The sequence below is a fragment of the Anabrus simplex genome, chromosome 1 (genome assembly GCF_040414725.1).
Source record: "Anabrus simplex isolate iqAnaSimp1 chromosome 1, ASM4041472v1, whole genome shotgun sequence".
Lineage (NCBI taxonomy): Eukaryota > Metazoa > Arthropoda > Insecta > Orthoptera > Tettigoniidae > Anabrus > Anabrus simplex.
In genome coordinates, this window is record NC_090265.1 from 1,131,434,963 (window position 1) to 1,131,507,051 (window position 72,089).

Sequence of the window (72,089 nt, forward strand, 5' to 3'; positions counted from 1 at the left end):
CTTAAGGATAATTACGTATACTAGGTACATCCTAGGAATGAATCACCCAACTTTTGCTCCGTACCTCTTAGTGAATTTATCTTACGGCTCACGGCTCCAAAGACAGATCATATGACAGTAGGGAAGTAAGAAATATAACAATATACGGATCATATCACATAGTTCCTCTTCCCAACCAACATCATATTTGCCTTCTAATAGTGATTTTCATACACGATCTAGATTTTGTTTACCGAGCTCGATAGGTGCAGTCGCTTAAGTGCGGCCAGTATCCAGTAATCGGGAGACAGTGGGTTCGAGCCCCACTGTCGGCAGCCCTGAAGATGGTTTTCCGTGGTTTCCCGTATCTGTGTCGGTGCGACATTAAGCAAATAGCAAAAAAAGAAAGATTTTGTGTAAGTTCGAATAGGTAACAAGCTTTCTGCAGTCCAGGTTTTAATAATTCGGATAAACAACAACCTGGATAAATGTTACAGGTAGGCTATAAAAGTGTTACAAGAAACTGCTTTGAATTAGAAGTGTTCTCTAATTTTGGTTCTCCTAGTAGCCCAGTTATTAATATAAAATCCTCTCTTATTTTGTAATAACATGCTTTTAGGCCTGATACCAGAATACCTCAGGAGAGTTAACATGTTGTGCCTTGTATTCCATCATACATCCTTTCTAGGTCCACAAACAAGTGAATGCAACAGCCCATTTCACGTAAAAATATCTAATATCCTTTCAGACATTTAATAGCAGAGATAAAATTGCAAATTGTGTGAATAATAAATTCCTAGGTACCGGGCAAGTTGGTAGTGTGGTGCGGACGACATAGTTGTGAGCTTGAATTTGGGAGATGGTGAGTTCGAACCCCACAGTCGGCAGCCCTGATGATGCATTTCCTTGATTGTCCATTTTCACGCTAGGAAATTTCTTAGCAGTACCGTAATTAAGACCGCAGTCGTTTCCTTACCAGCCCAAGCCCCGCCTTGACTTTGTCACCAGCAACTACAGATACACTGCAACCTCTGGATTTACAGTTCGCTCACACGTATAGCCGCTCGAAGAGGAATGAGCGCAAGGTATTGTATAAATTCCTCGCAGGCATACATTTCTCAGAAACGATTGGAACTAGAGATATCATTTTTGTTGTGGGTATCCACAGAGTTTTTACCTAAATGGGACGAGTATTATATTTTTATAATAGTTAAAATTATGTAATAAAATATTAAAAATGAGGAATATAGAACACCACGCACTGATTCTCTTTTTGATCGACTATATAACGTAACTAAAGAAAATGATTGGAAACCACAATATAGGATTGTACATAAGCATGTATATGGAACGAGAAAGGTTTAGAGAGTGCCGTCAGATCAGCAGGATTCATAATAAATATGGCATTGAGTCTGTACCATAAATAAATCCACGGCCGCTTTCTTTCCACTCCTAGGCCTTTCCTATCCAGTCGTCGCCATACGATATAACAGTGTCGGTGCTACGTAAAGCAGATTGCTTATTTTTTGTTTTATTTCGCTAGTTGCTTTATGTCGCACCGTCACAGAAAGATCTTATGGCGACGGTGGGACAGAAAAGGCCTAGGAATCGGAAAGAAGAGACCGTGGCCTTAATTGAGGTACAGCCCCAGCATTTGCCTAGTGTGAAAATAGGAAACCACATAAAACCATCTTAAGAGCCGCCGACAGTGGGGTTCGAACCCACTATCTCCCGGAAGCGGGCTCACATCTACGCGCTCCTAACCGCACGGCCAACTTGCCCGGTAAAGCAGATTGTAATATAAGTCACTGCACGTCAAAGTCCTAACTTTTTTTAACAAATTGACATAGCCCTATAGCCTACAATAACTTCGTTGATGAACAGCAAGCTTCTGCAATGATAACTTACATCTCTTTCACTACGAACAAACTTCGGTCCCAGAAAGTAGTAACATTGCACAATATACGTAAAAAACGCAATCCGTACTTTCTTCTGAAAATACCTTCCTCAGACCAAGACTCCAAAAATACACACATTGAGTACACGTTTGTGTTCCACTTGTTAGGGTATGTATTTGTCTTGGTGGGGGTTGAATGCCACGACACTGTACGCCGCCAAACCACAGTTAGAGGGATATAAACTAGATGGATCTGCCAGAGTTTACATCGTTCAATGAGAAGTGCTAAGGTAAGTTTATTTTTCCCCTTATCAAAAGGATTTTCTAAAGATTAAATGACTAGAAGTACTATATAAAGTGCGGAGATTCGTATATGTTACACCAGTCGAGGAAAATTCAGCACATTGTGGTAAATAAGAATGTACTTTGAAAGAACATAGGGTTCTAGATTGATATGATCCAAGTTAAGAGGACAAAATAAACTATACTTTTGGGATTTGATCCAAGAATTATCTGGGCTTTAATAAGTTATAAAGCCAAGGTTTTCGTAAATCTTATAAAGCTTTATAGCCGATTTGTCGACTTTAACACGCCATGAGCCCAAAATACTTTCAAATGAAATTGATAGTACCCCACAATCCAAAATCAATAATTCCAATATACAACACAGCATTATTTTAACCGGCAATATCGAAGCAGATGTTCACTAGCCACACCGTATTATTCGACCTCATAAATATCACCGAATGTTTGTTCACATCATTACTCATACAAGAAAAATACACAGCAATTTAAATATCAACAGGGTAATATAAATTAATAAATCCATTAATTGGTTCCCATAACAGCTGTAATTTCACTATTTTTTGTATTACAGGCCATAATAAATCAACTCTTTCTTACAATACATGAAAAATATTAGTTTAGATCACCATAATTAAGTACACTGACTGACAGAGCTAATGCAACACCAAGAAGGAGTGGTCAGAACTTTATGCCAATTGCAGGGTAGACTGACGTCACTGAGGTATGCTCATGATGTGAAATGCGCCGCTGTGCTGCGCACGTAGCGAACGATAAATGGGATACGGCGTTGGCGAATGGCCCACTTCGTACCGTGATTTCTCAGCCGACAGTCATTGTAGAACGTGTTGTCGTGTGCCACAGAACACGTGTATAGCTAAGAATGCCAGGCCGCCGTCAACGGAGGCATTTCCAGCAGACAGACGACTTTACGAGGGGTATGGTGATCGGGCTGAGAAGGGCAGGTTGGTCGCTTCGTCAAATCGCAGCCGATACCCATAGGGATGTGTCCACGGTGCAGCGCCTGTGGCGAAGATGGTTGGCGCAGGGACATGTGGCACGTGCGAGGGGTCCAGGCGCAGCCCGAGTGACGTCAGCACGCGAGGATCGGCGCATCCGCCGCCAAGCGGTGGCAGCCCCGCACGCCACGTCAACCGCTATTCTTCAGCATGTGCAAGATACCCTGGCTGTTCCAATATCGACCAGAACAATTTCCCGTCGATTGGTTGAAGGAGGCCTGCACTCCCGGCGTCCGCTCAGAAGACTACCATTGACTCCACAGCATAGACGTGCACGCCTGGCATGGTGCCGGGCTAGAGCGACTTGGATGAGGGAATGGCGGAACGTCGTGTTCTCCGATGAGTCACGCTTCTGTTCTGTCAGTGATAGTCACCGTAGACGAGTGTGGCGTCGGCGTGGAGAAAGGTCAAATCCGGCAGTAACTGTGGAGCGCCCTACCGCTAGACAACGCGGCATCATGGTTTGGGGCGCTATTGCGTATGATTCCACGTCACCTCTAGTGCGTATTCAAGGCACGTTAAATGCCCACCGCTACGTGCAGCATGTGCTGCGGCCGGTGGCACTCCCGTACCTTCACGGGCTGCCCAATGCTCTGTTTCAGCAGGATAATGCCCGCCCACACACTGCTCGCGTCTCCCAACAGGCTCTACGAGGTGTACAGATGCTTCCGTGGCCAGCGTACTCTCCGGATCTCTCACTAATCGAACAGGTGTGGGATATCATTGGACGCCGTTTGCAAACTCTGCCCCAGCCTCGTACGGACGACCAACTGGGGCAAGTGGTTGACAGAGAATGGAGAACCATCCCTCAGGACACCATCCGCACTCTTATTGACTCTGTACCTCGACGTGTTTCTGCGTGCATCGCCGCTCGCGGTGGTCCTACATCCTACTGAGTCGATGCCGTGCGCATTGTGTAACCTGCATATCGGTTTGAAATGAACATCAATTATTCTTCCGTGCCGACTCTGTTTTTTCCCCACCTTTCATCCCTTTCGAACCACTCCTCCTTGGTTTTGCATTTGCTCTGTCAGTCAGTGTATTTCAGAGTACGATGACTAGTTCCGAAATTATTTCGGGTCAGTGAAATTAGGGCTCGTCCTGGATGGAGTTCTTTCTTGACTTTTCCTACACTCTGTCAGGATCTCACTTATACCCACTCTGTTGGAGAAAAGATCGGAACCATACCTAGAATTAAAGTCCGATTCCAAAAGATGGGCTGACCAACCTGTTCTTATACTCAATTTCAGCCACATTTAGGAAAATGAAACGACATTCAGAAACTTTGCCAAGAGGTCCACGACAACCGACAGTTTGACAACTAAACAAGCAAACAAATAAAAACAAACAAACAAACAAACAAATATAGTTATGGACATATAAAAGAAATCTTACAGGAAAAAAATTTTGGCACCTCAACTTCTCTGAAAACCTTGGAAGTAGTTAGAATAACCTGAAATTATTATTATGATTATTCTTCTTCTTCTTCTTATTATTATTATTATTATAATTATTATTATGATGATTATTATTATTATTATTATTATTATTATTATTTTATATGCTTCACACGAAATATGGGTAGTAACGGGCCATGGGATGCACCAAGTGCCTTACAAAAATTAAAGTATTTACACATAATACAAACATTGATGTACGGGTACATACAAAACTCTACATCAGGGGATCTTCATTCTTGCGCGAGGAACGATCGCACAATGTTGCATGTTGACAGGAGGACAGAATGTTGCATAATTTTATACATGTTCGGTGGAAGACCCAGTTCTTGCAAACTCTTGTGGAGTGTGTGTGGAATGAGGCCGTTAACTGACAGAACCACAGTAACTATCCGTATCAGTTTCATCTTCCAGATCCTCTTCATCTCTTCTGCAACGTCTTTGTATTTGCAGATTTTTTCATGGTATTTCTTCTCGATGTTGGTGTCATTAAGGATTCTGAAAGTTGTTCTTGTTTACCAGTATGATGTCTGGTCTGTTATGGTTGACTGTTTTGCCTATCTCTATAGCAGTGTCCCTATAAAGCTTAATCGACTCGTCCTCCAGGAGTGGTGATGGATGGTACTCGTAATAAGGGATACGGTCCTCAGTTAATTAGTTTTCCTGAGTGAGTGCCTGGTGTATAATTCTAGATACTTTATTGTGCTGTCTCGTTTATTCTACGGAGGTAAGTACGGGCAGCCTGCAGTGATATGGTCGATGGTCTCGAGATGAACGGAGCATCTTCTGCATTTATTGGAGAGTACGCTGATGTCTTTGATGATGTACTTTATGTAATTATTTGTAGCTATTACTTGGTCTTGTATAGCAACTGTAAATCCCTCTGTCTCCCCGAATAAGCGCCCACTTTGTAACCACATGCATGAAGCATTCTTGTCTATGCTCTGTTGGTTTAGATTGCAGTAATTCTTTCCGTGGAGGTCTTCCCTCCCCTGGTCTTTTTTCTCCTGCAGGGACACTTGGTCATTTGTATGCTAGTGATTTGTATGAGGATCAGAGGCAATATATGGATAGAGTATAGTGTACTTGTCAGCAAGTACTACATCTTTATGGAGAGGGTTGTTTTCTTGCTTTTAATGGAAGTATCTTCTTAGGTCCTTCATTTTTGTTAGAGGGAAGTTTTGTTTCTAGGTGGTGACGGAGTCCGGCCAAATCCAGTTAAGATCCAAGCCATTAAGAAATTTTCCCGTTCCATCAGGATTAAGAACTGAATGAATTTTTAGAAATGTGCCAGTTTTTTTGCGGACCATTGTCCTCATTATACGGAGGTTGTGGCCCCTCTTCAAAATTTGCTGCACAAAAACAATAAATGGCGTTGGAGTGTTGAATATGAGGAATAATTTATGCGCACGAAGGAAATGTTGTCCAACAGCGTGAAGCTTGACTATCCTGATTTTGAAAGGATATTCATTTTGCAGACGGACGTATCTACAGTAGGCATAGGGGTGATCTTATATCAGGAATTTACGGATCAACCGGCGAAGAAAAACTGCCCAGAATTTTTAGTCGTAAGTTGACATCTCACGATATAAGGTACAGCGTGGTAGGGTTAGAAATGCACGCCACCATCCAATCACTATAACACTGGAAAAAATGATTGATTTCCGCATTATAATCAAGTCGGGCCATACGGCTCTTACCTTCATCATGAAGACGGCTATTGGCAGCGAAATGGTCGCGCGATGGGCGTTATTCATTCAGCAGTTCGATCTGTGTATAGAACACTGCTCTGGAAAATCGAATGTTCTGGCAGACATTTTAAGTCGTAATCCTGACAGTGAGGAAAGGGTTGTCAATTATATGGAACTTGTACCGAAGGATCGTGACTTTTTACTTCAGCTGAGTCAACTTCCGGCCAGTCAGCAAGGAGATCCGTTTTGTAAACGTATGATTGATTATCTGCATGGTGGTTTTCCACCAGAAGATCCATGCCATTCTGAGGTCCAGAAATTGGCGGAGGACTAGCTGTATGTGAATGGAACTTTGTTGAAATTTGTTGATGGGAACCATATCTAATCACGAGCTCTTGTGCCACCTCAGCTCCAGATAGAACTTGTGTGGTATGTTCACCGCATCACTGGCCATGGGGGATTGATAAGTTTGTGTCCACCATCCAGGATACATTCACGTGGGTAAACTTGAGGGAAACAGTGAGGGAAACAGTAAGGGAAACAGTCATCACATGTGACACTTGCAAACCTAATTCGCCAAGCACCTATACCACTCTTAAAATCAAAGCCCAAGGAACTATACGGGGTGGATATTTTTGGCCTCTTGCCAAAAAGCAAGCGCGGAAGTAAGTTCGTCCTAGTGGCTATTGATGTTTCTTTAAAGTTCACGATGCTTTTTACGATTCAAAAGACAAATACCAAACTCGTCTTGAGGTGTATTAATCGTAGCATCATTCCAGCCATGGGTAAACATGAATTTCACCTGACGGATCATGGACCCTAATTTACGTCTCATCTGCTCAAGTCAATCATCCAACCTTTGCAAATACTCCATGCACTAAGCTCAATTTGACATCCGGAGGGGAACCCATCAGAGGGTATCATGCAGGTCATTGCCAAATTTTGTCGCATCTAATGCGCCAAAGAGCGCTGGAAATGAATAGAGGTCTTACAAGTTGTTGTTGACTGCATGTATAACACTATTCATGAGCCCATTGGGAGGATATCAACGGTACTACATTTCAACCACTACCCAGTTAGGTTTGCCATGCTGTGGTGCAATGTCTCGACGACTACCTACCATCACAGAAGTTATATATCCTGAGAAAGACGAAACATCTTCGACAGCAGGCAGACCGTCGTATAAGAAGGGTCCAGAAAAGAAGGTTTCATCGCCCTTTAGAAGAAATGAATTCGTTCTTTAAGGCGTCCCACCACGTCCAATCTTGATGGGAAGTTCTATGCAAAATTGATATGGTTGTGTGTAGGGCCATTCAGGATTGTGCAGATTTTTCGCAACAACCCTACAAAATTCAGATCCTGGACGGGACTAGTGAATCCATCTTTAATACTGCAAATCTGAAGGTTTATCATGAATGTGAGGATGGCATTCCAGAGCAAGTTAACACTATCGTATTATTAGACTATGTTCTCTTGGAAGCCGAGGACGGAGAGAAGGAGGATGAAGAAAATCTAGCCTTGCAAAGCGTGCAAAGACACTGTGGAGGAAGTAAGCCAGTTGATTAAATCCATAATGAAAGAAATTCAAAGGATTCACCAGGAGAATGGAGTGCTGAGAAATGAACGCAGACAACTTTGGAAGGGAAAGCGAGAGTTGGAGAGAAGAATGTGAAAAGATGGTTTCATGTTTTGAAATGGACGATTTTGATTTTGTATTTTCACTGCCATGAACATCCTTTATGTTGCAAGAGAACTATGAACCCATCATTCACAGTCATCAAAACAGACATTAAACTTACTAACCACCTAGCCACGAGATACGTTATTGTGAAAGGAATATCAATTTTTGTAACGTTACTTGCGGAGCACCCTGTATCTTCTTCATATTTCGTACCTATTTGGGAAGAAAAGGAATCCAGATTTATAAGATCCTAGGGGAGAATTTTGGATGGATTCGTGTATACTCGTGGTTAATTTCTAAAATACGATGATTATCCGGATATAAATTAAATTTTGGATTGGTACAGTGGAACGCCTAGTAAATTGGAAGGAATTATTCATGTTATTAATTCTCTTCCGGCCAAAGATGGAAAGATTGTGCTAGACCGTGGGAGAATTCAAAGACACACATGTATGTCGTCATAGTAGGAGAAAATTATTTATCCAACCCATGCTTCAGCATTTTCGACCGTTTAGAGGCAAATTAAAATTATAAAACCACGAGATTCATATTCCTGGAATTTTTCTGAACATTACGGATATCAGCAACAGAGATGATATCCGTGGGATAATGGAACTGTCTAATGTGGTGCAAACTTAACATCACTTTCTAGCAGCAAAACGGAGGCATACTAGAATTGCCGACTGAGGCCCGGGGCATTCTATCGTTGGCAGTTCAGAAGTCAAGACCTGTGTTCCTCTTGGTCACTTATTTATATGCGGATGGTGTCGGATACTCAAGATTTGTCATGTTAAGGGTGAATGCCAGCCTAAAAGGAGTATGGTAAGAACTGGTGGGGGTATGAAATTAAATAAACACTCATTTTCGTGTAAATATAAAATTTTCCCGTGTTTTGCGAGGGAAAGGATATAAAATCAACGGCGTACCTCGGTATGTTAATTTCAATACAGTCCTCTTGTCACCGGGCGAGTTGGCCATGCTGGCAGGGGCGCGCAGCTGTGAGCTTGCAACCGGAAAATAGTGGGTTCGAATCACACTATCGGCAGTCCTGAAGATGGTTTTCCGTGGTTTCCCAATTTCACACCAGGGAAATGCTACGGCTGTACCTTAATTAAGAACACGGCTGCTTCTTTCCAACTCCTAGGCCTTTCCTATACCATCGTCGTCATAAGACCTAACTGTGTCGGTGCGACGTAAAGCCACTGCCAAGAAAATGTCCTCTTGTCTGTTAAATGTGTTGGGGATGGTTTAAATATTAAATTATGAGTAAGGAGTGAATTGATAATAAATTATATATTATAAGTGAACAGTGTTTTATGTAGATTTCATATAAAGGTGAGAATATCCAAGAAGAAACGTGTGAAATAAGATTCACACACATTTCTTAAGTATTAAAATATTCAGTGTGTAGAATGTAAGGAAATAAAATGGAATAATGTTGTTTGTTTCGGGGTATTTGTGGAACGCAAAAAGGTAAAAGAAGGTGTGGGCTTGAATGGGTCTAACTACAACATCAAGAATTGAATTAAAACTTTAACAAAGGTTATATTTCTATAGAATTTCAAAACTTAACAAATAACATCATGACAGGTACAATCAGCAATCTTGAAACAAGACTTGAAGAAATCCAAGATTCCGAACCTTAACAATTTTGGGCTCAAGCCCCTAGTTTTACAATTCCTGAGCAACGAGCTCAACTTTACCAAATTTCAATTCAAAATGAGGAACAATATAGTCAATGGCAGAAATCCCCTAATTCAAGAGAGCTTGCTCCCTAAATTACAATATTTAGCCTTCCAGGGGCAATCTTTACTGTTACAGAACTTTGAAAAAGAGCTAACAGGCTCTCAGTTTCTTTTCAGCCTACTCAAGGCAACATTACATCAAAATCATACAATATCTGGCCTTTCAAGGCACGAATTACAAACGGGAATAATCTTACACAGGGGTATCTAGTACCCACCCTACTGGGCCTTTGTGGAAAAAGGACAGGTTAAATAAACGGCCCGAACACAAACTGAATGGAGGCGAACACTGCGCTCCAGATAATGAAAAATTAAAACCTACAGGGCTCTCGCCGATGAAACGGGCTAGTTCCAAACTACTGAGGTTGCTTGCATGGAAATTACTTTAATACATTACAACAGAAAACAGTTAAAAAACGGAGTCACCTCAAACTTAAGATGAAGGGGAGCTCAAGATGATAACCCACTCTCTATCGCCGATTTACAGTCAAAACTTTACGAAATCTTTACATTAGCCGAAGGAAGATTTACATTTTAGAAAAGTTTGTTACATAATTAAAGATTCGGACCTTCCCCTCGGATTACTTGGCGGATACAGCAAGAAAGATAACATTTATGTGGCCATTACCTTGTAGATGTTCTGCTGGCCGAAGAAAGAGGCGCACGGCCTCCTGCTTTAACACACACGCTCAGAAAGGCGACGATCAACTGGCAAGGAAACTCGAAAAGCCGCAACTTATATACCCTCAGGGAAGGTTCGAGAGAATTCAAGACTAATCCAGACTGGTCCTCTCAAATTTTATTGATAAATTCAAAGTGAACAAGAAATGCGGGATTGGTTGAAAATTAATTACAATAATTTATGATTGGCTAGATTCAAACCTGGAGGAAAGAAAATGAAGTGTCACCAACCCATAAGTAAATGAACATAGATTCAGTTATGAAAACCTAGAAATACGAAACTTCTTTAAATTATAAGTTCTTTTACCTTGCACCAGAGTGCATGACCAGAGTTTTTGGTAGTGTCATCTGTGGAAGAATGTCCAAACTTCTTGATGAATGGCAAACGAAACAGGGAGAATTTCAATCAGTTTAGGAAACTTCACAATAACACTATTCCTTAATTTTTCAGTGGTGACATCTTTCGATTAAAGTTCCAAGTTCAGGTATTATCAGTTTCACTGTTTGGTCGATAGAGGAGTTTCAAAGGCGCTTATTTTGAATGAGCGGAGTTGATGTGTACCTCCCGGTACATTGTTAATTAAGAATATCCGATAAGAAATGTGTGAAATGTACATTGTATTTGTCAACATGGTGTGTTAAGCCTCAATCGATCATTCGGCGAACGGCAATGTCTGATAATATGCCATTGCTCAGCAAAAATCCAGGTGGGTGACATGATTTGTATTCTCTTAAGTGCATTCTGCATCGTTATGTTCTGTGTAAATAAGGGTCGAAGTTTCAGGCCGACAGCTTGTTATTTTTGTGTAAATATTAAGTGTTGTGTGGCACCGAGATGTTTCTCGTGTGGTCATCAATGAAAAGTTTATGCAGATTTTATGTTAAAATACCAAATTTTCAGACAATTATTTTAAATCGGATTAAGGGGTGTATCGGATACAGATTAGTTGGATATCAGTTTGTCGTTAAAAATCAGTGTGTCAAGGTTTCGTGTCGAAGTATAATGTAAAATATAGTTGAATGTTGGAAAATCGTGCTTGTAGATATCGCATAGAGATATCGTTATATCTAAATTAAGTCGAGATAGGCGTGATATTCTTGTTATTTGAAGTTTGATATTTGTTAGAAGTTTATTCCAGTAGTTTACGTAATTTCAGTACGACGACGAATCCGTTAAATGAGCCACGATATAAAAATGAAATATGAAATAAAATGAGATCAAGATGGGCCACATACAATTGTGTAAGAAATTACTCTAAGATCAAATATCAATCCAATAGACATGATGAGGTAAAGATAAACCCGTGGAGACAGTGTTAAATAAATGACTGTAGTTGAATTCTGGGATGATAAAACAGTGAATGGATTCCGGGACGATGTGATGCCCCGAGGAAATAATAGCGAACGGGTTCCGGGTTGATGCCCGAGTAAATAATATGTTAGAAAATCATGAAAGGCATTTGCAGTTGTCAGGATTCGGAGACCGTTCGGTTCGAGGAATTATGTGATCTCAAATTGTTGAAATAAATTCATTTGAAATGAGTATATTGCAACCTGGTTTGTTTCACTTTCCATGCAGAATTGCCGCAGGTATAAAACGACAGGTATGAGACGGCTGCGATGACCGGCAAGCCGTTAGACTGAAGGGATGTTATATTTAGAACACTGATAGACCTTTATCAGGCGACTGGGAATACTTAAGAAGGTCAAAAGTAATAATATTATGTAAACCTCGTAAATGATAGACACGATATTTTGATCACTGGATGAATGGTATTTGAGAGGTGGAAGAGATTGTCACAGTGAAATGTTATCACAGTTAGTTTTTTTGTGAGAGTAAATTATTAGTGTGTGTTGTGGCGAAGTTTTCGAATGGTAAAGGTAAACGACGGCACTCGTCTGTCACGCACCAACAGTTGGGATTTGTGGTTTAGTTATTATATGGTATCAGTTATGGTTGTCTGATGGACCATCATGTTATTTGAGTTGTACATCAGTGGTCTGTTAAAACGTAGTGATTGCGGCTAGACACATACGTATTTTTATTAGACGGTTAGTGGACCACATGGGTAGTTGCAAGTAATGTTAATATGTTTAGGGATAAGAGGACGTAACGACGAAGAAAAGATTTTGTCATGTCATTATTTCCATACCTTGTAATAGCACGGAATTAACATGCAGCACGGGAGCGGTCACTAGTTTACAATGTTAGTTTATGTTTGATGATAGTTGTTTTAAAGATATTCATGAGTTCAATTAGCTGGTTAGCTCCATCTGCAATGATCAGTGCCCGGTTTTATTCATTGTTCATTATCTAATTAGCTCAGTCTGCGAGGACTGGTGGTTAGTTTATTCCGACGAGAGTTAACATTTTTTGGATTATCATTACATGATCAGTTTAGTTTGCGATGATAGAGCGTTGCTTAAATTTTATTGGAGTTGATCACTGAAGTTAAATATTTGAGATAAAATTTAATTCTGTTTATGATAGTAGTGATCACAGTTTTTGAGTAGCGCATTTCGCCAATGGTCAACACGATGGTTGTGATTATTGAAATAAATAACAAATCATTATTTTATATGTGTGAGAGGTTTCTCCTTGTTTCTTACCACAGTAGTGGTCACGATTATTGTAATGAACTACGTTTTCCACACTTTGATGGAGTCCATTTGTTTAGTAAGTTCACGTTAGTTGCTATTGATAACATGGTGATGCTTATTATGACACAGTCCATTGACGTTCCACTTTTCAGTTGAGTTTTGGTTGGTACCGTTCATAAATGGTCGTATCAAATTAATTTAATTATTATTCAGTGAAGCGATAATATTAATTTTCAGAAATCCGTGCTTATTGGTTTATTCAATTTAAATTAGTTTATTATAAGTTAGCATAACCTGAAAGTTATTTGTGTGTGAAGTTAAATGTAAGATCAAGATTTTAAATGCTTTTTTTATAAATATTGCAGTTCATTGGAACAATATTCTCTATAATTTAAAATAACAAATTAATGAAGTAACTTTTTTGGGGGTGTCTGGTTGTGACAACACATGTGCCTTACAGAGATATTTGGGACTGATAACATTGAATTTTAGAGCACCATGCCTTGCCAAGGAGCAAGTTAACTTGTGAAATAAATGCTTTCTTGTATATAATTAATCGGTTCAAATAGAACCGGTTCGATTAAGGGTTCATTCGGTGGCCGAAAATACCTACGTGGTATTTTGTGAGCGGAGGATAAACTGAGTTAAAGAAAAATTCGGAGACCGGTTACGGAAACTGAATATTCATGGACCAAGTGAATCGACCAACGACGTTATTTGCATTCCGATAGTAATTTTCAGGTTTATCTCTTTACATTTTTGTTATTGAATTCTATTTCGGAATGGAAATTTACGTTTAACATACTTAAATAGCAATAAAACTAATTTTTCTGAGGTCTTCATTTTCATCCACATTTATGTCCAATTTCTGCCAGCTGTTTCGTTAATATAAAAAATTATTCGATGTTTCACGTCTATTGAACGTAGTATTAATTATTTTCATAATAAAACCATTTTAGCCCACTTCTTAAATTTTATTTTAAGAAATAATTAGATTTTCTTACGTCACCCGCCGATTTATGTCAACAAGTGACTGAAGAACCCGGAACCTCTTGAGAATAGAAGAATCTACATTTGCAAGAGTCAGAGGCAGCTGTTGAACATCGGTAAGCAAGGGTGCACCATGACTCCACTCGGGTGTGAAAAAAGCAGCAGAAGTTTATTATTAACATGGGTATGTTTTTGGGCTGGGAGATCTATCTAGAATTAGTGTAAGTAATTTAGAGACCACAGTTTTGCGTCAACGAAAACCCTACATCGGAACCAGGCAACAGTTCTTCAAGAACGTGGATGTTTTCCTCATAGAGTTGGTATTTTTCCATGGACAAGGAGAATTTTAAAATGTTCATTCAAGACTGTGAAGAACACGGCCTTATACAAGGAAATGAAATATTTATTCAAATAATATTGTTTATATGGAGATATTTCATTGAAATGCACAAGACCAAATCTATATATGCAAAATAGTTTGCACCCACACCTACACCAGGATGTGGAAAAAGTGGGAGAAGAACCGAGTTAATATTTACTGTAAAGGCTTTTCCAATAACACCGACTTCTTGATTTCTAAAGCACGAAAATGTTTCCATTTCCTTTCATCGTCGAACAAATACCAATGAGACATTAAACGGTCATAAAAAGAGCCTTGATTTTTCAGCGGATATTACGTCAACCCAGTCTAGGGTCCTGTACCTCGTATTACCTCAACAGAGGTTCAGGGTAGTCTCAGAGTGTTAAGACTGGCAGAGCAACTGGACCCCATGACATCCCTGGAGAGATTATGGGACTAGTTTCTCTTCAGTCACAGTTCAGTTATCCTAAAATATATTATTATTATTTTTCAAAAAGTACACTTCTTGTAATTAAATTTTCTCTTAATTTACAAAAGTTTGGCCACTTGGTTAAAAGATCAGTGTCGAGGTCTTCGGTTTGGACGGTCCCGGATTCGATTTCAGTCGCGCTGGGGATTTCAACCACGTCTCAATGATTCCTGTGATTCAAGGATCGGATGTTTGTGTTTGTCCAAGTATACTCTTCATATACACACCTCATTACCAACCACCAGAGAACATGCAATAGCGAATTCTTCCCTCCACATAAGAAAGGCGTCAGGAAGGGCACCCGTCCGTTAAACAGGGCCAAATCAATATTGCTACATAGTTTGCACTCACAACTCCACCAGGAAGTGGAAAAAGTGGCATGAGAAGGAGAATAAGATTCTTATTTAAAAAATTATAACCGACTAGCAAATGTACCGGTGCTTCGCTACGGTATTCTACATTGTATACGGATATCGAAGTAAATACTGTACGTGCAGTAAATAAGATTGTTTTAAAATTGCATGTCTCTTAGCGTTATCCGAGAAATAGCATTGGGAGGTCCCCATACGTTGTTTCCAATGTAAAGTGTGGGTTGCAGAGTTTTGATGATAACGGCAGGTTCACTTGCCTACTGCCATTCACAATCGATTTGGGGAGTTTTCGTTACAATGGCAGGCCCCCTTTCCTACTTCTAGACAGATTACAGCTGAGGAGTTTTCATTACAATGGCAGGCAACTTCCCTACTACCAGTCGAAATTGAGTTGTGCAGTTATCAGCCAGCCAGCTTACTGCCAGTCTTGTAGAGTTGGTAAGTTTCCATTAAAATAGCAGGCCATTATGCCTAATGCTAGTCACATTTTAGATGAGTACATTTGTTTATAATGGCGGGTAGCCTTTGCCTACAGCCAAACACAATCGGGTAGGGGAGTTTTGAACCAAAATGCATGTTTCCTTGCCTTCTGCAAGTCAAATCGAGAAGTAAATTATTCATTACAATGGTAGGCCATCCTTACTAACGCCAGTTACACAAGAGTTGGAGAAGGACCCCATTCCTACTGCCAGTCAAAGTCGGTGTGGGGAGTACTGATTCCAATAGCAGACACACCCTTTCTCGATCGCTACAAATCGACATCAGTGAATATATATAGATCGACATACGAAAGTATATGCATGATTACAATATTGCAGACCTTCATTTACAGATTAACAGCTGCTAAACGGCACGTCATATCGACAAGGGACTGTACCACAAGACGCAGTATTTAGCGTCGTAAATGGCTGGTCCTATGATATTTTCTCGCATCTCATCTATTCATGGCTCAGATTGAGTTATAAACCTTGAATAGAGTGAAATTTGTGTAATATTATCTTACATTGCATTACTTTTCGGATAACTATGTGGCATAGCATTTGGCTCACATATGGGTACTGGGTGGCTCAATGTTGGTGTAAGGTTTGATGATTCTTTCCTGTAAGTGATTGAAAGTATGAATTATGCATGTAAAAGTCCAAATTTACTTAAAATCGAGAAATAGAGACGAATCTAACGTCTAAGGGATACAGATACTACAAAAAGTCAAAAGACCGAGGTTGAAGATCTCTCCAGATTGAGCCGAAATTGTGCCATTCGTCATGTGGTAGGACTTCCCGTTTATCCCACGAAATACCTCGAAACAAAGGTCTGCACCATCATTAAAATTACCTGCATATTTCGATATTCTTCGGAGATAAAAAGTGAAAAATTTAAAGATCTTGGAAGTTTTCCGTCCGTTAGAGGCTTAAAGGTATAATTTTACCAAATTTCAATTTTCTTGCTTGTCTGGCAGATGCCGCAATCTGGATTTTGGGTGAGGGGGTAAAAATTTAGGACTTTCAGGAAACTACACCAAAAATATGCAGGTGTTCTTTATTACCTCTCAAATGGGTAGCTGTACGAAAATTTCGCCAAAATAGTCAATGTACAGACACACGGTCGTTACGATTTTATTTATATATATACAGATTTAAATCAATTAAACACTTTCAAATATACATTTGTTATGATCATGGACACTAATGTGCTAAAGTGTTTTATTTCAACAATTCCTCATTTTTTCCAAGAGCTAACCTGACCATCGATGCAATCTTTAGGGACACCAGACTTCCTGATGCTCAGTGCAAGGAACTATGTCCCTCACAAACAGTTCACACCAAACAAATGCTAGGGCTGTACTTTAATTAAGGCCACGGCCGATTCCTACCCAATCCTAGGCCTTTCCTATCCCATCGTCGCCACAAAACCTATTTGTGTCGGTGCGACCAAAAACAAACAAAAAATTCACAAACAGTTCATAAATCAAACACCACGTTTCGTAAATGAACAACAGAACCGTGACTAAAGAGGTTAAATAGTTGGAAACCTGTTAAAAACTCCCAGTCAATAAGCACGTTGCGTGTATGCGTTTATGCTACAGTAAATATTATGAAAAATAGTATTGGCACTCTATTAAAACAGTACTTCCATTATTACAGATATGGTTGACCGCCGCTACATTATTAACACAAAATAGGGCATTTCAAAACTGTAATTGTTCATATTCTGAACAAAATACTATTACAAATAATGTTCCATATACAATATTCCCCGCGGCATTACGGACATAACGTAACTTCACAGAGTAAAATATTGAAACATATTTCCACATAGAGACTAATGTTTTAAAATTCACAGGAGGTAGTCAACATTACAACATTTCTTCACCAGAGAATAATATGGTCGTCAAGATTACAATGAGCTGTTGCACCCCTTAAAGTGATATCCTATTCAGTTGTCCAAATACAAGCAACTAGAAGAGAATAAAAATGTACGATTCACGATATGTGTTGAGTCTTAGTTCTCGTTCACAGCATACAGAAATCCGTTACCAAATTGGTGGCAAGGATAGCATTCAGGCGTCAGTGATATTCATGATAACTGTAAGGTATATTGCTGTTTACAGCTGCGAAACGATTGGTTATAAACGGAAGGAAGGAAGGAACAGTGCCGTTAAAGTCGCCTCATACTGTTCCGGGATTCTAAGTAAACGAACTTGGGCTCGTCAACTTTCGCGTACGACAGCAAATTCAATTTTGAATTATTCTGTTACGAAATATTCAATTCAATTCAATTCAATTCAATTCAATTCAATTCTATTCTATTCTATTCTATTCTATTCAATTCATTTCAATTCAATTCAATATCAATTTTAATTCACATTATTTACAAAACAATATTTAAAGAAAATGCAAACATTTCAGTAACTTCTACATAAGCACGCTTGTGTGTGGACTTGCATACATCACATATATGGGATAACTGAGACTTTGGTATCATAAAGTTTGCTAGTTACTTTACGTCGCACCAACACAGATAGGTCTTATGGGGACGATGGGACAGGAAAGGCGTAGGGATGGGAAGGAAGCGGCCGTGGCTTTAACTAAGGCATTTACCTGGTGTAAAAATGGGGAAACCACGGAAAACCACGGAAAACCATATTCAGGGCTGCCGACATTGGGGTTCGAACCCACTATCTCTCGGATGCGAGCTCACAGCTGCGCGCTCCTAACCGCACGGCCAACTCGCCCGGTGTATCATAAAGTAGTAATTGATACAACAAGTGGTGAAAATGGGATTTCCTACGAATGGGAAGTAAAAGTTCAGTCATGAGTTACTTACATTGTTTCTCCCTCACCATTCGAATATTTGCCGCTAAAACTTCAGAATATTTTTAAATATACAAATGTTAGTTATTAAAAAAAGAACCGAAAAAATTAATTGAAACAACCTAATGTTCATTTAAACCGAGTTTTACGCAGCATATTTAGATACGGTCCACCTCTCTGGTGTAGTGGTTAGTGTGATTAGCTGCCACCCCCGGAGGCCCGGGTTTGATTTCCCGGTTCTGATACGAAATTTGAAAAGTGGTACGAGGGCTGGAACGGGGTCCACTCAGCCTAGGGAGGTCAACTGACTAGAGCTGGGTTCGATTCCCACCTCAGCCAACCTGGAAGTGGTTTTCCATGGTTTCCCACTTCTCCTCCAGGTAAATGCCGGGATTGTACCTAACTTCAGGCCACGACCGCTTCCTTCACTCTTCCTTGTCCATCCCTTCCAAACTTCCCTTCCCCCCGCTAGGCCCCTGTTCAGGATAGCAGGTGTTGGTCATCCTCCCCGGTTGTATCCCCGAAGCAAAGTCTCACGCTCCAGGACACTGCCCTTGAGGCGGTAGAGGTGGGATCCCTCGCTGAGTCCGAGGGAAAAACCAACCCTGGAGGGTAAGCAGATTAAGAAGAAGATATTTAGATACGTTTCTGTTTTTTAAAACCCTACGTAACTACATTCTGATGAGAGCACGTGAGTAAAATTACATTTTATGTAATAGTGATGAAAAAATATTGCATGCGTGATAAAACAGCGTAATAAAACCGGTATCAAGCGGAGTGATCGCGCCACGGCTATGGAGCCACGCTCTGCATTCGAGAGACGAGTGGGTTCATACAACAACGTTGGCTGTCCTGAGAATGGTTTTCTCTTCCAGGAAAATGCCGGGACAGTTCCTATTCATAGGTCAAAGCCGATTCTTTCCACCTCATTACCGAATATCATCCACCGTCATTCATTTCATCTTCATTATCTCCTCAACAGAGGTTGACGTCAGAAAGGGCATCCGGCCGTAAAATCATGCCATATAATTTAGTCTCATCCCATTCTCGACCCTGTATCAGGAACAGGGCTAAGCGGTGGACATACGTACACAATAAGGTCGATAATATAGGTAATACTTACTAGTGGACACGTAATGCTCCACAGCCAACACCACCTATATAGAAGGCCTAGCAATACACATACGATCCTCGTGTGACGTCATGCTGCTACGTCATATCTAGACTGTAAACAGCTGGTGGAGTGTTTTGAATATTATTTTTGTTGGATGTGTGAAAGAGTGTGGTTTTTGACTAGTGTGTGTGAATTTATGTTCCATACTTGGTAGTAGACCTACCTTCAACAGTAAAAGGCATAATGCCTCTTAAGTGTAGCGTGTCAAATTGTAAAGGTAGTTATTTAAACGGACCAAAAGTGAGTGTGTTCTCTTTCCCTGCTAATGAAGAACTGAGGCTAAAATGGATAAGAGCTATTCATCGGGAGGATTGTATTCCTACGGTACAATCTAGGGTATGTATAGTTTTGGTTTACTAAATTCTCTTGACGCGGAAATCACATTAAGAAATTACGATCAGCATATGTTGCTATCGATGCTTTCATGGCCCGTACTTATAGACATGATACTGTATAGGATTTTGGGCTTATGCCGTGTCAAGAAAATAAGGTGGAATCCTTGACGTTTCGCAGAGAACAGTGCTCTCGATTGTCCACGAGAAAGGCTTCTTAAACAATGACTTTTTTAAAATTTAGACGTTATCATAGAAGTGGAAATGGTACGTTTATTGGTCACCAGATGGCTGCCCGGACGTGACACAGCGCTAGCGTTCGAAGCGGAAGCTGACGGAACTATCAGAATCAGTCTAAGAGAGTCACATAACATGTGTACGTAACATATGACATTGACACAAGCCTGGAATGAAACATCTGGCGATGAGGAACGTACGAATTTGAAAAACACCGAAACAAAATAACGATAAAGAAGGGACAGGGAAGGGAACTACCTACGTAAATCCTTAATAGCTGGCAAACTGGCATTACTTAATTGATAGCCAGTGTCTCTGTTGAAATTGTTAGGATTTCTACGTATTTCCACAGGATTTTACGGGAAGATATTTTTTATATGAGTAGCTACTCCTCAATTATTCGCATTATTCACATTAGTTCTATTTTTGTGGTACACAATGTAGAGCCTTAGATTGGCAGCAAAGTTGTTCTGAAAGATTGTTTCTTGGAGACAGATAACGGATGGTTTGTGTTTATTTATTAGGAGATGTAGATATTCTGTGATCGATAACTGTTAAGATTCCATTGGAGTAATGTTGTCATAATAATGATCAAAAGCAGGACGAGATTTGTCTCCATTATTATACCGGGAAGGAATTGTCTTCACTGGAATAGTCTGGTGTTACATTGATATGCGTTGGGTCTTCACTTTGACTGGCGGATTTCTTTTTATTTTATTTTATTTTTTTTTTTTACTCTTCGAGTGCTTTGATGCTTTCAAAGGATAGAATTTTTGTAGGGCTTTAACAAGGCCTTCTATGTCTTGTATGCAGTTGGTATGTTGATATGTCCTTGGCACCAACTGTATATTTTTTTTGTTAGTTGCATTACGTCGCACCGACACAGATAGGTCTTATGGCGACACTGTATTTTCGAAGAAGGATTGGAGCTGTAGGTAGCTGAGGGGAAATAGTGATGGGTCAGCTTCCAGAACTTGTTTTACTGACAGGAGCATATCACATATTGTTGATTTTTGCGTGTCCGTCTTGGGTTTCTTGGAAATCTTACGGTTTTCGATTTGTTCAGGAGAGGTCAGTATGGATTTGTTGCTATCAGGAGGATTTGGATTAATAGTTTCACTACTAGCTAGTGAAATTGGCATTTTACATCCAGGAAAATTCACTGTTGTAGGGGTGGAATGTGGTTCCATAGGTGCAGCAACTTCTCTCTCAATTTAAATTCCGGAGAAGGGGGATCAATGCAGACTTGGTTAATTTCCAAGTCAGGATTGGTCAGTGAAGTGGCTTCTTGAGTAGGCCTGTCTTTTGGCAGGGAGCTAAAAGTACCTATGACAGTTTTGCGGTTTTCCGTCTCTGACTATCGTGAATTCTCTTGGAGCTGAGGACAGTGATTGGAAAATGATTCATCTTTTGGAAGTGGAACGTTATTAGGACAAACTTTGGCCAGATGTCCTTCGGTAAGGCAAAGGAAACAAGTGGGTGAGTTGGATGATAGGTAAATCCAGTTGTTACTACCATCGTATTCAATATGGAGTGATTCGGGGAGTTTACCAAAGTCTTCATTTTGAATGTACATTTGCCTTCGAAAGCTTAACATGTGGGAGAATCCTGGAATTGACAAGCCTGCTCTAATTGGGGTAATCCTAGACATGGTTTTCACACCGAGTTTTAACAATTTCTCTTCGATAATATAGTTTGGGATCACAGGACAGACGTTGGATAATAGAATATGCTTGTTTTTTTGTTAGAAGGGGTCGTATTTCCAGTGATACATTGTTTACTAAGATCTTAGGGTTTGTCAGTATCAGATCTCCAGCAGTTTTCTTACTAGAGAGAAAGATGCATATCCTTCCGTTCGATATATGTGAAACAAACCGAATGTTGCCTAGTTTCCCTATAGCTAGCACATAATCCTTGATACTGATCCCGTCATGAGATTCGATTACAATAAGTTGTTCTTTGGAGGGGTACGACTGCATTGCAGCAGAATAGTTTAACCTTGAATTACGTTCGTTACTAGGTGTGACGGTTGTCATTTGGTTACTTGATGCACTGTTAGGAAGTGGAGGGTTATTTACGGTGTTGTTATTTGTTGGCTTACCTGGTGTCTGTTGAAAAATATCATTGATTTTTTTATTTATTGAATTCGATAGATGCCGACCTCTATCAACAGAGGTGGCCATTTTGAGTGGGTCAACAAAGGGTTTTAGGTTATCTGTGTAGTTTTTCACATCTCACAAAGACCACGGATATAATATAGTAGGTGATCCAAATATTTCCTCTTGACCACTCATACACTGAGGTAGCGATTAAGAACCTCTATTATATAGCAAAACTTGAGCAAGAGAATTACTCGCGAACATCATCAGTCACTGCCATCTCCGTATTGCTCTCAAATGATCTTGTCCGAGATAGTGCAAGATACAATTGGCCGTGACTGAATACTGGTTGGGGTAAGTGGACTAGGCCTACTCACTTTTCCAAGAGTTTGTCCCTGCGCTTTATTAATGGTCATACAGAAGGCTTGTCGACTTGATACCTTCCCGTCTGTACGTAAGCACACTGTTTTCTCTTAGCAACGTGTGGGTTATTAGGAACGTTCTGCCATCTGTTGAGTATATTCAGAAGCTGGGGAAGGTCAGGGAATCAAAGGGTACCTAGCAGAGAGTAGTATTCTTCCATCATCAGAGGAAGTGAATACTCTCTGGCTTCACAGGTAGTAATTAAACATGGCTGCACGGAATGACGTTACTAAGGATGAAATGAAATGGCATGTATGGCTTTTAGTGCTGGGAGTGTCCGCGGACATGTTTGGCTAGTCAGGTGCAGGTCTTTTGATTTGACTCCCGTAGGCGATCTGCGCGTCTTGGTGAGGAAGTAATTATGATGAAAAAGGCACATACACCCAGCCCCCATGCCAGAGAAATTAACCAATTATGGTTAAAATTCCCGACCCTTCCGGGAATCGACCCCGTGACTAATGTGACCAAAGGCCAGCACGCTGACCATTTAAACATGGAGCCGAACATTACTAGGGATGAAAATCACATACAGAATATTAAACGAAAATATTAGTTGCTTAGCAACCTGCTAAGTACAGAATGTATTGCGGCTAAGGGTAAGCCTTCACCTGTAATTATTGGAGTGATCATTTTATGAATTGATTTTGTGGTAACTCAAAGTTGGATGAAATTAGAGACCTATCAATGTCTCATAATTCACGGCCAGATAATTCCGGAGAGAATAACACATAAATTAAGAAAATTGGTCCAGTAGAACGGAGGGATGGATTTGCCAAAGCTTTTTTTAGTAAACACATATAATATATAAACTGGAGGACACGTGCTACTCCGCCTGTCACAGTTATATTGTTTTTCCTGCCCTTTTCAATGGTTTCATGAACATTTAATGAGAAGCGTCTTATGGTATGCCGCAGTTCATACTCAGAATTCATCCATTCTGACGCCAGCATACAGTCTGTTTGGAAAAAATCTATCCATATATTCGCTTCTTTATCCTGCAGTTCTTGATGTAAAGTTTGGTATTGTGTCGTAGAAGGCAATGGTATTTTAATCACAATTCTTCTATATAGAACGGTTGTCTTGTGAGCTCATAGGTTACTCTCTAAGGAGCGTTTTTTGCCGGGCAAAGAACGTTTTTAAGATACATAGCCCTTACTCTTTCTAGTGCAGCTAGGTTATCCTTCGACAAGTGTTCCCAGATAATGTCTAAGGCGTAATCATGATGGGTCTATTTGTACGTGGACAGTTTTCTCTTAGCAGCATGTATGTTATTAGGAATCTAGGGGAATAGTACTTTTCCCTGATCAGAGGATGTGTATACTCTCTGGCTGGACAGGTAGTAATCAAACATGGCTGCATGCAATGGCATTACTAAAAATCAGAATATTAATTAAAGTGTTAGTTGGTCAGCAACCTGCTAAGTAAAGAATATATTGTTGGTTAGGGTAAGCCTTCGCCTGCAATTATTGGAGTGATCATTTAATGATTTGATTTTATGATTACGCAAAGTGGGATGAACTTAAAGACATATCAATGTCTCATGATTCACCGGCAAGTGATTTCGGAGAGAATAAAACAATAATAAAGCAAATCGGTCCACTAGAATGGACGGACGGATTTGTCAAAACTGTTTTAGTAAACCCTTTTAATATATACACTCATGTTCAAAAAAGCTAAAAAGACTAGAGAAAGGAAGTTCATATTCACAGGACATGCTCATTAGTATGTTCTACAGAAACGATTAGCATTTCAGTCACCTAGGTTCGAACATGTCTTCTGTTGTCTAGTAGGCACTGGGTCCTCCAGGGGCACTGATAACTTGTTCTATGTGTGATGGCATCGTCGCGTATAAGGCGTGAATGGCATCTGGAGTATAGCCATCCATGCTGCATTCACCTGTTTCCACAGCTGATCTTTGGTGGTTGGCATTGGGTCACTGTCCCGCATCAGTCTTTTCACTATAAATCCCCACACATTTTCAATTGGCGACAAGTCCGGTGATCGGGCGGTCCAAGACAACAGTCTGACATCCTGTGACAACAAGAAGACACGTGTTCGTACAGCAACATGTGGTCGCGCATTATCCTGCTGTAATCTGACGTCTGGGGTGTCGTGCAGAAAGGGTATGGCTACGGATCGCAGGATATCATTCACGTAGGTCAAACTGGTCACAGTGCCCTGGAAACCCACCAACTGTGATTTGTGGTTGTTCCCGACACCACCCCACACCATAAGGATTTGAGTTGGCGCTGTATGTCTTGTGCAAATGCAGCCAATACGATGCCTCTCACCCTGTCCGTGGCGAACCAAAATGCGGCCATCCTTTCCAAACAAACAAAACCTGGATTTGTCCGAAAACACTATCTGCTACCATTCCTGTCCTCAGCGATGTCGTTCCATACACCATTGCACTCTAGCATGTTTATGCACATTAGTCAAAGGTAGTCGGAGAAGTGGATTACGCGCCGGTAACCCAGACCGTTATAAACGGCGACGGACTGTCACTCCTGATAGTGTACGATATGTTACACTGTTCGTCTGTTGCGCCAGAGCCCAGGAGGACGCAGATCTGTCCTGCAATGCCATTCGGATGAGGTGTCGATCTTCTCGGGGGGTGGTCTGGGTGGTGAGACCAGAGCTATCTCGTCGTGTTCTACGGCCTTCTGTGAACCATTCTGTACACACCCGTTGCACTGCCGACTCACTTCGTCCCACACGAGCAGCAATTTCCCGGATGGATGCATCACGTTCTCTCATGCCAATAATGCGCCCTCTTTCAAACTCACTCATTTGACGGTACTGTTCTGGCATAGGTCAGCGAGGCTTCCTGCACGTCTGCTCAAGTCACACTCATCCATTACCTTCGGTTTATAGCGACAACGAGAGCTTCAGGCACATTTTACCAGTCAGTGGTGGTGTGCCGAGATATCGATGTGGACTTTGAACCTGAGGGCCGAGATGGTTCAAATGCTAATCATTTCTTCAGAACATACTAATGCACATGTCCTGTGAATATAAACTTCCTATCTCTGGTCCTTCAAGGTATTCTGGTTTTTATGAACATGAGTGTACATTATTCAGAGGGACAGTTTGTATGACAAGGTGCTAAAGTTAACACAGCGGTAATCAATATTTGACTGTATAGTTATTATGATAGTAATTTTAATAGCTTGTCGCGTTTTGGAAGGAATTATCAAAGGTGTTTGATGTATTGTATGACTTACGTTATTTGCAGAAGCCACATGTCCAGGCATTCTTTTAGCTTTGGTCCGTCTTTCATCTCCGATATTTCTAAGGATAGAGTATTAAAAATGCGTGGCCCTAGATAAGATGCGCTTCTATAAGAATGTTTCTTCTTGATATTTGTAAATTCTCGACTGCATAGGATGTTTATAAGGCGCTGTTACACCCATTTGAGACAGGTTGGCTCAAGCAGCATGTATTACTAGTACGTAGATTATGTTATAAATGAATCGTAGTTGCAAATAGGCCTAAAACATTAGTCCAAAAATGTAAATTTTACAGAAGAAGCATACAAAAACTGTTTCAAAAGTGCGACGACTCAAAAATTGTCGATTTTGATTTATTTATATCATTTTCTTCCATTTTTCAAGCTCACTGGTTGAGTACTGCAATGTGTCGTATCGCCAATCAAAACCGAACTAAACCCAAAGAAAAAACTATAGAAATGTACACAAAATTGTCGTGTTGAACTTTTCACTATATACCTAGGTAGCAGTTTTGAACAAGAACAAACCGAGCTCGATAGCTGCAGTCGCTTAAGTGCGGCCAGTATCCAGTATTCGGGAGATAGTGGGTTCGAACCCCACTGTCGGCAGCCCTGAATATGGTTTTCCGTGGTTTCCCATTTTCACACCAGGTAAATGCTGGGGCTGTACCTTAATTAAGGCCACGGCCGCTTCCTTCCCAGTCCTAGGCCTTTCCTGTCCCATCGCCGCCATAAGACCTATCTCTGTCGGTGCGACGTAAAGCCAATAGCAAAAAAAACAAGAACAATGGATTATGTGTCATTTTTCTACAATGGCTCGGAAGAATAAAAGAATAAGAAGCTATAAGAAGCTACCAAGAATGTCTGATTTTATAGAAATATACAATATTAAATAGAAGGAAGGATCCACCTTTTCAATATTCCGTTATTAAGTTCAACCAAATAGAAGTTACAACCTGTTCATTTGGGACCGGTTTCATCACATTTGAAGTGTCATTATCAGCCAATTAGCAAGGCAGAGCAAAAAGTAAATCGTAAAGTTCTATAAATACATAACACAATGATCACACTCAAAAAGAGTACGTAGAATAATTAACACTATTTCGTGTCGAAGTAATTCCAGTTGATGTTCAAAACACATTGATCACAGTCAAAAGAGTGAAAAGAAACAACATTTCCTGCCGAAACAACTCCAGTTGAAGTTCATAAGCAGGTCTTTTATAATCTTGTTGTGCTGCATTCACATATGAAGATGTATGAAGACGTTGTATTAAAGGTCAATAACGAATTAAAGGACTTGTTCTAAGATGATAACTTGAAGGATAACTCGTTATGAAATCTCCCTGTGTTGGGGCTGTAGAATAACACCCACGGTATCCCCTGCCTATCGTAAGAAGCGACCAAAAGGGGCCCCAGGGGCTCTGTATTTTGGAGCGTGGGATGGCGACCACGGGGCCCTTAGCTTAGTCCTGGCATTGCTTCCACTTATTTGTGGCAGTCTCCTTACCTTCATCTATACTATCTGACCTCCCCTGGTCAATTCTTGTTCTTTTCCGACCACAAACGGTATTACGTATGGAGGCCTAGGGGATCTTTCATTGTCACGCCCTTCGAGGCCCTTGTCTTCCTTTGGCCAATACCTTCTGTTTTCGAAGTATCGGTCACCTTCCATTTTTATCCTTTCTGATTAGTGTTATATAGAGGATGGTAGCCTAGTTGTACTTCCTCTTAAAAGAATAATCGCCACCACCACCGCTACCACCACCGTTATGAAATTGATCTTGTGATATGCAGTTATGTATAGGTCTTGTAGGCATTTGTTTGTTTTTTTCGGCCGAAGAGTGGAACGCGATTTAATTGAAGTCTAAGGAATACAGTGTAGGACTTAATTTCAACCATTCAAAGCGGATGAATAAATCTTAAAAAGAAATTTGAATCATTAAAAAAATAAAAAAATAAAATTTAACTCGAACAGCTTGCCGCGGTGATTGATAATTGTATGGGAGACGATAAGTAGAGAAAAGGGTGGGGAATAATGAGTGCTTATTATAGGGTGGGAGGGAAAGGAAAAATGGAGGGGGAGGGGTGGAATATTGAAGGAGGATCATGGTGGCGTTGTGGAAGGGGCAAGTAGCATGAGAGGTCCTTGTGTAAATTGTGAAAGATTGATCGCTTACTTGTTGACTTGAAATAAGTTAAAATGGAGATGAGAAAATCAAAAAGGGCGTTAGGCTTCTTAGAAATATCATTCAGGTTAAGGTTTGGATTGAAAAACTGGTCAAGGTGTATAAGACAGTTTTCAGTTTTCTATTTGGTTCAACTTAATAACAGAGTATTGAAAAGGTGGATCCTTCCTTATATTTAATACTGTATATTTCTCTATTCAATACGGAACAACCATGACATTTTGTAACTTTAAATGATTTTGTATGGACACGTAAAAATGTAATCTCCTATAACTCAGAATCAGCTTTTTTGAGATGTCTTACTTTTGAACCAGTCGACCGAAAACACTAAAGCACAACAATGACGAGCACTCAAGTGTCTTCAATTTGTCCAATATTAAGGCCCGGTTTTGTTTACTTTCTGCAAAAGGATCAAGATGATAGAGTTTACTGTTGATGCTCAATAATTTTTAAACTTTTGTGGGCTCATGCTTTTATTGCAAGATGGAAATTTTGGTATGGAGCTTTAGGCCATTAATTTATCTATCTTACAAGGATTATTATTATTATTATTATTATTATTATTATTATTATTATTATTATTATTATTATTATTATTATTATTATTATTAGCTATAAATTAAAAGTGTTTACTAAAAGTAGCTTTGGTAAATCCGTCTGTCCGTTCTAGTGGACAGATTTGCTTCACTTCTGTTTTATTCTCTTCGGAATTACCAGCCGGTGAATCATGAGATACTGATAGGTCTCTAAGTTCAGCCAATTTGAGTAATAATAAAATAAAATCATTAAATGATCACTTCAAAAATTTCAGGCGAAGGCTTATCCTAACCTGCAATTCATCTTGTACTTAGCAGTTTGCTAAGTGACTAATACTTTAATTAGTATTTTCACATGTCAGATTTTCATCCTTAGTAATGTCCTTTCATGCAGTCGTGTTTGATTACTACCTGTCAAGCCAGAGAGTATACGCTTCATCTGATCACGGAGGAATGCTATTCTCTGCTAGATACTCTTTGATTCTCTGACCTTCCCCAGCTTCTGAATATACTCAACAGATGGCAGAACGTTCCTAATAAGTTAGATGCTGCCAAAAGAAAATAGTCTACGTACGTACAGACAGGAAGGTATCAAGTAGACCAGCGTTCTTTATGACCATAATTAAAGCGCAAGGAGAAACTCTTGAAAAGTGGCTATCTACTTACCCGAACCAGTGTTCAGCCATGGTCAATTGTATTTATCTCGAGCAAGATCGTTTGAAAATGTTAAGATCCAGATAGACCGAATGGTCGAAGCACAGAGAATATTGTATGAAAAGAAGTGTTGTCACTACATTACCGGTATTAAATGTCCATAAAACTGTTGAAAAGCCAGGCAAAGCAATATGACTGCGACAGGCATATCAAAAAGAGGAATGCTGCGGAGCTGCACGAGTCCACTAGTTATTATTATTATTATTATTATTATTATTATTATTATTATTATTATTATTATTATTATTATTATTCTTTCTTCGTCATGCTCGTTCACAGAGCGCGTTGGAACTTGTTAGATTGATGATGGTTTTCCTTTCTTCTTCTCCACCCAAAATCTCTTCATGAACTCGCTATGATGTTTCTTACGTTCTTCTGTCCATTGTTTCCATATGGTTCTTTTAGCCTTTCCCGTGAACGTCTGCTTTGCAACCAGAGTTCCAAAAGCCTTGCGATCCCTGATGGTATCTTCTGTGATGTTCATTTCTTTTAAGTCCTGCTTTATTTCCTCTAAACATCTGATGTTGACCTTCTTTGAATTAATTACACCAAGCAGTTCTTTTTAATATCTTGTGTCGTCCATTCTAGGGATGTGGCAATAGAATTGCAGTCATCTCCTGCGTACGGTATCGGTAGACTTGTCGATTGCCTTGTACAAATGTACAGTTTTTCTTTTGATTCATATACCATTTACATGAACGGGGCCATATGTTTTCCTAAGCATTTTTCGTTCTTGTTTTTCAATTTCATCAATTTTAGAGTGGCCTCCTAGGGATGTGGTTTCTGAGGCATACAAAGCTTCCGGAAGAACAACAGTCTTGTAATGCCGAAGTTTTGCATTTCGTGCCATCACTCTTTTATTGTAGTGATCCCATGTTATTCGGTATGCTTTCAGGAGTTTGGTGGCTCTTTCTAAATTAGCGTTCCTGTACAATCCGGATGATACAATGATTTCTCCTAGATATTTGAAGGAAGGGACCTGTGTGATTATTGCATAATTTGTCTGTAGTGGGGATCTTTGGATATTCTGGTGTCCATTACCCATGATATGAGTCTTCTCATACGATATTTGGAGACCTGTCTTTGATGCTATCACATGTAACTTCTCTATGGCGTACCTGATTTCTTCACTTCACGTTAACTCTTTGTCCCATAGTACCAATGTTTATACCTTCGATTTATTTTCCCCATTCCCTGACGACGTTGTCTAACACTAATTTAAAAAGGATCAGGAAGAGGCCATCTCATTGTCGAACTCCTGTATGCACTTCAAAAGGCTCTGATAGTTCACATAGAAACTTCACCTGAGATGTTGTGTCTGTGGGAGTCACGCGGATTAATCCTGTGGTCTTCTTGTCAACACTTAGCTCTCCTAGGATGTCCACAACAGTTTGTCTGCCGATAGAGTCATGCGCCTTCTTGAAGTCCATAAAGGTGACAAATGTGTTGGTACTGTGGCGTATCGTTAATATCGTCTTCAGACTCCAAATTTGTTCAGAACACGATCTACCTTTTGTGAAGCCTGCTTGATATTCAACAATCAAATGATCTGTTTGTTGTTCAACTGCGTTTAAAAGCGCTTATGATAGAACCTTGTATATAACTCGTAAAAGGGATATGCGTCTCTAGTTGTTGGAGTCCGCTCGATCGTATTTCTTATATAACGGATGGATAACGGCATTCTTCAAGTCCTTCGGAATCATCATGGTCTCCCATATTTCTGTTAAGAGTGTATGAATTCTTCTGATGAGGTCATCTCCTCCTATTTTCAACATCTATGCAGTTATGCATCGTTCCCACGTTCTTTATTATTTTTGAGCGATTAGATTATCTCTCTTATTCCTTGAGTTGTTGGGGGCTGCGTGTCTGGGTTTGGTGGAGGTTTTTCAAAACTGTAGTCTTTCAATTGGTGGATCGCAGTTCAGTAGATTTTGGAAAGAGTCAGCCAGTATCTTGCTGTTCTCTTTACTGCTTGTCTCTAGTGATCCATTAGGTCGACGAAAACTTAATGTTGGTGGTTTGTACCATGATAAGTCCTCGCGGAATGTCTTGTAGAAATTTCGGGTGTTGTCTTTCTGGAAATTCTGTTCTATCTATGCGAGTCTGTTTTTCTCGTATGTACGTTTTTCACGGCGGATTGTTGTTGAGGTCAGTTTTTGAGTCTTCAGGAAATTCTCCCATCTGCCGACTGTCCGGTGTCCATTCCATTGATTCCATGCTTTGATTCTGTCATTGATAGATTCATCACAGTTTGTTTTCTACCATCTGTGTTTACCTTTCCTGGGTGGCTGTCCGAATTTCATTGCTGATGACTGTAATATTGTGAAAGTCTGATCACACCTTAGGATCTTGATCGTGTATGTCAGTACGAAAACGTCAGCGTTCTTCCTTAGGCAGTTCGGATCCACTCTGGGAAATTGTTTGCCTTTGCAAGTGCATTCATTTTAAATAAAATGACTCGTGTTATTTTTGTGTCCAAACAAGAATCTACTATTTAAGAATTTTTGACTGCCATAACAGTAACTCCGTTTCGATAAAAAGTGGACTTGTGAGGTACACAGACTACTGTGGTCATTTGAGCACGTTATACGTCAACTAGCACATCCCATGAGACATTTTAACGAGGTTCAAGTCGGAAGGGCCGTCACTTTGATTCAGGAAGGATGGACTTTTCGTCGTGTTGCTGTGGATCCCAATGTCTCTCCGTCAGTTATTCTCAGCTTGTGCAGTCATTACAATGAGACAGGCCAGTTCACAAGGAGGGTTGAACAAGGTCTTGGACGCATGACAACCTCACAGGATGACCGACATCTGACCGTCTCTGCGTTGCGGCGTCGTTCAGCGACTGCCAGAGAACTGCAACAAGATCTCAGGAGGGTCACTGGAGTCACGGTGTCTGACCAGACAGTAAGGAACAGGTTAATACAAGTTTCCTTACGACCCAGACGTCCAGTTCCAGTGCCCCGTCTAACGCAGCAATATTGCGCAGCTCACCTTCTGTTTGCCCGTACGAACATCTACTGGCAACTTCGCCAATGGAGACATGTGTTGTTCATAGACGAGTCCAGATTTCCTCTGACACAGCGTGATGCACGTCAACGTGTGTGGAGACGCCGTGGTGAGCAGTACATGCCAAATGTTGTCCAGGAAGGCGACCGATTCGGACAAGGTTCTGGGTTCTGTGATGGTGTAGGATGGGATCAGTATCGATGGCCGTACGGATCTTGTCGTAGTCAGTGGTAATCTGCTGCGGGTTACATCGAGCAGATACTGCTACAGCAAGTGTTGGTTGCTACACACGGGGTTGGCCCTGAATTCGTACTCATGCACGACAATGCCAGGGCTCATGAAGCGCGCATCACCAGAGCTGTCTTGCGAGAATTGGACATTCAAGAGGTAGAATGGCCAGCAGTGAGTAACGGCCTTAATCGCTTCGAGCATGTGTGAGATAGGCTTGACAGAAGTGTTCATGCACGTCCTGTTCTACCACAGCCTCTCCAAGACCTCGAACAGGCTCTCATTGAAGAATGGGACCTGATACCAAAACGCAACCTCCGTCGACTTATATGGAGCATGCCACGTAGGTGCCAAGCTGTGATAAATGCTCGTGGAGGACATACACCATACTGAAGCTCTCCAACTGTGATAAAAATCCACCCTGGAGGACTGTTATCACTTTATTTTTCGCTCCTATTCGGACATTTCCGTTTGTGTTCTGAAAATGAACGCGAATCCATCTATGTTCTTTTGTATACTTCAACGATAAAGAATAAAGGTTTAGTTGGTAATATACCTGGGTGTGAGGTATTATTTTGTGGAGCATGGCATACGTTCAAAAATGTGTTCCCCTAATTTTTTTGAACTGTGTATCTCCAGCCTTGTTTCTCTCTCCATATCCAAATGGTCCTATAATCTTTTCATATCCTTTCTTGCTATATGTTTATTAGAATAATTGCTTAACCAAGGCTATAGAGACGTGCTTTATTCAGTTGTAAAGCCGTAAGTTCAAATCCCTGTCAGGAAGTCAAGAAATTAGAATAAATATTTCTGGGCATGCACGTAATCCTGGCGTCCATCCAGCCTACATCAGAAGTGAATACCACATTAATTTCTGGGGATAAATCCTATCAGGTATAGAGTTAATTGTAATCTACCACTATATTACAATAACATACATTTTTATCCTCACATCGGCCAGGGATTATACAGAACGGGTTTCATGTTTTATGATCCATACTAGTAAATGGAAGTCGAAGTATAGCGATATTTAAAGAAATGTATAAAAGTAAAAATAGTAATTAATTAGTGAAGCAATTCCAGACATCCTTGACACTTGAAACTTGTTGTCAGACAACCTGATACTCCCAAGATACCCATTATAATAGAAAATCCCTACAATTTCGCGATGAGGCCAAGCTGGGGGATTCGAAATTTGGGCTCTGAAAGGAAGCAGGATAATTACATAAGCATAAGCGTTTTTTGTTCAGTAGGAAGCATTTTTTCAAAGCAATAACTTATAGTTTTCAACGGCTTAATGTTTTCCAAAAATCCAAATTCAGTTTTTGCGCCGAATACAGAGAAGGAGTTGATAGCAATTTTCAAGGTAATACGGAGGTAAGAAAAAATCTACTCCTAAAAGGAAGTCGAAGTGCAGTAATGTATGCAAAAGTACACAAGCAGATTGTTAAGGTGCAACTCTGAATTCTGTGGGGGCGAGCGGTTTCAAACCCCTCTGTCGGCTGTCCTGAGCATGATTTTCCGTGGTTTCACATTGCCGCTTCCAGAAAAATACCGGGACAGTTTATATTTATAGGCCACAGCCGATCCCTTCTCTTTTGGCATTCACTACACCGCATATCACCACACATCTCTAGCCCAGAGGGAAGGCGTCACCCTCTAAGTGGTCCGTCGTACACTTTCAGGGTATAGAATGGCAGCTTAAAAAATAAAAGTAAAAACTGAAAATGGACATGAATTTATGAGGCACTTACATGCAGATAGAAACATAAAACTTGGTACACTCAAGATCCCTATAAAAATCTATAATAATACCAATACTTCTTGGGGAGGCCAAATAGTGGTTCAAAATTGGGGCTTAAAAGTAAAAGAGCATGAGTACCCAAGCGTACTGGGGAACTTCTCCTTAGGAATAGCCTTTTCCAATTATTGGAGGTATTTTAATGTAATAATAATAATAATAATAATAATAATAATAATAATAATAATAATAATAATAATAATAATAATAATAATAATAATAATAGTAAATGTTATAATTATATTTCTGGAACGGAATGTGAAAAGACTGTTGGGAAGATGTGGCTGTAAGTGCATTATTTGAAGTTTGTCAGGCATAATCTTGTGCGTTGTAAGAAACTTGTGCCTCTGGGAGGCTGGACTATATTAACTTTTGGAGCTCATACTCCTAGGCTATGTAAATTAGTGGAGCAAACATGCTCTTATCAATCGTGTACCTGTTCAGAGCTATAATGCACATTCCTTGTTTGTTATCGTGTTAACGATTCTCTCGAGTTCTGTGCCTGATTTTGGACTTTAAGCTACTGTTGTTGAAGCTGACGCGCTCAATTATTATATTGTTGTTTTTATTCAGATTTTCTATCTATAAAATTTTAAGAAAGAAAAAAAAAAAGGAAGGAAAGGAAAGGAATAAAATATCAAAATTTAGCTTTTCAATTTATGTTCTGGTCATTTCCTTGTCCGCCCATTCAGCCCGGCACCTTTCACACCTCTGTGTTCCATGATATTTCCGTAATAATATAATAGTGTTACGAAAAAAAACTCCGTCTGTTTCATTACTCTAATTTATTTCAGGATGACCCAATAGATGCACACACATATATACACAATTCTAATCAGCTATGAATAGCCACACTTAGTATTTACAATCTATTTACAAGTCTCTCTTCCTTACGGCACAGCAGGCGGTCCGGCCCGTTGCTATACCTGGGGACGCTAAATCCTTACTTTCACTTCCCCAAGTCCAGTCACTTCATACAGCAGCTGTGTGTAGATAGCTGGATCTGAACACAGGGCTACGGGCCACTCGACACACGATGACTGTTCATTGGTTCGACTCCACAGACAGTCAAGTAATTCACACAGTCACATGGAGTGAACAACTAAACAGCTCAACAGTATTCAATAGCTGGACAATACTCACAACAGCGAACATTAACACAGGTCCTTTTACCTTCACACTCACGATAGCGGCTTCCCTCTTCGCTGACTCACGGCGATCCACAGTCCATTGAAATATACAAACACATTGTACAGCCTTCCGTTCCGCAGATCGTCTTCAGTCCAGTTATTCACTTGACACTCCGACACACACAACCACAGTTACTGGTTTAGATACTAGCGACAGCCAACATCTCTACAGTATCGCCCTCAGCCCAGATACCAAAACCCAACACACTGAGTCTCACACTGACTCCACCACGGAGTCCAACACTGACCCCGAGTCCAGCACCAACACTGACTATAGCTCCACCACGGAACCCAACTCTGACTGACTGTCCGCGGCTAGGCTCCCTTTCTATAGCTCGGGTGATGTGAGCCAGATTTTTGCGAGGTGGCTACAGGCAGAACATTCTCGTTGAATCTCCAGAAACTAACAGGTAAGCCAGCCGACGAGAACAATAACGTACACGGAAAGGCCGACCCCACCCCACAAGCCGACTAGGAGATCCCCGGTCTTCTGGGTCACTAGCCTCTTGCTGGAAGTACCAAAAAATGATACCAGGAGCTGGCACGTAACAATGATAATATTGGCTTTAAGTCCCACTAACTATTTTTTACTGTTTTTGGAGACACCGAAGTGCCGGAATTTTGTCCCGCAAGAGTTATTTTACGTGCCGGTAAATCTACTGACACGGGGCTGACGTATTTGAACACCTTCAAATACCACCGGGCTGAGCCAGGATCCAGCTTGCCAAGTTGGGGTCAGAGGCCCAGCGCCTCAACCACCTGAGCCACTCAGCCCGACCATTTCAATGTATTTTGGTCCCTTAATTTTAAAACTTGATAGACCTAATTAACCTGTTTATTACTGTTGTTATGCAACACGATCTATTTTCCCGCGGAGTGGCCGCGCATGTTAATGTGCTATAACTTCCGATACCAATCAGCATTTCAGGAGACGCGTGGGCTCGAACCCCACCGTCGGCTGCCCTAAGAATTGTTTTCTGTGATTTCCCATTTGTACTTCCACGCAAATTCCGGTACAGTTCTTATTCATAAACTACAGCCAAGTTCTTTCACTCTTACCCAATTTCTTTCACCATCATTCATCTCGTCTTCATTAACTCTTCACGTTAGGTTGGTGTCAGAAAGGGCATCCAGACGTAAAAATAAATAATATATAAATTCGTCTCACTCCATCCGCCACTCCGTATCATGAAATGGAACTAAGGGCTGGACATAAAACACGGTCAATGTCACTGGTAATATATTTTTACTAATGGTCTTGCTTGAAACTCATTGCAGGGAAGCTCTTGGATACAGCAAGCATTACATATTTTGTGTTCTGGCTACTCTTTAGGAGATACCAGGCTCAAAGTATCTTGGTAAAAAATTTTGGTGGTCGTAGTTTTATTTTATGAGGAAATACAACTGGACAACCATGTTCTCTTAATACTAACCAGAGAGAATAATTTAAAAGGTCTGAGTGGTCGTGGTGGTGATTGTTGTTTTTAAGAGACAGTACAACTGGGCAGCCATCCTCTCGACACTGATCAGAGAAAGAAAGTTATGGCCCATCCAAGAATGAAGGTGTCAGGAAAAGAAAGAGACGGGCCTTGAAACAATCCATGGGCCTCTCAAATTTATTAACGTAAAGGTTGGAAGAGAACCAGAATTGACCTAGGGAGGTCGGATAGTTAAATGAAATTAAGTGAAAGGAATGTTAGAATCAGCTAGGGAATCCGTGATCGCCGACCCATGCTTCTCAGTTCAGAACCCCTAAATGTTGGGGTGCATTTGATCAAATCTCACGAGGCAATAAACGAAAGGTCACGATATTAGGCGCTAATGATCGCCGAACATACTAAATCACTCACTTGGCAATAATTTCTCATAAAACACAAGCATCGATCCTCAGACCTTGCACACTTAAACCTGAATAAGAGTAGGTATAAGGTACGTCTTTAATCATCAGTTTTCCACTGAACTTAGCCAATCAGGGAATCTTTAACTGCAGGAAAGGAATAATGTTCTATTGTCTTCTACACCATATCATGTATCCCAATATTTAAGTAATCCAAACCAAATTGCCCAAAATTGCTTTGGCCTTGTGCATGAACACACAACGCCAAGATTGTAATCCCCTTTGTCCTGCACTGCAGCGTGATTCATCAATTTAATAATTAATTGGCGCTCCCCTTACCTCGGTCTAACCACTGCCCTGCCCTGTTTTAGTGGTTAGGACGGAAGCCTCAACCCAATAGCCGCTAACCAAAGAAATTCCACGGTATTCGGGAAACCTCCCTTTACGAGATCGACGCTGTCAGGGACGGGAATTATGTATACTCTTTCAGTGTGGCGGTACTATGGCTGACAATTCTACGGACCTTCAGTTTCTTCTGGAAGAGATCTCCTGAGATGAAAAGTCATACATATCGGTACGTATGGCTGGTGGTAATTCAATGAAATTCTGTATACGAAGTAATTTTTTATAACTCGGAAACTATAAGAGATATCCAAACGGCACGTATGTCTTCCGAAAGGAAGAGTGAACAATTCGAACTGGTGACATCGTCACGTAAAAGAGGATCGTAAAAATAAAATTATGTCTTGCTGATAGCGTAAAATTCAGAAACTGTACACACCAACTTACAAGGTAGGGATCGAGAATATTTTCCACGTAAAACAAACCGATATAAAAGTGTATTTTCTCAACAAATGTCTGTGCCCGAAAAATCCCTCATGGCATCGAATGAGAGAGTATAATTCGCTGATTTTGGTGCACTTCCAGAATATAATTCAGCTTGTGGCCCAGTTCACTGAATATTTTACAAAAATCAAATCAAAATCAATCACCACTGATCTGCATTAAGGGCAGTCGCCCAGGTGGCAGATACCCTATCTGTTGTTCTCCTAGTGTTTTATTGATCATCTCCCGCGGTAAATCATTTCAATCTTAACTCCCCTTCCTATAAACGAATATTTGCCAAATTATCCTCTTGAATTCCAACGTTATCTTCAAATTGTGATCTTTCCTGCTTTTTCCTACTTTGTTATAGGCCTGCATAGATCCAAAACAGTGTACTGACATTGTTAACAATCAGATCAGAAGTTTCAATAGTGGCATTGTTGCATAATACACATCCGGATAATAAAATTGCACGTTTTGTGTTAATTACATAACAGCTACTACAACATTACTTAAACCATAATAGACTATAACCGTTAGCTGTTTTGCCTCATATTTGATGCCTTACCTAGCAGCAGCCGTAGAAATATGGAAAGTTGGAATAGTTGCATATCTGTTAGTTTTTTACAACAGTGCATGAGTCTCGCTTAATAAAATGTTACGAGTTCAGTTCTCCACTTGAAAGAAGGGGATGATAGTGGTAGTTATTGTTTTAAGGGAAAGTACAAGTAGATATTCATTCCCTCAAGGGAAGTCATTAGAGTCTACTAGTAGATGTAGATAAATCACAACTTAATCACCTTTCTTGCTGTTACGTATGCAGAATCAGAGACTGGGTAAATTGAGTTTTAAAATAATGAAAACCTAAGAAGTACGTTCTTGGTGACGTGTTCAAATAACTAAAACAATACCTCATCTTTATGGACTCAGAAAGGCTATACAATCCTTAAATGAAACTGAATATGTAAATGTGCGCATTTTTTAGACTTCTTCCGTCCTTTTGGATAGAATATGTTTCCATGCTTCTCCAATTTCAGTCATTTGATGCTCAACGGTGTAAATCCTGGAAATGTTATGTACTAATTAAATAGTGGGTTTACTATTGGTACCACCAGCCAACTCAACTGATATTAAGTTCTGATAAGCCATGATAGAATTTTACCTGAGATTTACACCCACTGCTAAAAACTGGCAGATGATGACGGTATCACTGTAATGCAATAGGCAGCTGACAAATAATGGTGGTAACACAATGATGCAATAGGCAGCTGGTAGGTGATCATGGGAACACTGTGATTCAATGGGCAGCTTATAATATAGTAAATTATAACTATAACCATGTAGGCTGACCTGTATATATGGTCTTCAGCATAGAAAAAGTTCCAGTTATCAAAATTCTAGTGAAAAATGGAAGGATGTGTATAGGTATTTTAAGGGTATCACTTGTAAGGCATTGGCTCGCAGTGTAAGCAACATGTTAATGATAGACGTTTCCAGGTCATTACTGGCAGTGAAATCAGCAAGCCAAGTAAATTAAACAATGGACTTCCTCAAGATCGGGGCCTGCCCCACTCTTGTTAAGCCTGCATATATATATATCAGATTTACCCTGCACAAAATCCAGGAAGTTTGGATACGATGATGATTGGGCAATTGCTGTTAGAGATCCATGTTTTGAGAGAACAGGAGTGATGCTGACAAATGATCTCTCTATTCTGGGAGACTACTTCCGGAAATGAAGACTTCAACCAAGTACAACTAAGACTGAAGTTGCTTGTTTCCACCTGAACAATAAAATGGCAACAATGGAACTTGCAGTTTACTTTAATAACACCCTCTTTCGCCACAGCAGACATCCCAACTATTTGGGTGTCACATTGAACAGAACAGAGTTATTCAAAGAAAATCTACGAGCCACTGCTGCCAAAATGAAGACAAGAAACAACATCCTGCGGTGATTATGTGGTACCTCTTGGGGTGCCAGTGCAACTACTCTCCGTTGTTCAGCTTTAGGTTTAGTTTATTCTGTCGCTGAGTATTGTGCTCCGGTGTGGATAAACAGTCCTCATGTATGATTAATAGATGTGCAAGCGAATAACACCATGCACATGATTAGAGGAAAAATTATTTCAACTCCCACACAATAGCTCCCTTTTCTGAGGCACATCCCTCCACCCCACTTGCGGCGATACAACATTCTGATAAGAGAACATTGGAAGATCCAGACCTATCAATGGTGACGTTTTCGATCTGCATGTGAAGGGATTTCGTTCAAGACATCCACCTACATGCACAGCGGAGAACCTTGTACCTAACACATTTAATCTGGCTGAAAGACGGTCTCATGATTGGAAACTGTTTGCCCCACCAGAGAGTTCAGAATTGCCCTGCATAACTGAAAAGGTGCTAGGGTTCATTCAACCTAGAAATATCTGGTCGAAATTAAATAGAATTCGGACCAATCACGGTGTATGGGGGGATCTTCTGTACAAGTGGGGGCAAAACCCCTCACCATGTTGCGAGTGTTGCACATTAAAACAGACTGTTACGCAATTAGTTCAAGACTAGTCACAAACACCTTACAGTGGTGAATTAAGAGACTTCTTCCTAAGGACGCCACAGGCACTTCAATACATTTGTAATCTTGATGTATAATTACAATTTTCTTGTATGCCATACGATAAATCTCTCTCTCTATATATATAAAACTAGCTGATGTGCCCGTGCTTCGCTACGGAATTCTACATTGTATACAGAATTGTAGGTTAGGTAGAGTACACGTTGTAAGCAAGACTGCATTAAATTGGGTAGCTATTAACGTTACCCTGGAAACGCGACGGAGAAATCACCAAACGTTATTTCTCATATGAAGACTGCGTTAGGGAATTTTCATTGTAATGGTAAGCCCGCTTGCCCACCATCAGTCACATTCAGGTTGGGGAATTGCATTATAATGGCAGACACACACACTCTCCACCCGCCTTTTTACATCCTCAGAAAGACTCTCTTAGTGGTTTTCCCAAATGAAATGAACATAGGTCATTACAATGATGACAGCAGGAATGGCGCGAATAAAAGCAATGATTTCGCATGAAATACTCGATCAAATGAAAAAACACACATTTTCTCACTTTTAACGAACAGTACTACGCTGCCGATCTAACATTCCGAAGTTCCAGAGCTGGAATGACCAGGCCGCAGACAGCCGTGATCCGTGAACACTCTTATTCTTTATTCGGAGGGGGGCTCGACTAGTGGAGAGTCCCAGGGCAAAAACTATGCCCTTTTAACTAATGTGTTTCCTAGGAGTACCCGATGAGTCGGAAAATCTCAATTCACTACACTGGCGGCGGAAATATCTATCTGACTTGAAGGCAATTTTTTCCTCCAAGCCAGAGGGGAAGCCCCCTCTTCATTGCTAATTTAGAATGAAATGAATGTAGAATTTAATGAAAGTGAAGAGGAAGCAGCTCTTTTCAAGAAACGGCCCTTTTCAGGGTTGAATTTTGAGTTAGTGAATTGTGGTGCTATAATTTGGAATATGCCTGAATTGTAATTCTAGACCAGATCATACTACTACTACTACTACTAATGCCTTAAGAGTGCACAGTGCTCATTCAAAACAGCGCGTCAGAGTAGGGATCGAATAGCTGGAATACTATGATGAACAAGTGAGTTACGTACCAGCAGTATGGTAACAGAAAATGTATGAACCAGAGGAATGACATGCTAGGCCTAAAGAAGAAAGTTTTCTAACTCCCCAGCTATTTCCCGCCAATATTCAGTCTGGCTGTTATACTCGGTACGCAGCAGTAATCCCATCTGTCGGACTTGAGCGGCAGCATAAGAGACAAAGAACATCACCACAAACAATGGTCAATGTAATGTTATTGTTGATCAATGTTATGCGCTTTCAATATTGTAGGCCTTCACATTTAGTTTTCTTCCAACTCTGAAATACCACTCTTATAGTTTGTACGGTAAAATTGAATAAAACATAAATGGTCGGAAGTTGCATTTTCTATAACTTTTGTTATGTAGTACTTTTCGATAGGACCAATAACATAGGTAATTAGAAATTAAATTTTAGGCGCCTTCCCCTAAACTACATTTTCATACAGGGCGAATAAAATGGTTTATAACTTAGTCTGTAGTTTCTTATTCCCCGACTCTATATACCGACTTTCATTAAATTCTGTTAACCCATTTTCTCGTGGCTCGGCGTTGATATGGACTTGGCAACAAAAATACAATTTCATGAATATCTGTGTTATCAAAGCCGGTACGGTAACAATGTATGACATAAATTATCGGAAATTTAATTTCATATAACTTTAGTTATGTAGTATTTATCGATAGGACCACCAATAATATAAATATTTGAGAATTCCATTTTAGGCCTTCCCCTAAACTACCATTTCACTCAGCGTGAGTAAAATGATTTATAGCCTAGATTGTAACTGCTCATCCCCCAACTTCACATACCGATTTTCATTAAATTCTCTTCAGCCGTTTTCTCGTGATGCGTGTACATACACTGACTGACAGTGACAATGCAACACCAAGGAGGAGTGGTTCGAAAGGGATGAAAGTTGGGGAAAAAACAGAGACGGCACGGATGAATAATTGATGTTTATTTCAAACCGATATGCAGGTTACACAATGCGCACGGCATCGACTCAGTAGGATGTAGGACCACCGCGAGCGGCGATGCACGCAGAAACACGTCGAGGTACAGAGTCAATAAGAGTGCGGATGGTGTCCTGAGGGATGGTTCTCCATTCTCTGTCAACCATTTGCCACAGTTGGTCGTCCGTACGAGGCTGGAGCAGAGTTTGCAAACGGCGTCCAATGAGATCCCACACGTGTTCGATTGGTGAGAGATCCGGAGAGTACGCTGGCCACGGAAGCATCTGTACACCTCGTAGAGCCTGTTGGGAGATGCGAGCAGTGTGTGGGCGGGCATTATCCTGCTGAAACAGAGCATTGGGCAGCCCCTGAAGGTACGGGAGTGCCACCGGCCGCACCACATGCTGCCCGTAGCGGTGGGCATTTAACGTGCCTTGAATACGCACTAGAGGTGACGTGGAATCATACGCAATAGCGCCCCAAACCATGATGCCGCGTTGTCTAGCGGTAGGGCGCTCCACAGTTACTGCCGCATTTGACCTTTCTCCACGCCGACGCCACACTCGTCTGCGGTGACTATCACTGACAGAACAGAAGCGTGACTCATCGGAGAACACGACGTTCCGCCATTCCTTCATCCAAGTCGCTCTAGCCCGGCACCATGCCAGGCGTGCACGTCTATGCTGTGGAGTCAATGGTAGTCTTCTGAGCGGACGCCGGGAGTGCAGGCCTCCTTCAACCAATCGACGGGAAATTGTTCTGGTCGATATTGGAACAGCCAGGGTGTCTTGCACATGCTGAAGAATGGCGGTTGATGTGGCGTGCGGGGCTGCCACCGCTTGGCGGCGGATGCGCCGATCCTCGCGTGCTGACGTCACTCGGGCTGCGCCTGGACGCCTCGCACGTGCCACATGTCCCTGCGCCAACCATCTTCGCCACAGGCGCTGCACCGTGGACACATCCCTATGGGTATCGGCTGCGATTTGACGAAGCGACCAACCTGCCCTTCTCAGCCCGATCACCATACCCCTCGTAAAGTCGTCTGTCTGCTGGAAATGCCTCCGTTGACGGCGGCCTGGCATTCTTAGCTATACACGTGTCCTGTGGCACACGACAACACGTTCTACAATGACTGTCGGCTGAGAAATCACGGTACGAAGTGGGCCATTCGCCAACGCCGTGTCCCATTTATCGTTCGCTACGTGCGCAGCACAGCGGCGCATTTCACATCATGAGCATACCTCAGTGACGTCAGTCTACCCTGCAATTGGCATAAAGTTCTGACCACCCCTTCTTGGTGTTGCATTTGCTCTGTCAGTCAGTGTATATACAGACAGACAGACATTACGGTGAAGTAAAAAGTGCATTTTCTTGTTACTATGGACATGACCGATACAGAAATACCATTATTTTCAAATTCTGAACAATGTACAGACAAAATACTTAAGAAAATGCACTTTTTACTTACCGTAATTTCTGTCTGTCTGTCTGTCTGTCTGTCTGTCTGTCTGTCTGTCTGTCTGTCTGTCTGTCTGTCTGTCTGTCTGTCTGTCTGTCTGTCTGTCTGTCTGTCTGTCTGTCTGTACACGCATCACGAGAAAACGGTTGAAGAGAATTTAATGAAAATCGGCATGTGAAGTCGGGGGATGAGCCTCTACAATCTAGGCTATAAATCATTTTACTCACGCTAAGTGAAATTGTAGTTTAGGGGAAGGCCTAAAATTGAATCCTCAACTATTTATGTTATTAGTTGTCTAATGAAAATCGGTATGTGAAGTTGGGAGATGAGCCTCTACAATCTAGGCTATAAATCATTTTACTCACGCTGAGTGAAATGGTAGTTTAGGGAAGGCCTAAAATTGAATTCTCAACTATTTATGTTATTAGTGGTCATATTTTAAAGAAAATGGGTATGCAAAGTTGGGGAATAAATTGCTACAATCTAGATTGTCAATAATTGTATTCATGCTGAGAAAAAAGGTAGTTTAGGGGAAGGCCTAAAATTTAATTCTCAAATATTGTTATTAGTAGTCCTATCTTTATGAAAATCGGTATGCAAAGTCAGGAAATAAGTCGCTATAGTCTAGGCTGTAAATTATTTTAATCACGGTGAGTGAAATGGTAGTTTAGGGGAAGGCCTAAAATATAATTCTCAAATATTTCTTTTTAAAGGTGTAATCGATGAATGCTACATAACTAAGGTTATAGAGTGTTAAATTTCCTATTATTCATGTCTTATACATTGTGACCGTACTGGCTATTATCACAAAGATATTCATGAATTTGGATTTTTGTTACTAAGTCCATATCAGCGCCGAGTAACGAGAAAATGGGTAAACAGTATTTAATGAAAATCGGTATGTAAAGTCGGAGAATAAGAAACTACAGTTTACGGTATAAAATATTTTACAAATCACAGAGTCGAAAGAAAACTAATTTTGTAGGCCTACAATATAGAAAGCTCATAACATTGATCAACAATAACACTACATTGACCATTGTACGTCGTGATGTGCTTTGTGTCTTCTGTTGCCCCTCATCTCCGGTAGATAGGATTACTGCTGCGTACAGAGTACTTTTAATTTGATTTACGTCGCACCAACATAGATAGGTTTTATGGCGACGATGGGATAGGAAAGGGCTAGGAGTGCCTTAGGCCTTAATTAAGGTACAGGACCAGCATTGGACTGGTGTAAAAGTGGGAAACCACGGAATACCATCTTCAGCGCTGCCTACAATGGGGTTCGAATTTACTCTCTCTCGGATGCAAGCTCACAGCTGCGCACTGCTAACCACACGGTCAACTCGCCCAGTCGTACAGAGTGTAACAGCCTGCCTGAATATTGATGGGAAGTAGTTGGGGAGTTAGATAACTTTCTTCTTTAGCATGCCATTCCCCTGGTTTATAAATTTTCTGATACTACTGGTACGTAACACACTGGATCACCATAGCATTCGGGCTATTCAATCCCTACTCTGAGGCACTGACTGGAATGAACAGTGTGCATATTTAGCGGAATAATGGCAGATGAGTGTTCATGGCAATCTGCGGCCTGGTCATCCCAGCTCTGGAACTTTGAACTATTAGATTGGTACCGCAAACTAACCGCAGCACTGTTCGTTAAAAGTGATAAAACGCGCGGCTTTCCATTTGATCGAGTATTTTATATGATAGCATTGCTTTTAATCGCTACATTCATACTTACGTTTTTGTAATGACGTATGTTGATCTCAGTTAGGAAAACCACAAAGTCAGTCTTTATGAGAATCCCGTAGCGAAGCACGGGTACATCAGCTAGTAAATAAATAAGGCAGAAGCATGTTCCAAAAAGAACGTTCCAGGAATCATTAATGAACAAGGGGAATGTGTGTGCGAGTAACTCCAGAAGACAGAAATATTCAGTCGGCAGTATGTAAAGGTGGTTGGTTGCAAAGGTAATGTCCAGATACAGGAAGTGACTAATACTAACGAAGTATTGAAACTTACCTACGATAACATTGGCTTTTATAATAAGATATAACAGCTGAAAGCTAGAAAAGCAGCTGGAATTGATAAGATTTCTGGGGATATACGAGTACTAAGGACAATGGGTTGGGATGTAGTACCATATCTGAAGTACTTATTTTACTATTGTTTTAATGGAAGAGCTATACCAGATGAATAGAGGCTACTGTAACCCCTGTGTATAAAGGAATGGGTGATAGACATAAAGCTGAAAATTAGAGGCTAGTAAGATTGGCACGCGTTGCATGTAAGCTTTGGGAAAGCATTCTTTCTGATTATAGTAGATATGTTTTCGAAGTTAATAACTTGTTTGATAGAAGGCAGTTTGGGTTTAGGAAAGGTTATTCCAAGAAAGATCAACTTGTGGGAATCCATCAAGATATAGCAGATATCTAGGATTCAGGAGGTCAAATGGACTGTATCGCGATTGACCTATATAAGGCATTTGATATGGTGGATCATGGGAGACTACTGGAAAAAATGAGGGCTATTGGACTAGACAAAACGGTGACTGAATGGGTGCATATATTTCTAGAAAATAGAGAATTAGAGTATTTAAAGCTTTATCTGATCCTGTAATAAGTAAGAGGGGAATTCCTAAGTGCAGTATTTTGGACCTTTATGTTTTCTTATATTATATGAGTAAAGAAGTAGAATCAGTGATAAGGATTTTTGCGGATGATGTTATTCTCTATAGAGTAATAAATAACTTACAAGATTGTGACCAAGTGCAAAATGACATCAATAATGTTCTGAGACGGACAGCAGGCAATGGTATGATGATAAGCGGGGTTAAAAGTCAGGTTGTGAGTTTCACAAATAGGAAAACTCCTCTCAGTTCAAATTACTGCGTTGATGGTGTGAATGTTCCTTGTGAGGATCGCTTTATGTATGTAAGAAAAGACCTTCATTGGAGTAATATAAATGGGATTGTAAATAAAGGGTACAGGTCTCTGCACATGATTATGAGGGTATTTAGGGGTTGTAGTAAAGGCGTAATGGAGAGGGCATATAAGTCTCTGGTAAGACCCCAACTAGAGTATGGTTCCAGTACATGGGATCCTCACCAGGATTACCTGACTCGAGAAGTGGAAAGAAAACAAAGAAACGAAGCTCGATTTGTTCAGGGTGATTTCCGAAAAAAGAGTAGCATTACGAAAATGTGGCAAAGTTAGGGCCGGGAAGATTTGGGAGAAAGGAGACGAGCTGCTCGACTAAGTGGTATGTTCCGAGCTGTCAGTGGAGAGATGGCGGGGAATGACATTATTAGACGAATAACTTTGAGTGGTGTTTATAAAAGTAGGAAAGATCACAATATGAAGATAAAGTTGGAATTCAAGAGGACAATTAGCGGCAAATATTCGTTTATAGGTATCGAAGTTATTGATTGGAATAATTTACCAAGGGATTTGTTCAAGGAATTTCCAAAATCTTTGTAATCATTTAAGAAAATGCTAGGAAAACAACAGATAGGGCGACTGCCCTAAATGCAGATCGATGTTGATTGATTGATTGATTGATTGATTGATTGATTGATTGATTGATTGATTGATTGATTGATTGATTGATTGATTGATTGATTGATTGATTGATTGATTGATTGATTGATTGATTGATTGATTGATTGATTGATTGATTGATTGATTGATTGATACTGAATATAGTAAGATGGATAAAGTGATTTCAATAGGAGTTTTGAAATTGCTTTAAGCTGGTATATGTCATTTAAAAGAATAAAGTATCTCACAATACATCAATTTCTTCCTTAATTAGATCATTAGATACCACATTAATCAGATTGTAAGTTTAAGTAGTGTTACAGTCTCTACAGCACTATCCCAATCATCAGACAGTTCAAGGTAAAAATGGGGGGAAGGTTATCTTAATAAAGCACGTTGTGCAAATTTCAAACTCAGTTTAATTTTCATTTATAACATAAAACATACCAGAGCATAACAGAGATAAATATAAAAAGACAAATTACTAGCAGCTGCTGAGTGAACGATGTAGCAAATACCGTTGGGTTTCCTCACAATCATCAACAATGCACCGTTCGTAAGGAATGACTTTGATATTAGATACTTTCTTGAAGAAGAATGAATGAGGCATCCTGTAAATTTTATCTCTACCTAATCGTGGTGTACGATAAATTAAAATTTATAGTTGTTTATGGTAATGTAAAAAGACTGTCTATGAGTGCCAACATAAACTGGAGAGAGAACTTCAGTCTCGAAGACGATCCAAAAGAGCTGAGAAGGAGCTACCAAGCAAGGATACTCGAATGGTGCTGGAAAGGGCACGTGACCAGGATATATCAAAGCCTGTGGAGCTACGCTTCAACAATATCATGATCTGAGGTTAGGAAAAAGGATCAGAGGACGCCCACGGCTAAGATGGCCCCAAAATTTCAAGGAAGTAGTTGGTATCCAGTGGATTGGAGTAGAATGAGACACAATGATATGTAAAGAAATGCTCTTATGTTTACATTGGCGGGAACTAGCAAAAGGTTGTATGGGAACATTTATAAATATGTTCGGATAAGAACTAAATCCACAAGGGAAAGAAAGCTCACAGGGACTAGCTGACCCTGTGAGTTCCTTGGAGCTAGCCTTATCTGATGATATAAGGCACTTTATGAATTCTATAGGACTGCCTATTGTCTATTACAATAATGCTCTATTGTGACTCAATATACGAAACAATAATCTGATGTTCATGCAACATTGTGGAGCGTCAAATAATTGTATAATTCTGGATCAAGAACAGAAAACAACAGAATCCGGAATCACACTTCATTACTATAGTTTTTTACAGTTATGGCTGGAATTTACATAACCATGAATATAATTGTAAAAATGAAATGACATGTATGCAAGAAGTATTGCATCCGTAAATAATAGATAACTCCAGAAATGAATCTGGCATATGTTATCTAACGCCACAAGAGCTACTGCTTTTCATCCTTGCTACACTGGTTTTCATAAATATTACATCCCAATTATAGCTAGCATATGGAGAACAACTGCCGAGTGAGCAATGGTAGTAAAAAATAAGCCAAAAAAGAAAATATAGCACTGCACCTTAAAGTAAGAACAATTTATGTCCATCGGAATGAAAACTTTCAAAGACTTACAAGTCTGAACTTTTGAGCTAATCCCTGGAGAAGAATGTACTATCCAGTCGCACAGACCACCATTATAAATCCATGCAGGAATAGGCCTGAGCTACTCGTAATTCAAGAATAAGGTTAATTCACTCAACTTACAACCTCCATTTTAAAGTTAATAATCGTAAGAGTTCTATAAATATGTTTGATAAATAATTTACCTGCCATAGGAGTAAAACCCTGCTAGTGTAAACTATACCGCACCTCACTGATAAAATATACAAGAACAAAGGCCATTCCTGTAAGAGGTAGTCTGTAGGAAATGAAAAATCAAGTTATTTCTAGCTATATCTATAAAACAGAAAGTACGAGTTTGTTTGTTCAATATACAAATCTACACGCCTGCAATGATCAGAACCAAAATTTACACCAAGGTTCATGGGGCACTCGCACGAGTCGTAGAAGTAGTTATATCGTCAATGATTTAATAAAATAAAATTCATCATGATATGTGATATACGGGTGGAAGGTATTACGTGTTTAATCAATTTTTATACTAAGCTCTTAACAAATGGACTGAGCACAGGTAAAGCATGGACTATGGTCAAACCTCACATAAAGTTAGAGGACTATGTTAGTATTTACTTACATTTTGATTTATGATACAATCTAGCGATTTATTATCTGGAAAATTAATTTCAATTCCATAAACTAATATCAAATGAATGCTTAAAGGTGAAAGATTTTTCTCTGTGATACAACATAGTAATTCATTGTCTGGAATGAGTATTGAGTGATTGCTTCCTGACGTATTTTCGTTATTTCTAAAACGATACTTCCTGGATTACGCATTTTCTTGACTAAGTGCTAATGTTTTTGTTGGTGAAGGGCGTATTTTATTTACATCTTCGAATATCATATTTGTCACTCAGGCGCCGTGACCAAGCTTCATATAGATTACAGAGGTACCGGGTCAAACTGTTTGTTGGTGTATGGAGTATGAAATGGGAATGGAAGAACAAAGCAGTTATGCACATCATATTTTTGTAATTTATGACATTTTTAATGAATAAATCAACCGTTTGCAACCACAAACATGAAATTGTGAACATATGTAAGTAACTTTCAGTGCAGCCCTACAATTATTTCCTCTTGACACCTTTACCACAGCTGTACATTGTAGCAATTGGAAAGCCTGTTCTGAATCTTTCACCTCGACTCCATCAATGCTTTCAAAGTTACAAAAGATGCACAAAGTTAACGAATCGATATTAATAGCTCGCAATAAGTTCAAAAAGTTAGCAAAGTGCAGAAAAAGATGTGTAATTCAGTTCCTATTTGTGATGTATTTTTCACGTGTTTGTCGATATAATATTACGGTATGTTCTATTACTACAACAGTCCATGTGTATTGTTTTATTACCTCGAAACTTTGAAAATACCGCTACATCCATGGGCATATTAATGAACAACAAGATACATTGCGAATGCTAGTAGGATATAAAACGATCATAGACAGTATATCGAATACTTATTTTAATATTAATAATAATAATAATAATAATAATAATAATAATAATAATAATAATAGTAATAATAATAATAATCATCATGATGACAATAATAATAATCATAATAATACCCCCCAAAACCCCATGGCACTACAGCCCTTGAAGGGCCTTGGCCTACCAAGCGACCGCTGCTCAGCCCGAAGGCCTGCAGATTACGAGGTGTCGTGTGGTCAGCACGACGAATCCTCTCGGCCATTATTCTTGGTTTTCTAGACCGGGGCCGCTATCTCACCGTCAGATATCTCCTCAATTCTAATCACGTAGGCTGAGTGGACCTCGAACCAGCCCTGAGGTACGGGTAAAAATCCATGACCTGGCCGGGAATCGAACCCGGGGCCTCCCCTACACCACGGGGCCGGCAATAATAATAATAATAATAATAATAATAATAATAATAATAATAATAATAATAGGCTCATTGGCCGAATGGTCAGCGTAGTGCCATTATGTTCATACGGCTCCGGGTTCGATTCCCGGCTAGGCCGAGAATTTTAGTCGCTTTGGTTTCCTATCTCTTGTGCTGGTGCTTGGCATTCGTGATTGTCTTAATACACATCTTCAGTTGCATAAATTACACTAGGAACACTGCAAATTATCACAGAAACGCACAACACTGAATACACGCCTTATGTAAAAATAGGCGTTAGGAAGGATCGGGTGTAAAACTGGACTTGATGTACATTAATGTCGACCCTAAATACCTGTAAAAAAGGATAGATAGAAAGAAGAAGAAATAGCATTTATAATGAGACTTAAAGGAACTTTGTTTGGTGAGCTTCTGTTAAAGTCTACACTGTATTTCAAAAGCAACTAATATTGGGTAAAAGTTAATATTTTAAAACTCGGTTAAAGGGGCTACCCATTCTTCCTCTCATTTCATTTCTATTTTCACCGTTCGTACATTACTCGCATTAGTACATGAAATTCGCATAGCCTATCTATATTTTTCTACTCTTCAAGTATTTCAACTGCATTGGTATAAACCCACAAGCATTCAGATTTTTTTGCAATGGAGAGTATTCTCTAACAATGTAAGCTTATAAGAAATGTAATAATAATATTGAAAGAAATACATTTTTGTTTCATCCCCTGTTTGCTGTAGCTTGATTATATTGACGCTGCGGCTGCGTAACAGTCTTCGATTGTAACTGCTGAGGATCCTGTTGTGATATAAAAATTTGAATGGGACATCCCCCAGTACACTGAGTCACTCCAAACGGCAGCTGTGTCGTTCCTAGATACATTACAGGGTGACGATTATCGCGCAACACTACCACCGAGTCTTCTTGCACATTAAAAGAGCCAACTCTTTGGAAAGAGCTCCCCACAACGTTATAAATCAAAATCCAAGGCAGTTTACCTTCCATGGCATGCGTATAAGTGGCCAGGCTCAAATCTTGGGAAATAACCGATCTAGTGATTCGAAGAGTTCTAGGGATACTCTTACGCAATTCTACGTATTTGGATGGATCGAATGCGATGGCCTTAGTTTGATTATGAGTAATAAAATCATACAGAAGAGTGTTTGCTTCCTTGGGAGGAGAAGATAAACCTTTGTGACAAAGGTATACCACCATCTCGTCGACGGAATCTTCATCTGGTAGAACGAGCATCACAGGTTGATGCATCAGGTCTTCCATGGTCACAGGGTGAGACGCACTTGGTACATTCTGACAAGTCGGTGGAGCATTGATGGTGAACTGTGGCTGTGACTGGTACTTCGTGCTCTCCGACAAAACTGAAAATAAAATAAATTACATGTGTTACCGACAGTTTCTACAACGTCTGTGTGATAAAGTGGAGGCTGTATTCCACCCTTAATCGCTGCGGTGAACCAAGCGTAGCAAGGAAAGACTATTTAATCCATTAAATCTCAGTTCCCTATTGTGAAGACAGCGCCTTAATTCTATTTTTAAAACAATATAAAGGTTTCCATTGGTAAACGTATTGCTGAATCGTATAAATCAATTGTATTCAAGGGGTGTGCCTTGACACACAACAGCGCCGCAAGACGTCTTTGTCGCGCCAGAAACACTTGCAACGACAATGGATGCAGCAAGATGGAGCTGCAGCCTACAACCACGCGGGGAAGCTACTTACCCTTCTGCAACGGCGCTTTAACTCCATTAACCTACTCTTCCTGATCCCCGAATCTCACGGCCCCAGTTGCCTATTTTCAAGACAGACACCTACAAATATTTCCGAATTATGTGGGAAGATAACGTCATTTCTGTATCCTTTACAGAAACCTTTTTTTTTTTATATCAGCATATCCAATTAAATGCCTTTGCTGGGGAGATGTAGTGTTTACAGTGCACTATGTCTTCTGGTATGGGCTATATCAAATTTGTTACATTCATTGACCGGTCTCAGTCTCATCCTTGGCTTTGACAATATGAAAGTGACTGAGGTATGAGTGATGCTAGTAATACTGTGCCATATCATATATGCCCCAAATAGTAATTATATAATATGGTGTAATATTGAGTATTTAATACAAGAAGGAGTCATGGTGTAATATAGAAGTTGCGTAATGCAGTATCCCGGCAGCGCGTGGCTTCAGTAACTTCTTATCTTTCATAGCAACAGCGAATATCTCGGGTATTCCGTATGACTCAATCGGGGATTTACGAGAGTGTTTGAGAGCGGCCGATTATAAAAAGGACCAATCACAGCCCTGGAAGCGATATGGCAGAATGAAGGGATTTACAAAACAAATGAAGTCAGTCTTACCAACTTTGAGATTTACAGTGCTGCACTACTCTTTATTTTATTAGGCAATCTGTTATAAAGCCATACTCCACGTTTTTGATATGAAATAGAAGCCAGTTAAACATTAAAAAACTACCTGTAGTTGCAATACTTCATGTTCCGTAAATATACTCCCAATAGCAGCATTATAAGAAGCGGTAGGCCTAGGGGCTGGATATTAAGGAGCCATGAATAAAATATGCTCAAGGTTTTATTTTACAAATAAATAACTTGCCTTCCTTCGTTTTCACAGAATTGAAGTTATTTAACATCTTTAAACCACTCACATTTAAGTAATGCTAAAACACGATAAAACATAATAACCACCTTAAAACAACAAGGGAACCAGCCCTCATGAACAAGTACCAATAAACGAGGAAAAGGTTTCTTTCTGCGAACAATTAAGGCATACTCTGTCTATCTGACCACATTACAACAGAACTTACAAGGCGCTCCAAACTAAACGGAGAACCCTAAACAAATTGCATACCAAAGTGGAGCCAGGGCTTCCACTGAACCAGTTAATAGCTTCCGTTTTTCGAACTTCACTTATCCAAGGTATAAATTTACAGTAAATAACATTCTACACTAAAAGGAACCTTCAATGTTACACAACCTAGCAGAGGGTTACTCCTCTACATACGGAGGTTACAGATTGCCCATAGCACAGTCTTTTTCCTGAAGGGGAAAACCTTAAAAACACCAGTGGTTTCTAATCACCAATGAGTTTACCCCCTTAGAGCACTGAAAGAGTGGCTAAAACGTTACCAGTTTACAATAGATACATGTTAATAAAAGGCTTTTCTAATACCTCAGGCCTATCCAATACGTAAACATTACAAGGAAGGAAACGAAGTCCCACTCTCTTACCTTCAAGCTACGTGACCGGGAACGAAAGGCCAGAGAAAAGAGCCCGTCAAGGGAGCTCACAGCTCAAGTGCCAACAAGTAGGGATGGGCCACTCGATCGCCTGCTCGAGCAGGCTCGAGTGCTGACGTCACGAACTGGTGTGTCGAGCGTGGTCGAGCCAGATCGAGCAACACGGAATTCCCTCGTGACGTAGGCTTGCATGTGCGCTAAGCAGGAGTGTGTTAGGGCTCGAGCCACAATTCCGTCTGCAGTCATTCACGTTGATATTCACCTTCCGGCACTACGCGTAGAGTAGAAGTAGAGTCATTAGCGATAGCGTCCATTCTACAGAAATACATACGTACCGTAAGTCATAGTGGACGCATCAGTTTATTAAATCCATACATGCCCAGAATTACTTTTTTTTTAATCAAGTGGAAGTGACTGCTCGACATGGCGATGAGCTCTGCATAGTGATAGTATTTGTGTGGTTTTCCTTTCGTTACTTGGTCGCTACTTCCATTTTTGGTTCTTCTGAACATTGTATGTATCATTTTAATAATATATTCTGTTCAGTTTTATTATAATGCTATATTTACTATTTCTCTTACATAATAAAAAAAATGTGAACAGACCTGAAGTCCTGCGTCCGATATAATATAACTGTTTTTTTTGCTATTGGTTTTACGTCGCACCGACACAGATAGGTGTTATGGCGACGATGGGATAGGAAAGGTGTTAGGAGTGGGAAGGAAGCGGCCGTAGCCTTAATTAAGCTCTACTCAGTTGACCTCCCGAGGCCGAGTGGACCCCGTTCCAGCCCTCGTACCACTTTTCAAATTTCGTGGCAGAGCCGGGAATCGAACCCGGACCTCCGGAGGTGGCGGCTAACCACGCTAACCACTACACCACAGAGGCGGACTTACTTACATATTACGCCGTATCATTTCTCAGGCGATAATATTACTCTAGGATAACAACCATATAATCCATATACTCCTATGTTGTGTAAGGGATTCAATGTATTCCGTTAATAATGTTAAGGCGTTATCATTATAAATATTATTTTCATGGTACGAAATGTAACAAGCTATTTCTGAAATTGCCGGGTGAGGATATAGTTTGTTCAGTTGTGTTCCTGTACACACACTGGTTTCATTTCATTAGTATTAAAAGAGCAAAGAAGATTGCCACTCATCTGATTTAGTACAAGGTAATCACTCATAGATGGCAGGCCATACTCCTGCTCGAGTACTGCTCGACCTAGATCGAGCAGTGACGTCATCAGCTCGAGCCGCTCGAGCTGCGCTCATGCCCATCCCTACCAACAAGCAATTGCACGAGGCAGAGGCTACACCACAATTCCCCGCCAAGGTCAAGTCTGGTGCAACTCCTCAAGGGGCGAGGAGAGAAGGGAAGAGCCGTAAGGCACAGAGAGGGGGACCTCGATCCAAGGGCGGCGCTTCAGAGCGAGAACTTTCTCGATTACTCTGAAGCCATGCGGGGGGCAGGAACAAGGGCAAAATTTATTATTTAAAAGGTAACCGCACAGCTGAATAACAAATACATTTAAAATACATACAACAAGTACACAATACACAAGGCAGCTTGCAAGCATTATAAGGCACATAAGAACAACCAAACGATGGGAGGGGAGAGTAAAAGTTTTTCATGGCACACTTAATTTGAATTAATAAAGTAATTAACATATTTCTATTGAATCAGCGCTTTTCCAGAGTAGTGGGCGAACAATAACGTCATCGCATCAGTGGAATCCCTGATGATATGACTAATACCGGAAGTTTGGTGTATATAGCAGTTAATGGAGATGGAAAGGGCACTCTATCTTGAAGCTGATAACTGTGCGGGTCGGTGTTCCTTATATTCAGCCAGCGTTGTATGAAAGTAACCTTTACAGTGACGATTTTTTATCAAACAAGTATACATGGTTTACGAAAGCTGAAACGTTATTGTTTTGAGAATATAACACCTATATGCAAGTGAATAACTAAGACGATAGTTAATGTCGGTTTTTCCGAACCCGCATTTTTAATTTGCATTTGGATTGTGCAAATACCGTGATGGATACGCGTCCGGTAATCGCGAAAAATGTGTGCGAATCGTCGTTATCGTTCCGGTACAATCTAATGGTGTGTGCGCAGCACCACATTTCAAGGATGATGGAAGAAGAAAGGACATGCAGTGTATTTGATAACGCCGTGCAGTTTGTTGCAAATATGGCGTAATTTTCCTGACACGGCGGCCTGGAGCCATGAAGAAGCTGAGACAAACAGATAAGTTCATCTTAAAAACCTTCTAGGCATGCTTAGATAGAAAAAATTAGGCTAATACGATCCTATAGCAATTTAGCTATAAATGCCAGTCCTTGTGCGGCTGAGCTATGTTTCCTTTTTATAGTTTAATGTCATGTTTCAGGGAAGATGCATGTTTGAACCCTGATTTTTATATATTATTTTATTTCCTTTTTATTAGATGGGAAAGAGGGAAATGTTAGGTGTAGATGAGGACATGTTTGTCAAGAGGTAACTGTGTATTCCATTTTTTGTAACAAGATCTAGACTCTTTTATTAAAAAGGCTGCACAGCCTAAAGCGTGTTTTGGGATAAATTTCAGTAGGGAACATTTTATTTAAAGGCATGCAGCATTTTTACAGGAGTGGAACCAGCGTGTACGTGCATCGTTGAACTAGTATCTTTTAGATCGGCAAAGAAGACTAGCTAATTGGTATGGTGTTATAAATGTACGAGAAAAAGGCAAGATTAGCCTGATACTGAGATTACAATGTGTGTTTATACAGGACGTGGGTGCCTGGTATATAAAAGAGGGAAAATATAATGGTGTAAGCTGCATGATAAGCGAAAGAGGCTTGATTTGCCTTGAATGTTCAGTGATAATATAAGAGTCGAATCAATGGTCTCCGAAGTGTTGGGCCAGATGTGCCGTATGTCGTATCATAGCCGTGCTAAATTGGAATATGTATTTAAGGCCAAATGAATGTGTATTGAAGCCTTAAGTTGAGTTCGAGGCCTTGTGTTAGTTTAATAAACAGAGAAATGAGTGGCAGCGTTAATTTATATTCCCAGATATATTAAAATCTCTCAGGCAGGAATTACCAATCCAATTAGTTAGTTTCTTTTCTTGCGAGGCAAAATGCTTCATAGCTGGCTCATTAGAAGTGTTACGTGAGATATAATTGGGCGTGTCAAATGAAGACCAACATATGGACAGCGGAGCCAGGAGTTCCGTGTTCTTTTAATATGAAGGAGTTTAGCATCTTATTGCTCGTATTTCATATAACGGATACACATACTTTTTTTTGTTTATTTTATTTGCATGAATTTTACAGGTTCATTTGAAGTGTTTTGTTTTTATTGAATTGTGATATATGTTGATTGTTGATCATGTCATTGTCATCGTTGATAAAGACTTGTTTCTTTTTAATATGAGGCCGAGCTCATTTTACTGGGAAGTAAGCTTTCATGCAATCCAATTTGTAACAGAGCGGTCTGTTAATAGGTTCTGTGTAGCAATAAGTTAATATCCTGAAACATTGATTTGTTGATTAGTGTTGTATATATAATTTTTATTTATGGATCGGATTTAGCATAATTTTATTCTATCGCGGCATGTCCTAAAACCGTAAATGGAACGATATCCGTCAGGATTCGATAAGATGAACTTAACTGCGTTGAATCTAGGCGAAGTGTGTATTTCTTCCCCAGGTCGTTGTTTTTATTTTGTAAATATTTTTATTTTAAAAACGGGACATTGCCCGTCTTTTTGTAATATTCCTTGCGTTAATTATGTGCACGGCACATATTGAATTTTCTGGCATTTATTTGAGCCATATTATTTTTGTTTTTATATTAAATTGTTTATTTTCGATTTTTAATAATGTTTTTCTTTGATAATAAATCCCTCTTACCCCTTAATTTGATTTTCATTTCGGAATTATGTTACTGTTTCCCGTTCACATACCCATGGTATAATTTTTATCCTGAGACTTTAATTTATTTTTGCCCTGATCATATTTTTAAGAACCGAACACGCAGCTCTCCGATTGGCGCCGGTAGACTGTATTTTAGACGGAAACGGTACAATACCATTCCTTATGCAACCAGTCCCTGTTATGGATGGTGTGAAAATATCACTCATAGGGTGGGTTGGTGCATGTATTTCAGTGGGCTTGGCAGACTGATATGTAATAGTAACTGCTGGCTCAGTGAGGAGAGCAACGGGAAACTACCTCACTCCTCATTTCCCTAGTATGCCTCTTCAGTGACAGCTGTTGGCGGAGCTGCAGAGGATCAAACCAACCTTCGGGCTGAATATCCAACATACATACATACATACATACATACATCCAATTAAATGAAATGGCGTATGGCTTATTAGTGCCGGGAGTGTCCGAGGATATGTTCGGTTCACCACGTGCAGGTCTTTTGATTTGACTCCCGTAGGCGACCTACGCGTCGTGATGAGGATGAAATGATGATGAAAACGACACACACACCCATCCCTAGTGCCAGCGAAATTAACCAATGATGGTTAAAAATTCCCGACCCTGGCGGGAATCGAACCCGGAACCCTTTTGACCAAAGGCCAGCACGTTAACCATTTAGCCATGGAACCAACACACCCAATAATCTTCAGGAACGTTATGAACAATATGTGACACGCGATGGTACAGATTTTGCAACCCATACTGCACCAACGCAATTAAATATCATTTCAGCGTCGCTTGTTTTGTCGCAGGCTGCATAATATAATATAATATAATATAATATAATATAATATAATATAATATAATATAATATAATATAATATAATATAATATACAATTGTCACACTTATGTGTGTTGGGTATTCAGCCCGAAGGCTGATTTGATCCTCTACAGCTCCACCAACAGCTGTTATAGTTATCCTAGGCATCACTGAAGAGACATACTAGGGAAATGAGGAGTGAGGTAGTTTCCCGTTGCTTTCCTCACCGTGCCAGAAGGTGATATTTCATATCAGTCCGCCAAGCCCACTGAAATGCATTCACTCGGCCCTATGAGCGATATTTTCACACCATTCATAACAGGAACTGGCTGCATAAGGAATGGTATTACTAGCATCGCTCATACCTCAGTCACTTTCACATTGTTAAAGTCAAGGATGAGACTGTGACAGGTTAATGAAAGTAACAAATTTATTCTAGCCCATACCAGAAGACATAGTGCACTGTAAACACTACATCTCACCAGCCAAAGGCATGGTCACATTCATATTGAAATAAAATCTGACATGACTTCTTCAGGACAAGTTCGCAGGATACGTCATACACTAGTACTGGGTATTTTCTGTTTAACCGACTCTTACCCTACGCAGGGTTATTCATCTAAGTTGTCCACCTCAAATTTCCCTTGATATAGAATAGGGAAATGCTGTTTGTGTTAGATATCAACAGATACAATGAAGTGCGACTGGCTAATGAACAATTCATTTATTTTCTATTATTTTGTTGTTGTACATAGGTTGACTGTGGCTTAATCTGTAGCATCATTCAGTGTTATTTTTTATAGGATCATATAAATAATTGATAGTCGTACCCTATTGTGTTCGATAGCTGTGTTCTGTTTTCCTACTTATTTACTTCATTTATATATACGGATGTGTTATATAGAGCAATTATGGAAAAGCCCAGCCCTTCACTTAAGAAGGTTAAAGAGCAATAGAAGGGGAAAGCATTGTAGAATAGAGAAATGCTGTTTGTGTTAAATATTTTCAACAGATACAATGAAGTAAATCTTCGCTGTTCATTGAAAGAACACATTTTGTGGCGGAGACTTGGTAATTCTAAGGACAAGTGCTATTGCATGAGAAAGTAATTTCAAACCTCTCAGAAAATACAACCATAACATAAAAGTATAATGTAATAAGAATAATAATTTCACTATTGCTATCCTGGCGCCTCTCTTGCAAAGTAGACCCTCCGGCGAGGGTTGTCGGTATCTGCAGGGTTGGGGACCGCACAAATAGCAAATCCCCGAGCCAATGGAATTAGCCGATTAAGATAAAATCCTACGACCCAACCAGGAATGGGACTTGGGACCCCGAGAACCGAAGAGCGAGACGCTGACCACTCACCCATGTAGTCGGAAAAAACAAAATAATAGAAAGAAAACTGAATTGTTATGAAATAAAAAATGAATAGAAACACTTCTTTTAATCCTTTTCTGTAACGCTAATTTAATAGTGCTAATATCTTTTTGAAGAACGAGGACAAGGACTTGTGACTTCATCGCCTATGGTTGATAATCTCTATGTTTTATCTCTTACATCAACAATTATCACCACCAACATCAGTTTCCTTGAATTTATCAACTATCAGCGCACTTAAACTGAAAGTTTACTTTTGTTTACTTACCATAAAGACCAAGAGTCTTCGATTGCTCATCACCATAAACACTCGTAATAGAAATCACTGAGGCCAGCAGAAAAAGTGTTAGACGTGTTGTGCCCATGTTTCTGTACACTAACAGCGGTGCGTAGTTCGTTACGTACTCCATATTTATGTGGGACAAACTCCCCCTTCTTCTTACAATGAGTGACGTGTGTTAATACGTATATTCTACCAATGACGGCAAACCAAAAACTTAGAGGAAATAGCGGTAATGAAAACAGGATACATGTTGGGAAATAATGGTTTATACAAATAAACTGTCCTCCTACACGCTAGCCTTCCCTCATTGGACAATTACCCTTGAACAGTTCTTTGTCGCCGGCAACTCACTGTAAATATGGAGTGGGTGCTATAGTAGCAAAGCACACTTCTTTCGGTTTGTACAGCAAATACAAGTAATTTTTTACACTCATTCATAGATCCATACACCTTACTGCCTGGTGACAAAAAGTAGTCACTGTAGGAGGCAAGATTTTCTCAGAGTGGAATGTGAATACTGTTAATATTTTATCATAAATACTTTATACATAATAATCGTGAGCTTCGTATACTTTATATACTTCCCGGTTGGATCCTCAAAACGAACCATCGAAGGTTATGTAGTTATAGGAAAACTGAAAGAATCCCTCGGCGGCGCTTATAATTAGACGTGACAGGTAACATCAGAAGTGAGGTACCCCTCACTGAACCAGATGTATTATTGCAGTACCGTATAACATAGAAGTTTTCATACTATCACAACAATATACTGAGACATAAGCGATAGTAAAGTTTGGTCCTTGCAACAAATAAAAAAATACTGGATCTATCAAGAAATGACACCGGTCAGCCTGTTCTTACAATGTGGGTTAATTTTGTCAGATAACCTGTGATTCTGTTATGTGCCCTAGTTAGTTTTGCTATAATTCGAGAAAAAAAAAGCATGGGCATTTTCCTCCAAGACTCATAAACTGATGTAGAAATAAGAAAGTGGGAAATAAATACCACAGAACATTTATTGATAATATTCACATGTAATAACGTTAGTCCTACATATTTGCACATTTAGCTTAAGCACATTTTGTAATATTATCAGATACCAGGTTCTTGAAGACAACCATAACAACCATATTTACCGGAAAAAGAAACGTTCCCAAAAATGTATTTTTCCATTTCATTCAAATGGTTCATGTTTGTGGGTTACTGTAGTCACGTCCGAGTTCGTGAACCATGGGCAACGGCTGAGTGGCCTAGTAAGTGGTCCTGAGAGTCGGGATACCAGTTGCTATGGAATGGGAGTGGACAACTCGGACATATTCTGAGTCATGGCCCTCCTTGTGCTCAGGCGGCTAGGACTATACAATTCACCGGTGGTCCATAACCCGTTAGAGGAGAGATCCTCACTTGGACTATGTGTAAGTAGGGTAGCATCCTGCTTCATGAATCGACCGACCTCAGAACATTTTAAGCAAGCCTCGGACCTATGGGAGTAACGGAGTCCCACTCCCATTTGACAGGCGAGGGAATCCATGGAAACAACTTGGCGAACGAAATGGAATTCGATGGGGAGCTATCAATATTAATGGGGCTTATGGAAGAAAGAAAGTAGAACTGGCTGAGTCAGCAAAGAGGATGCATATGGATGTGCTAGGAGTAAGTGATATTCGGGTAAGGGGAGATAACGAGGAAGAGATACGAGATTATAAAGTGTACTTGACGGGTGTTAGAAAGGGAAGGGCAGAGTCTGGGGTAGGACTCTTTATCAGGAATACCATTGCACGGAACATAGTTTCTGTTAGGCACGTAAATGAGCGAATGATGTGGGTAGATTTGTCATTTGGATGAATTAGGACTAGGATTGTGTCCGTGTATTCACCATGTGAGGGTGCAGATGAGGATGAAGTTGACAAGTTTTATGAAGCATTGAGTGACATCGTGGTCAGGGTCAACAGCAAGGATAGAATAGTGCTAATGGGCGATTTCAGTGCGAGAGTAGGGAATAGAACTGAAGGATACGAAAGGGTGATTGGTAAATATGGGGAAGATACGGAAGTTAATGGTAATGGGAAGCGTTTGCTGGACTTCTGTGCTAGTATGGGTTTAGCTGTTACGAATACATTCTTCAAGCATAAGGCTATTCACCGCTACACATGGGAGGCTAGGGGTACCAGATCCATAATAGACTATATCTTAACAGACTTCGAATTCAGGAAATCTGTTAGGAATGTACGAGTTTTACGGGGATTTTTCGATGATACAGACCACTATCTGATCTGTAGTGAACTAAGTATCTCTAGGCCTAAGGTAGAGAAAGTGAAATCTGTCTGCAAACGAATGAGGGTAGAAAATCTCCAGGACGAGGAAATTAGACAGAAGTACATGGATATGATTAGTGAGAAGTTTCGAACAGTAGACAGTAAGCAGGTTCAGGATATAGAAAGTGAATGGGTGGCATACAGGGATGCTGTAGTAGAAACAGCAAGGGAATGCCTGGGAACAACCGTGTGTAAAGATGGGAAAAGGCGAACATCTTGGTGGAATGATGAAGTGAGAGCAGTCTGTAAACGTAAAAAGAAATCTAAACAGAAAGGGCCCCAAACAAGGGCCGAGGCAGACAGGGATTTGTACGTAGATGAAAGAAACAGAGCGAAACAAATAGTTGTTGAATCCAAAAAGAAGTCGTGGGAAGATTTTGGTAACAAACTGGAAAGGCTAGGTCAAGCAGTAGGGAAACCTTTCTGGACAGTAATAAAAAAATTTAGGAAGGGAGGGAAAAAGAAAATGAACAGTGTTTTGAGTAATTCAGGTGAACTCATAATACATCCCAGGGAATCACTGGAGAGGTGGAGGGAATATTTTGAACATCTTCTCAATGTAAAAGGAAATCATCCTGGTGGTGTTACGAATAGCCAAGGTCAAGGGGAGGAGGAAAATGATGTTGGTGAAATTATGCTTGAGGAAGTGGAAAGGATGGTAAATAAACTACATTGTCATAAGGCAGCAGGAATAGATGAAATTAGACCTGAAATGGTGAAGTATAGTGGGAAGGCGGGGATGAAATGGCTTCATAGAGTAGTAAAATTAGCATGGAGTGTTGGTAAGGTACCTTCAGATTGGGCAAATGCAGTAATTGCACCTATCTATAAGCAAGGGAATAGGAAGGATTGCAACAACTATCGAGGTATCTCACTGATTAGTATACCAGGCAAGGTATTCACTGGCATCTTGGAAGGGAGGGTGCGATCAGTCGTTGAGAGGAAGCTGGATGAAAACCACTGTGGTTTCAGACCACAGAGAGGCTGTCAGGATCAGATTTTTAGTATGCGCCAGGTAATTGAAAAATGCTACGAGAAGAATAGGCAGTTGTGTTTATGTTTCGTAGATCTAGAGAAAGCATATGACAGGATACCGAGGGAAAAGATGTTCGCCATACTGGGGAACTATGGAATTAAAGGCAGATTATTAAAAGCAATCAAAGGCATTTATGTTGACAATTGGGCTTCAGTGAGAATTGATGGTAGAATGAGTTCTTGGTTCAGGGTACTTACAGGGGTTAGACAAGGCTGTAATCTTTCACCTTTGCTGTTCGTAGTTTACATGGAACATCTGCTGAAAGGTATAAAATGGCAGGGAGGGATTCAGTTAGGTGGAAATGTAGTAAGCAGTCTGGCCTATGCTGACGACTTGGTCTTAATGGCAGATTGTGCCGAAAGCCTACAGTCTAATATCGTGGAACTTGAAAATAGAATGAGTATGGTATGAAAATTAGCCTCTCGAAGACTAAACTGATGTCAGTAGGTAAGAAATTCAACAGAATTGAATGTCAGATCGGTGATACAAAGCTAGAACAGGTCGACAATTTCAAGTATTTAGGTTGTGTGTTCTCCCAGGATGGTAATATAGTAAGTGAGAATGAACCAAGGTGTCGTAAAGCTAATGCAGTGAGCTCGCAGCTGCGATCAACAGTATTCTGTAAGAAGGAAGTCAGCTCCCAGACGAAACTATCTCTACATCGGTCTGTTTTCAGACCAACTTTGCTTTACGGGAGCGAAAGCTGGGTGGACTCAGGATATCTTATTCATACGTTAGAAGTAACAGACATGAAAGTAGCAAGAATGATTGCTGGGACTAACAGGTGGGAAAAATGGCAGGAGGGTACTCGGAATGAGGAGATAAAGGCTAATTTAGGAATGAACTTGATGGATGATGCTGTACGCATAAACCGGCTTCGGTGGTGGGGTCATGTGAGGCGAATGGAGGAGGATAGGTTACCTAGGAGAATAATGGACTCTGTTATGGAGGGTAAGAGAAGTAGAGGTCGACCAAGACGACGATGGTTAGGCTCGGTTTCTAACGATTTAAAGATAAGAGGTATAGAACTAAATGAGGCCACAACAGTAGTTGCAAATCGAGGATTGTGGCGACGTTTAGAAAATTCACAGAGGCTTGCAGACTGAACGCTGAAAGGCATAACAGTCTATAATGATAATGTATGTATGTATTCAATCAAAGAATTAACTGCATATCAGTAGTGTGTTTACTTTCACGTGAAGCAAATTTGGAGCTTTCCTAACTTTTGATTACCCGTGGGGTATTCTTGATTGTTTCCCTATCGGGCGTGTCCCAGGTGGCGGATAGGGGGGCCCTCCGGACTTGTCTGAAGGGTCTGAAGGAAATAAAATACCCTCTCGCGGACCAAAAACAGGTATTTCCAGAAAACATCTTGAGGCAGTGTGATTATTACTAGCCCAAGCCAAGGCTCACATGCTGGAGAGGCATCCATGTTACCTCCGCATGGGTGATACGGCGGTTCAGGTGAAGCGGGTGTTGGTGATTGATGTGAAAGCTCACTGTAGTGTGCTGGAACCAACACGTCACTTTTCCCTACGTCGCCTGAACGAGCCGCAGGTCGGGAACGGGGCGAACCCAGCCTACGGGGAACCCCTGGCTGTGAACTCAGTCATGGGAATGCCAAGTAGGAACCACGTGAGTAGGTCTACTGAAGGTGGAACAAACCTGGTCGGGTTCAGGCTAGGGGCGGACTGCTAGATCGACGGCTGAGGGGCGTGGCGCCTGCTATGGATGCATATAGATAGACTACCTCGCACAAGTGCGTATTACAAGGATTAGAACAAGGCGAGGAAAGAAGCCAATATAGAGGTTGGGACTTGGGTGGAGAAGAAGCCAAGGAACAGGGATCGGAGAGACGGTATGCCAATGAATACGCCCAAAAGGCCAAGGTCGGAGGAAAGTACGCCATCAAGTTCGGCTACAAAACCACCCTCCAAGAAACATAAGGAAGAAAAAGTCATGTCCTTTTCGGAAAGACTATCCTCAGTTAAGATCGCAATAATACCTAAGACCTTTCCAGATGGAAAACTCAAGGAGGAAGACGTGACTGAAAAGTCATCTGCTCTGATAGCACAAATAAAGGTGCTGTCAGACGGATGTCTTCCAGGTTTCCTTGAGTCACCAAGGCTGGAAAGTGGAGCTATGGTACTAATCTGCGCAAATCCAGAAACGAAAAGTTGGCTGGAACAGACAGAATCAAATTGTAACCCATGGAAAGGGGAGACCCTTGAGTTTTCGTCTTGTTGAGATAATTTCCATCGCGTTGAGCGCCCCTTGAAGTTATCGACAAATGAAACACACTTGTTAAATTACCCTTGATATTATTATTATTATTGTCGGCCCTGCGTTGTAGGTGTAGCGTGCTTGCCTCTTACCCGAAGGCCCCGGGTTCGAATCCCTGCCAGGTCAGGGACTTTTACCTGATTCTGAGGGCTGGTTTGAGGTCCATTCAGCCTACGTGATTACAATTGAGGAGCTATCTGACGGTGAGATGGATGCCCCGGTCTAGAAAGCTAAGAATAATGGCTGAAAGGGTTCGTCGTGCTGACCACACGACACATCGTAATCTGCAGGCCTTCGGGCTGAGCAGCGTTCGCTTGGTAGGCCAACGTCCTTCGGGGATTTTGCGCCAGGGGGTTAGATTTGGTTTATTATTATTATTATTATTATTATTATTATTATATAAATGAATAAGACACAGCAAAACTTAAACTCTCTACTCTATGCACTCCATTTACAGACTTTCAGGATTTGATACAACTTATTTCATGGTCATCTCTTAACTCAGGCACAAGAGAATGTAAAAATAGGTGAAGCTACTGCCGAACTTCGTCTTAACAAAAGAAATATTGGGTATTTTTTCTAGAAGCTTGATTCTATCCTTCCTATTCTCTAGTACATTCCTGCTGTTGCTGTAATACACATGAATGGTGATTGTGTACATGCGTCTCTTAAATTATGATCAATAATGTAAAAACCTATTCAGCATATGAAACAATATTCGCTCATTTTACATGTGAACAAGCACTGATATTCAGTTTCCAGCTCGTAATGGTTATTACCGGAAGTACGTCATGAACCTGTGTTCAGTGACATCATCTATCACCTTTTGTTGCAACTGCTGCCCACCATAACCTATTTATAATTCAACCAACTTGAAATTTCCGGCTGTAAAATTTTTAATGCGCATGAATAATCAGAGCAGTAACCTCAACAATACAGAATACCTGGATTTAGTGTATATTTTATCATGCAGTATTAACAAGAGTAATAATTATAAAGAGCGTGTTTCGTCTTATCGATAATTTCACGCATGATAGTAAAATGAAACCACAAATTGTATTTGTTAAGACTACTTACTCATTAAAGTTCTAATGAAGAGTATTAATAAAATTAAAACAACGTAGGTATTTTATGTCCTTCGATAATTTCCAAAGTATTGTGTATCATGGGCGATAATCTCATTGCGATTATAGTTCAGTGATAGTCGTCCGTGATTAGTTGAAACTAACACGAAGTGTTAATTGAATTGGTCAGTATTCAGTATGTGGCGGATGAGGTAAATGGTCATAGTAACAAACTGATGCAGAATTGATACTAGATTAAATTCGTTTTATCCTACGACATGAGAACTATCGGGCTGTTATTTTCATCTATTGTCACCATTGTCACTATGAAGCAATGGTGTATTTGCGAATAATAATAATAATAATAATAATAATAATAATAATAATAATAATAATAATAATAATAATAATAATAATAATAATAATAATAATAATTTTCAGGTGATAAGCAGCGTACGCAATACTTGCACATTTTTGTCACATTTTCTTTATAAACTAAGATTTATTGCGGCAAAATATGTTATAGATACTCCGGCAGATGTTACTGTGTTCAAGAAGTGAATTTTCAGTTTTGATTGCGCGTAAGTTGGTACCTTGTTTTCCTGTTTCATGAGATGTATAAGTTGGTACGCAATCGAAACTGGAAATTTCGTTCACTTCCGATTGCATCCAGTATCGATTTATCAATTCTATAACCGAGCTGTTCACGTCGGTTTTGAATTCATCAAAATTAAATCACAACAATCATTATATATCTGAGGGTATGTTAAAAATATAAAAGGTGCTGTAATAATATCTTCAAGGTAAGTAGTGGAATATTCTTTTACATAATCATACTACTATTAATAATAATAAAATAGGCTCTAGAATGGTGTGGGACTGGGTTACTAGAACACGAACCATTCAATTGATTGCCTAGCTTTTGCAGGTGATTTGGCAATTTTCTCTCTTCTTTAGACATGGCTACAAAGCAAATTAATCACCTCAGGACACAGGCGGAAATAGTAGGACTCCAGACACCTTTGCGAAAACGCAGTTCATAACTGACATCAAGCCAGAACCAAGATAGCTAAAAGTAAACCAGGAGAAAATCAAACGGCCTGATAAGTTTAAATATCTTGGCGAGTGGATAGAACCAAACATCTCTGAAAAAGGAAGCTTTCGCGTCGCATATGAATAAAATGGAAATGGCTTATCAACTGACCAAAGACGTTTACCAAAAAAGGTCCATATCCTTGAACGCAAAACTCAGACATTACTGCAGTGTCATAAGACCAGAGGCATTGTATGCAGCGGAATGCCTTGCTATGAACAAGAAAGGCCTGATAGAAAAAATGGAAATTAAAGAAAGAAAGAATAAAAAAATTCTTGGCCCAATTAAAGATGAAGAATATAGACGTCGGCATAACCATGAGCTGTATACTCATGTCCAGAAGATCTCTGATGTCATGCGGACAAGGAAAATTGCATTTTATGGCCACTTGCTAAGGATGAAACCCACGCGGTTATCGAACCAGATCTTTACCTATTTTAAAGATAAGAAGACCCAGCCAACTTGGTTCGAGGAGGTGGAAAGGGACATACAGGAGATGGGGATCACTTATCGAGATATACAAGAACGCAACCCACTCGGGAGGGAATTAAAAGACGACCAGTGTTTTCAAGAAAGGCCAAAGTTGAATACGGGAAAGACGTGGACGGCGGAAAGAAAAGAGCAAACACCGGCAATGAAGTAGCACGGGGCATATGTCAAAGCCCAGAGAAGACAGCTGAAATAACGTGTCCTTAGTAGGCTGAAACGAACAAATAATAATAATAATAATAATAATAATAATAATAATAATAATAATAATAATAATAATAATAATAATAATAACAATAATAATAATAATAATAATAATAATAATAATAATAATAATAATAATAATAATAATAATAATAATAATAATAATAACATCTCCTTCCAGAAAACTGAATTTTTCTGTGCAAAACTAGACATCCATAGTCTCAATACAAAATACGGACAAATCAACAGAGTTCCTCACTTCAAATACCTGGGCGAAATCCTCGAACCAACCGGACAAGAGAAAATAGCCCAAAACAACCGTGTCCAAAAACTCAGAAGAGCTTATGGGAGAACAAGAGAAATCTACAACAAAATATGTATGTCTCTCCACGTTAAGATTAAACATTACAATACTGTAATCAAACTGGAGGCTTTATATGCAGGGGAAACTCTAACGCTTCATAGAAAGGGCGAACTGGAAAATATCCTAAAAGAAGAGCGAAAAATCATGAGGAAAATTTTAGGACCAAGACACACGGGAGAAGGGTACCGCCTCCAAACCCGAAAATCCACAGAAAAATTATCTAATATTGCGGCAGACCTCAGGAAAAAAAAGGCTAAAATTTTATGGACATGTTAAGAGGCATCCAGAAACTAGACTAACCCACCAAGTTCTTGAAAGAGTTGACAAACTGAAGAATTTCTCTTGGACACAACAAACAAAAGCGGACATGAAGAACGCACAAATTCTCTGTGAAGACATTTTGAATCGAAATATATATAGAAAGAAAATTGACAATTGGGAAGTTACTCCAGAGAATGAAGTACCAAAAAGAGCAGGTACCAAGTGGACGGAAGAAAGGAAAAGGATCTTTAGTCAACCGATGAAAGCATCCTGGATCCTCCGCAAACGAAATCATAAATAAAGCTTCGTGTGTTCCGAAAGGGACCATTCACGCATAATAATAATAATAATAATAATAATAATAATAATAATAATAATAATAGGGGTATTCTGAATGACCACTCTGCAGGACAGCATCGACACGACATTATGACGAAGGAAAGGAATCAGCGCTCTGTGACTATAAGTGAAACGTTGTTCTTTCTTTTGGCCTTTTCCCAATTACGTTGTGACAGATGCCCTTCCTGACGCCCGTTCTATGTAGAAGGAAGTGTTCACTACTGAGTGTGTCGGTGTTGGTTGGTTGGTATTGTGGTATGTTGTACGTAAATTAAGAATATTAAGACTAACACAAACATCCAGCCCCCGAGTTAGAAGAATAAACCAGACTCGGTTAATCTCCACTCCAGTCTGAAATCGAACCCGGGCCCTCTCAACCTATGGCCACAATGCTGGCCATTTATCCAAAGAGCCGTACGCAAAACTATCTACACTGAAATACACAAATCAGTTTCGACGACTCTCCATTAAAGCCCTATGTCTTTTCATAAGACTGCAGCTTAATCTTATTTTAAAACAATGCCAAGGTCTCAATTTATTAGCAAATTTGCTGCTGATTTGTATAAAGAAATTTTGTATTTTCTTTTGGAAAGATATTCGTCTGGTTACCAGTGAAAATCATTGTGATCGTAAATAATTCATCGTCAACTTATCAACAGAATGGTGACTTTGTATTTTTCTAGTGCATCTTCCACACATTTAGTTGATTTGTTCAAGTATTTTTTGGAGTTTTCCCCTTCATGTTGTTACATGAATAGTTTAATTAACAAAATGGTTTGATATCAACGAAGTTGAAAGACTTCAAGCTATTTAGTGTAACGGTTCAAATCCCGTTACAAGATGATATCTGTATTTTTATTATTGTATGATTTTATCTGTATTTTATTATTATAATTATTATTATTATTATTATTATTATGTCAGTATTATTATTATGTTATCTGTGATATTGTACTATTATTGTAATTATCCGTTTTATTCAATTTTGCAATTGCCTGTTGCTTGCAAGATTGCACTTAGATGTATACATATATACGTATGTGTAGTATAACACTCAATACCTGTACAGTGAGAATTGTTGTATACATCAGAGATTGGAAGTGACGTTGTTATATTGCGACACCTCTGGCGATTCTGCCAAGTCATCGCCAAGTCTTGGCTACGTCATTGTATTTATTTAGAATATGCGCTCAGAGAGTCGACCGCCCGAGGGCTATTTCACCACTGTATGTAATATCTGTCGCGTAGGTGGGAGTATGTCATTGTTATTTCTGGAGATTACGTAGTTGTGTCAACCAACGTCTATATAAGGTGGGTCCATATTGTAGCGTCAGTCATTACTTATACGGATGCAGTACAGTGAAGTAGTCTACTAGATCAAGAGGCCTTAAGTGGTCAGCCAACCA